The 58,969-nt window shown below is 48.6% G+C and overlaps 1 protein-coding gene across 6 annotated transcripts; it reads right to left on the bottom strand.

The window, feature by feature from the left end:
* Positions 1–5,653: 5,653 nt before the first annotated feature.
* Positions 5,654–54,679, bottom strand: LOC122376466 (serine/arginine repetitive matrix protein 2-like). Of its 6 annotated transcripts, none has more exons than XM_043356344.1 (9): positions 54,139–54,679; positions 34,051–34,178; positions 29,507–30,625; positions 21,730–21,931; positions 14,265–14,894; positions 13,593–13,720; positions 12,357–13,052; positions 10,034–10,100; positions 5,654–7,718 (listed from the first exon to the last, which is right to left on the bottom strand). In XM_043356344.1, exons 1-7 carry the CDS (start codon positions 54,187–54,189, stop codon positions 12,899–12,901), a joined length of 2,412 nt encoding a protein of 803 aa, XP_043212279.1. In that variant the 5' UTR covers positions 54,190–54,679; the 3' UTR covers positions 5,654–7,718; positions 10,034–10,100; positions 12,357–12,898. The 6 variants fall into 6 exon arrangements, with proteins under 6 accessions (XP_043212279.1, XP_043212280.1, XP_043212278.1 ...); XM_043356345.1 differs by having other exon boundaries at positions 11,882–13,052; XM_043356343.1 differs by having other exon boundaries at positions 13,589–13,720.
* Positions 54,680–58,969: the final 4,290 nt, after the last annotated feature.

A 58,969-nucleotide genomic window follows, 5' to 3' on the forward strand; every position in this document is an offset into this window, starting at 1 on the left:
CTCTCGAGAGGTCATCACGACTTTGCTCTCGAGAGGTCATTCACCATTGGACTCTGAACCGATAACATAACAGGACCTACGTTAGGGAGATTATCTATCACATCTGTCCGCGAGAGTATACCCAATGCGTAAGCCGGCATTCACATGAAAACCGTTAACAAATCGCTAATATTATTGTCTGCATTGTCTCAGTCTTTCGCAGAAAACACTGATCATGATATATGAGATAAGCCTACGATAGCTCTGTCTATTGGTGTATCAGCTAACCAAAACAGACGGTTATTCCGGGACCTATCCCCAGATATGGACATTTGTTATTTATCTTGGGCCTGGTTTTCAGTCGGACCACCATGCTTTTGAAGGAAATGATCAGAATTTTCAACAAACGTAATACACGTCTCATCATGCATGTAAAAGTTATGAGGAGTTTTTCAGTCTATGTATGTAGTAAGAGGTAAACTTTTGTGACAACAAACGAGCAAGGCAACATTTCAGTAAGCACATCCTGCGACATAACCCATCTCCCCCATTAATGTCAAAAACTAGTTATTCTACCAATGACGCCACATATCCACCTCCACCCTTCCCAACACCGTAGAAAAGTCCCCAAGAAACACCCATGTCACCCCCAAAAGGGCGTTTCTTCCCAACACCGCAGAAAAATCCCCATGAAACACTCATGAAACCCAACAAAGGGCCCTTCTTACCCTACAAGCTGGGCAGCCTCCGACAATGATGACTTCATGGGCCGGTACAGTATGAGTAGTGACATACGTCACACTGCCGTATCCCGGCTGAGGACCGCCCGCTAGAGGCACGCGGTCTCCGTGGTAGCTCTCGTGGTGTCCGTGGGATCCATGGGGTCTATGGGGTCCGCCGTGAGGTCCGGGCTGGTGGGTCATTGGAGGTGGACCTGTGAATTAGAAAAAGAGAGAGGTATGTGTGAGTCATAGGAAGTGAGTTACAACGAAGCACTAGGACGATAGGTACGGCCCTGCAGCAAAAGAGTCGGTGGTTAGCCTATTGAAAATGACAGAGACACCCCAGTAAAATGACTCAATAGAAATGAGAAGAGGTGTCGTGCACACATTTCATGATTTCGGCAATGGTTTTCAACAGCCATGCCCATTAGACGTATTCATCAATGCAGATCGCTTATTGTGATGTTGGCAACCAACTAGAGTTGCAAAATTTCCCTACCGCACTACCGGCATGCCGGTAATTTTTCACTACCGCAGGTTTTTTCGTGGTAGCTGGCATGTGTTGCCGGTAGCATGCCGGTATTTCAACATGGCCGAACCTGTAGTTTTTTATATTGTGATTTGTGACTATCTATAGTTCATTATTTGGTTGGTACCTGTAACATTTTAGGAGAATGTGGAAAATAAGAACGGTTGTGGTAAATGTGATTGCTGCTCACTGTGCAGTTTTCAGAAACACATTTCTGTGCCTAATTCAAGTTCTTTTTGTCCTTGCTTTTTTGATGAATGTGTTAATGCTTTTTGTAGGCAATACCTCTTTGATTACAGATGATATTTTAACAGCTGTAGACTGGAATTGAGTTTCAAAATTGTGGTATTTGTGGGGCCAACAGCCAAAATCAGGGCTGCTGGTAGTTTTGGTTGGACAATGGGTGGCTGCTGGGTGGGGCGGTTACTGAAATTGCCAAAATGTGGCATCTCATGTAGGGGTAAGCCAGAATCAAGAATGCAGGTTTTTAGTATGCCGGTAATTTGGCGATTTTTTTTGCTTGGGGCGTGGTAGCATGCCGGTATCCCAGAAAATTTTTGTGGGGCGGGGCGGTGCCGGTAGCAGCCCATTGGCAAAACTTTGCAACTCTACAACCAACCACTTAATACCTGGAGGGCCGTACAAGTAGCATGCTGGCTTAAATGGGTGAGATAAAACATGAAAGAGGTGTTACGACAGTTCAGTAGTTATTGTAGAAAGATATGGAGACCCAAGTACAGCATACTACGACATGGCAACCGTAAAAAAATGATTTATAATGGTGCAATGAACGTCAGTATGAGACAGGTTTTGCATGGTGTGAACTAAAACGGGAGTACAAAATGGTGTGCTCAACTAGGGCACCCGGCACAATACATGCTACAGTACGTTCATAGGGCACGGTAGTGCATCAAGACATCAGAAACAACGCAGTCGAGCACAACAAAGGCAAGATAAAACGCAAACGCATAAATACTGCACACAAGGACAACACATACACACAACACATCAACATGTCAACAATATTTGTACGCTATTCCAATTTGTATTCGTAAGAACGAGGCAAATATTATGGCTGTAGCGGTCTGGCTAGTCTGGCTTAATTTGATCAGCTCCTTGATATGACATTTGATACACACAACCATCCGATACCCATGAGCCAACAAGGAATGTTTACACTAGCATGACCTATCATTTCCGTCATGAGCGGCCTAACTGCAGAGAAACTCAGCATACATGTGCCATTTCCGGCAAATAAAGGGTTAGATGAAATTGAATGAATGCGCACGTGCTATGAGTCCGATGATGGTCGTTACTTTCGTCATTACACACGGTATTTACTTTTACCGTTTTCTGTCACCGAAATAGGTAACTGTGCTTAATTTTTTTGACGATTGTAGGTATACAAATTGTGTCAATTCACAAAAAGAGGATGTCTAGACTCTAGAATGCACAACTGAACATGTCTTGACCGCTGAAAATTGATCGCCAGCATCCTTTGGAGACCAAAACCGCGAAAATACAGATTCGGCCGAAACATTTGTTCTGCGACAACTTCAGACTGAATATATGTTATTTCTTTCGATACCATCATGTCTTACTCATCAAGTCACGTCAAATGAACCATAATTTGCCCGAAATGTCAACTGGGAGGTCAAGGTCATGACCTAACCAAAAAAAGGTCATCAGAGTTTCCAGTTGATAATTCGCCTGAAATGTCAACTGGAAACTCTGATTAGAGGTCAAGGTCATGACCTAACAAACCAGTAAAACGCCTTTTGGGCGACCAACGGAGCGAGCGAGAGGATGGGCCTTGCACGTGCGAAATTGCGAGGGGGTACCTCCAACTAACTTGTGCAATGCACCCTACTAACCGGTCTTTAGCGATGTGCCAAATTTCAGCGCAATCGGCCTAGCCGTTCTCGAGATCTGGAAGCGGCACACTGCACGTGCGCACGTGCAAGCGGGGTCCAAACTGACTTTTGCACGGCACCCTACTAACTGGTCCCCAACCGTGTACCAAATTTGAGCGCAATCGGCCCAGCCGTTCTCGAGATCTAAGAGCGCCCCCTGCACGTGCGCACGTGCTGTAGCACCCCAACCTTAACACATGCAGATGAATTATCTGATGGAGACCTAACTGTGTACCGAGTTTCAATTCAATCGGCCCAACCGTTGTGCCGTTATTGAGGTTGCAATTTTGGGGGTTCTTAAAAAATGTCCAACTTTACCACGCGCCACGTGCGGTGGTTGGCAAGAACGCATGGTGGCCATCACACCACAGAACTTTTACGTCCAAGTGACATTCAGTAAAGAAGACCGCTTGTCAATCGGATGTCCCGTTCTTAAGATATTAGCTTTTGAAGAGCGTCCCCACGGCCGGCCGGCCGGCCGGCCGCTCATACTCAGGATTTTCCCTTAATTCAGTATGAGACTCCGCTCGCTTCGCTCGCTCCGTAAAAAAGGTGATGTTGCATAGTGCACACACCTATCAATCAATTTGTACTGTTGAGCTGAACATCTTCCAGTGCCTTCTTTCATAAGCTATGTGTCAAAAACTGCTGCTTTATGACCTAACATGACTTTTCAACTACCTTGCTGCTGGCCATCATTGATCATTGATCATTGATCAAAGATCAGTGATAAGTGATAAGGGATCAGCTGCACCCTGCCTGGGGCATATAGCCAGTATGGCCCTATTTCTGAAAATATATTGTGTTTTTGATGTTTGCTCAAGACTGGACACATTTGTCCCTTTCTCCCATTGTTTTATGCGCTACCCATGCCACCCTGCACCAACAAGATTATTGCCATGTACTATGTAGTCCTGGTTTAATGACACCTGTCGATAATTGTTTTACAAATTTACACTCTTACTTTACAAAATTTGTTGTTGTATGAATTAGCACTTGTACGTGACCCACTAGGACTGGAATCGTGGAATGCAGTCCAGTGCTGATGGATCAGTTAAAGGACATCCAGAGGGTCTGAGCAAGCAAGTCCTCCCTAATGCATGCATATACACTTACAACTGAGGAAGCTGAAAAGATCAGCTGGATAAATTCACAAAAAATGTTGTTATAAAACAATGAAGAGCAAGCTGTAATTGAACCAAAAAGAAAAGTCTTTATGATGTAAATACAAGCAAACATTTACCTGAATGAAGCCTTTGCAAATAACCTTTTGTCTACGCTTCCCGCAACTCTCGGATACTGACCTTGCATCTGTGGATGGTATTCCTGGCCCGGAGGGGACACCTCAGAGTAGGGTGGCGGCTTGTCGTCCGGATTCATCTCGTCACTGTTGGAGAAAGTGAGCTGTTAGTGGCTAAAAATGAGCTCATTTTCATGCTCACTCATGTAAATCCTGCATTCACACGTACCCCACGTTAATAACAGGCAAAAAAGCAGGAAGAAGAGTCTGGAATTATACTAACACAAATATTGTAAGATCATGTCACCCTGACCCCTTTCAAACTGCGCTGGTGCTGTCTTTGTGCAAATTATTAAGCCATAAAGAGGAATTTCGAAGAGAGGACAGTTAGAAAAAGCTTTCTTTATCACACATAGTAAATAATGATCATGATACGGTTGGCATAAGGCTCAGTATTTATTATGATATATTTTATTTGACTCACTTCAATCTAACCTGGTTTAGATATAAATGCTTTATCGAGTTCGACCTACCTTATACTTTGTAGCTTGTAAAATTACACCCTACACTGCCAATTTCCTGAGAAACAGAAGTAATTTTCAATATATCTCTTTATAAGTACTTTCCAGAATATTACGCACCAGACGCGCGCGAGAACACGAGTCGTTGTTGAATGTTGTTGAAGAGTTAGGGCGCGCAGCAGCTTGGGAGAACACGAGTCAATCCAAAGTCAATCGCAAAACAAATCGCCGGAAGTGCTTCCAAGGTCATCCATTATTACTCATACTCACGGTGCGACGAACAAAAAGCTTATTACGTCACTAGCACAACTTTTGTCAGATTGTGGCGACACCTATTCTGTGCTTTGCAAGTCTGCCACCAGAGGCGCCCTTTACGCTTTCTTCACGAGGCTCAGTCACTATGTAAGTACCATGTTTTTATATACCTTGGTAAGTACCAAGGCCCTAAAACATAGTAAGTACGAAGGCAGGCAGATGACTTGCTGACCACCGATGCAAAACAATGAAGTCTGTTGTATCGTCGGTAGATGTTTTTGCTTTCTAAATTGTTCATATGATTCATGAGCCCATCCAACTTTGTTTCGAGTGAATGATAAGAGTTATACGACTTTCGTATCGTCGGAGCAAGTCGGTAAACGGTGAATGGCGTCGTCCCACCCCGCACCCGTCCCACCCGCACACCTCAGTCAAGGGCCTGGTTACCTGGTCTCTCAGCCGACTTCCTCCCTCTCGTAGCTAAAACAGGCGAATACAGGGCAACCATGTATTTTGTAAGGCACAACCACACACACTAGTAAATACAATACATAGATACACAAATAAAACAAACCCGCAACACCGCCTATTATCGCCACCCACCCAGAGAATTATCACAATTCCTCCAGCCATCCCGCAGTCCGTCACAAAAAGTCCTCAGATCTGGCGATAAATGCGCAAGTTTTGCGGAATTCTCAAGCATGGAATTCGCTAGCTGGAACGGAAATGAAACAACATCGGTATGTATAGCCGTAGTGGAAACATGGAAACACGAAACGTTACCACATAGTGGCAACGCAAAACAAGCAGGAATGTCTCCGGGCCACGTATCACAGCTGAACAAATATCTCTAGCGAGCGGATTTTCGCAAACACCCGGACAACGTCACAAGATCTCATGACGTCATTCAGGACTATTCGCACACCTCAATACGGCGAGTATGTCGCGGTCGCGGACTGGACGAAAAGTCGCATTTGGGATTATTGACGTCACATGAACAACGCATTTAAATGACGCAGCTATACGTTATCGATCACATTTCGCCACAGTGACATCAAACTTTGGTATACGCCTCAACATCAATGCCATACATTTGGTTTAGTGGTGCTAACTCAGCACGCTAACTCAGCACATCACAGGTCTAAGTCGGTATAAATAACAATGAATCGATGATACCCTTCGTAACACCGCTTCTACACCTTACAAACCAGTATCACAAACTTCGAGTCGCCATAGGAAACAACGCATCACCGAAACATTTTCCTCTTATTTCACTCTCTCCTCCATTCTACCTCCCAGTCTCCTTGCCCTCACTTCCTTTGTCAGCTTTCAATCTCTCCTTCGTCCCGTCTAGTTTCATTCCCTCTCTTGTCTCATCCTCTTCCTCTCTCCCCCCTCTCTCTCTCCCTCTTATCTCATCCTCTCCCTCTCTATTGCTGTTCCTTCTCTCCTCACGCCCCCTCTCTCTCTCTCTCTCTCTCTCTCTCTCTCTCTTTTCTCCACTCCTCTCCCCATTTCTCACTGATCGGGTACTTCAGAAATCCTCTGCAGCAGACTCCGAATATACCTTCCCACCCTTGCATTTCCACTCTCCTTGGGAGGAGGAGCCCTGGGCGACCCCGCAGCCCCTCCCCCTCCACCATTACTCCCTTCACGCAGAGTAGCCGATCTCACAAGCTTCGGATGAGCTGCCGCACCCTTCCGCTCCCCACTCGGCGGAGTCAAGCTAGCGCTTTTCCGTAGCTTTGGTTTGGTCACAGCGCCAGGCATTCCGCTTGAAGCAGCTCGAACGGCACCTCCTTCTGCTTTATCTAGCGTGGAGCCAGGTCGACTCGGTGTAGTAGCATGTGAGGTGAGAATTTGATGGATTAGTCCTTGATTAGGAGGCATCAAAGCAGGATCCGGTCGAGTGTTACCAGTATGGTGGTAACCGAAGCGAGAATCCACCGCCATTCCTGAAGCAGAAGCGGTTGGTGCTGGGGATAATAGAAAGGATGTGGTGGATGCTGACACTGTTGAAGAGGATGTTGTAGTTGAGGTTGAAGACAGTGGAAGAGTCGCAGCGGCTGAGTCAATCGCATGGAGTCTTTCCAGTATTCCACCACGGCGAGGAGGAGTCACCGCGACTCTTTGACTCGATGACTCTTCCCCGCGTATCTCCCGTGGGGATGACTCCAAAGACGTACAGTCATCTCCACTTCCTTCAGAGATATCTCGTTCATCAATGTCCCCACCACCACCCTCCACAGCTTCTGTGGCATGTTCAACAGCATGTTCAACCTCACCAGCCTCAGTCCCTGAACGTGCAGCTTGCAGTCGTGCCTCCATCTCCCTCCGAAGAGCTCTGATGTCGGCCGCTGTGCGAGAGAGTGTCTCTGACCCTCCTCCAGGAGAAGACGGAGCAGAGAGGGTTGAGAGAATCTGTCCGATCGCCTGACTCTGACCAGAGGGTACTTTGGATGACGACGCTGTTGTTGACGATGTTGTTGAAGTTGGGGCTGTTGAAGATGAGTCTCCGTTTGTTGAAGCGACGTTGGGGAAGCTAGCACGCCAGTCGGCCTGAGAAAGGAGAAAGGGACAGAGATGAGACACATGGTCTATGTCATATGGGTACGTAAGACAGAGTACGTAAAATAACACCATGCATGGCAACGGCACTCGAAATGAACATATTGTTAGATACTGGCAATAATGAACAGTATGCCTAATAGCAATCAATTGAAGCGACAAAAAATGCAGCCCCACCTTTTTTACCAATCAACTAACACAAATACTTTATGGAGACAGTTTATGCTCATAGTTTACGTCTTCTAGAGTTATCGTAACATGCAAAAACAACCTTACGCAAATGTCAGTTTTTTAAAGCAAATGTGACCTTAATTGGACAAAACACGGTATTATGACACAGAGGACATTGAGTGCGCAGGATAACCGTGCACTTCGGCAAGCAGTTTGACGTTTAAAGAATATTTTAAATGGCACAGTCAGTGGATCCCAGGATAAATGCAATTTGGATGAAGTGGATATGGTCGATATATGGGTCGAAAAGGCGCGACTGCAAGGGGCGTTGGAAAGCTAGCATGGCCAGGGAAGCAAATTTAACTTATATTTTTGCAAGCTGTTACGGAGTAAGGGCCGAGATATGACCACAGAGTAATTAACCCTCGCATGTGTAGGGGGGGGGGGGGTCGGATGGACCCCCCCATGGTTTTTCGCGAATAACTCGCGTAAAAAGCGGCCGATCGCGACGAAACTTTCAGTACCCTCGCATTGATCAATTTGACACCTACCCTGAAAATTTCATGACCCTGACCCAAATGACCTTTGACCTGTGACCTCTTTTCCGAGACCATGTTTGGCCGGAATCGCGATTTCGCGTATGTCGGATCGCACTAGCCGCGTGTTTGCAAGCTTTTCGTGGTTTCAAACGTTCAAGCATGTGATTTGATGTTACTCCCGTGTGTGTCAAGGTCACCTGAAGGTCAGGTCAGGTCATTGACCTTTGGTGACCTCGGGTGACCTCGGGTCACTTTTTCGAGTTTTACATGTTTCTAGGCTAGTTTTTGGAGCTGAATTCGAATTTAGCAACCATTTGAACATTTACGAAGTAGTTTTGGTGACTTCGTAACATGTTACGAAGCTGTCAGAGGCGGTTGACACGTACTACGAATACCCGTCACGACGCCTACTGGTTGACCTGACCTGACCTGACCTGACCTGGTCTAAATGCTTCAAGACATCATCTGTGATCAAAACTAACACGATATTTGTGATCAGCACCCCGAAAAACCCCTTAGCAGCCACACTTTACGACTTTCTAACAGGTCCCGATTTTCCCGATTTTGGGTCATTGACCTGACCTGGAAGGTCAACCAATGACCTAGGACCTTAAAATTGGGTATCAGCGGCTTCCTCTCGTCACGGGCAACACGCTCGTTTTTTCCGCGAAGCTCTAGCTCGATCAGGGGCCAAACGGCAAGGGGGGGTCCAACCGACCCCCCCCCCCTACACATTAGAAGCTGGCAAACGCCGCACACATGCGAGGGTTAATACAAGAAGCACAGAACAGGATTGTATAAAGTCAAATAAGACACTGTATTCAGTTCAGCATGCGAGTTTATGACAGCCACATGCATTTAGGACGTCGCGTGCAGTCGTTATAATTCGTTCACATGCTCCAAGCAGACATGCATAGGACTTAGGGCAGGTTTCCCGTTTTTTTTTTCACATTCAAATGCGGGTAGGCGGACAAGGAAGGGTCTATAGGTATCTTAGGAAAGTCATGGCCATATACGGGCATTCGTCAGCCCACTGACAAATCACGAATAACGAGTGCCTCCATGGAGGTACGTACACACACACAACACAGATCCCCAGTTTTGTAATTGCTATGAAACTCTTCCCTCAAAATATTATCTTATTGAGCATATGAAGCAAAATATACTGAAAGACTCCTCACTCCTGTATGACATAACAAACCTACAAACTGCAGGGACAAACACAGTCGTTTTGCGAAACTCCAGGGACAAACACTGTCGTTTTACGAATTTCATCCGGCAAAGAAGAAGAAGAAGAAAAAAAAAACGGCCTGCGACAGATACCAGACTAGCCCGAAGGAAATCCCGGAAACAGCTGAAACAAAACAAACACATCTGGGTCCGAACGATAGGGACAGAACAACAAGCCGTCGGGACAATAACGTCACGCAGACAAACGCCTTTCACTGACAAACACAACCAAACAAACACCCCTCCCGCTCTCCAAGTAGGTTCCTAGTCTCCAAGACAAACACCACCACAAAACCCACAACCATAAAACACAGTGCGTCCATACTCCATATTATAGCTCAAAACACCGTCACACACCCAACAGACCTTAGGTTTGTGTGCTGGCGCAAAAGGTACCATCACGATGAATTTCTCCCCATCAGTCTTGTTTTACCTGCGTTGGGATAAGACAAAGGCCAGGGCAAGGTAAGACATCATGGTCTTTATAAGTGACGCAAATAGGTTTCACAATGGGAAGAACAAGTTTAGTGAACACAGCGTGAATACGAAGGTTACCGTGCTATTTAACCCTCGCCCGCACATGCCATTTTCCCATCCTAGAACGCACATGGGGGGGGGGGGGTGGTTGCCACCCCCCCGCGCCATTTCGTTCCTGTTGGAGATAGAGCTTAGCAGTAAAGACCAAAAATATTCTTTGGGAAGAGACGAATCCAATGATACCCAGTTTTACCTTCTCAGGTCAGTCATTGACCTTCCAGGTCAGGTCAAACTAAAAAATGTTGCTGTTTTGGGTCACCGTTGGATATCAAGTGCGCTGCTTATCAAATACCGATGACGATGCTGTTTTCTGGTGCCAAGCCAGCTAGAACCTCTTTGTCACACTATCCGACCAGAATTTTGCTGCTGAGGTCATTTCAGGTCAAGTTAGGTCAAGGTCAATTATATGTGTTTGTATGTCTGTGTGTGTCTGTGTGTATACTGATGTGTGCACCGATTGTTTTTGGGTCCATATCACATGAAATCATGATCTGAGAAGCTTTTACCAAAAATGCAGTTAAAAAACTTCACAAAAAGTAAATTCAGCTTGCCTAAAACGCAATTATCTTAGATGACCTAGGTTGACCTTGACCCTGACCTTGACCCCTGAACATCGTCGAACAACATGTTCCATGATAGGTGGGAGGTAAGACTGGCAAAAAAGGCCGAAATCAGGGTGTCAAAAGCTCACAAGGCCCATGGCAAACGCAAGATGTTGAGAATTGGCCATTTGGGTCATGACATGACCTGAAAAACAAGGTCATATCTCCGAAACCAAAAATCACAGAAACTTGAAATTTTCAGTGGACATCAAGAAAGGATAGACGAGCAGCTATACGAAAAATCAGCCTTCTAGCTCTAAAAATGTTGAGTGCAGAGCAGAAAGACTGCCTGGGGGGGGGGGGGGGGTGGCAACCACCCCCCCATGTGCGGGCGAGGGTTAATGAATCGTTATTTAGCCAACATTTTAACAGATCGTGCAAATAAGCAAGTCCATGCAAAGACACTCAATTAAGTCGTTCAAGCAATAGACACATGCCAACGTTAAGAAAACCGTGCATTTGAAACTGCAAACATTTATCAGGGATTATAATATGAAGAGCATCCAGCAGCATGCATCCTTTGCAGCCCTGCATAATCCGTCTCGATGGACTTCAATAGCGATGCCCCACTGATTAAACGCATTTTGTCCTTTTTGAAGCATCAAAGCAAACCAAGCCCCAGAAGATATGAACCCGTTTAATTTGACGAGCCAACATCTCATGAACGGCCGTTGAAACGTTTTGTGGAACCATCCATCGACTTTGAAATAAATTTTGGACAAAATATAATAACTAAAAATTATTTTCTGGGAATAAAATGGTAAATGAAGACACAAATCAGAACGCTCTCATAAATAAATATTCATCTCCTCGGCATTCGAAGTTTGAAGTTTCGGACTTTTAACTAACAAAAATTGAAGCATTACTAAACTTTCACCCCATTTCTTTCCCATAACCCAATCCTCCACAGCCCCAAGTCACGATACGGGGCTTACTATCGCAAAACCAAAACTTCCCCAATGGCAACAGCTTCAATCTTTCCCATTACAAACCAAACATAGCTGTCCCCTTTTTCAGACCTTCACCAGTGCAGAGTGTACGAGGTCATGCCACACAGCCTCCAGACAACACTTACACAGAAGGTGTTAGTGCAACAGCCAGGAAGTCAGCTACCAGCTAGTAATCCAACCAGCTAGCTAGTACTCAAACCAGCTAGGTGGTAAACCAACTAGCTAGCTAGTACTCCAACCAGTCGGCTAAATGAGCAGCCAGCTAGCTAGTAACCAGCCAGCCAGGACGTTCGATCCAGATCCGGTCAGTTGATCAGCCGATCATTTCAGATCACGTGATCGTGGGTCAGGTAAATGGTTTCATTTACTATGACTTGGGTAGGTAATGCAGGAACAAAATTGTAGGCGGATGCAAAACAAGGTGGTATAAGGCGGGATAATGACGTGAAAAATGGCGAAGGCGGGATAAGACGAAGGCGGGATACGGCAGTGGCAGAAATGCGAGGATCATGGTCCAGATCACACAGGATTAGCCGCCGTGCCACTGGTTCCACGTCCCTCAGTTCTCAACCAGTGCTCCCACAGGGCTCTCGCGCGTACCTTCACTTTTGGATCTTGCTGCCAGGCTGGTGACGGGCTATGCGCCGCCCACGCGGTAGGGGGTTGAGGCTGCAGACGAGTGTTCACCCTCCCGGCCACACTTGTTGATGCAGCTGCGAGGTTTGGTGAAGAGCTCGTCAGATGACCAGTGATAGCTGCCAGTCCAGAGGTTCTCCCTCCAGTACTATAGTTTGCCCCAGCCGTCAGTCTTGTCTGACTTCCCTGTTCATCAGTCTGACCAGCCCCCGGTGGTGAGCCACTCAGGTTGGGCGTAGAACGCCGAAGTGATGAACTCAATTGACGCATCGCTCGCACGGTGGCAAGGTCTGATCCTGAGCTGTCTTGTACAGAGCGCCGCTGGATTCCACTACCTCTTCCTCGTCCGGGTCTCACATCAGCCCTCACATCAGCGTTTCTAGCGTCACCCGTCGCCCTACTAGGAGTCCTGCTCCTCGGTCCATCCCCCACCCCACTAGCACTCAACCTCCTCCCTCTTCTCCCGGGGCTAGAAGCTCTGACTAACACAGGTATACTACTGTGCCCTATGCTGCGATCGTGAGGCGAGGCAGAGAGGCTTGAAGGTCGACCTGCACCCGAAGAGCGGCCCCTCGAGGCAGGGGTGGCGGGGGTGGAGGGGGTTTCCAATTGACGCAGACGGGCGCGGGTCCCCTCGAGCTCGATTTGACGTTCAGCCAACTGTGGGAAGAGGGAAGAGTTAGATTTGGAGAGAGTGGAGAGAGCTAGATTTAGGGTTAGCTGAGAAGAGAGGGGGATGAGTTGATAGACTCGGGGACTGAGGCAGTTTTTTTTTGTGTGTGGATATTTAACATTGGCGGAAATGTTGAAACACTTCCGACTTACAGGCAGTTTGTAGCAATAACACCAATTGAGATATCTGAAACAGCAGCAAGACACTGAAAACTGAGCTGTATTTCGTCTCAGCAGTCTTTAAAAAGAGCAAAGAAAATACACTAAAACAGATGGTGTTCGAAAGAAACGCTAAAAGCAATATCCGCTTGACATGCTACGCTAATATCTCATGGATAGGTACAGCTCCGCTGGTAGTGACTCCATGATTAATTCTGCAATCAACAATCAGGCGATTACACAGTTCGACAATGGACAATTGGACCATATGTTATGCTTCTTAGCGTCAAAGGTGCATTGTGCAATATCAATTGTCAGCACATTTGCTGCAATACACAACCCACCGACCCCCCGTGTATTCCCACCTGCAGCCTAAGCTCCTCATTCTGCCTGCTGAGCTCCGCAGTGGTGGCTGATTGTCGACGCGGGGTGGCCGTGACCCGGCTCTGACCTGAGCCCAGGTCACGACCCAGGGCGGCCAGCTGGCTGCGGAGAACCTGGGGAGGGGGGGGGGGCAGGTCAGGTTAGGGCTACGTGAACAGGGGGCAGGGGAAAACAAATTACACATTACATGGAGCCGGATTTATGTACAAGCGATATCCTCTTCGGTGTGTGTGTGTGTGGGGGGGGGGGGGAGAGTGAGGGCTAGTACAAGGACATTGCATGGGCTCAACAGTGAAACACATCTCCTAGACTCTACTTGACCTTCTGAAATACATGTAACATCCATAGATTGAAAAATGTCTCCCAGTCGGTAAGTGAACCTGTTCCTTGATCATCTCAACTCTGCCCCAGTCAACGTCTCGCATTTCCGTACATTCACGGCCCGCACTTCCCTTTTTGACACAAATATTTCACATCGTCTCCCTTCTCCATACCGTGTTTCGCCACATTTCTAGCATCCCATGCCCATTTTCCACTAATGTTACGTCATGCTTTCCCTGCGCCTAACAACTCGGAGCTGCCTCATAAAACGACGTTCCACCCCCCCCCCCCCATAGAACCTCCTATTCTCTAACCCCTTCTAACACCCCAACTCACCTCTGCTTCAACCAGCATGCCGATCAGCTGTCTCTGTAGCTTCAGTGGATCCATCTCTCTCAGTATCCCCGCCACACGGGCCCGATCCGGAGGTACAACACGAGCTCCTGACGTTTTCACCGCCAGAACAGCTGGTGGCGACGGTGGAACTTCGGTCTGGGTTTCTCTGTTGACTAGATACGCTGCAGAATCTGTTTGGGTCTGCCGAGTGCACTCCGCTACTCTGTCTTTTTCTGCCCCTCTCACTCTCTCCTCCGCTGTTTTCGCTCTCTCCGTTCCTCTCCCCCTCTCTTCCATCGTTTTCGCTCTCTCCACCGTCTTCTCTTTCTCCTCTACCTTGCTTTTCTCGCACGTCGTATCGACTCTTCGCCGAAGCGAAAGCGGTTGTGGTATCCTTGACGGCAGCCTCAAATCAGGAGTCGACCTTGCAGGGGCAGGGGCAGGAGCAGGCGAGGGTTGCAGTCTCCTGGATCTCACAAACTGTTGGTGCATGTCATGGATTCTCGCATCCACTTCACATCTCGATGAAGATGCCAGGCGTAGTTCACGGCGGAGCTCTTCATTGGCGGCGGAGACCATTTGAAGGCGCGTTTGGAGACTGGCCGCCTGGCCCTGCGACCGCACTGCCACCTGTCGGGAGGAAGGCGAGTTAGTGAGAGACTGAGTGTGCCGACATCCAGGAAGCGAGAAGGGAGTTAGTTGAGGGGTAGCACTGCGACTGTGATCGTTCGCAAAACTCATAAGGAGGGGGGGGGGGGGGCAGCGTCGTGACTTTTTGCTGTCATCTGAGGAGTAAAAAGGGAGCTAGTGAAAGACTACACTGCGTCTCTGCACCAATCTGGGGGGGGGGGGGGGGGGCGAAAAGTGAACTAGTCTGTCTGACTACAATTATATTGCCAACTGGCGAGCTGAGAGGCATTCAATCGGTAGGTATACCGAGCCAGATCAATAAAACACGAGACCTCTGACTTGGTATGTCATGTAGAGTCTTCGAACCAAGACATCGAGAAAATAAAAGACACTTTCAGCACAGATTCTTTGTTCACAGATGATCACAAAATAATTATCCAGAGGCCAGTTTCACCAATAAAAAACAGACGGCTGCGATTATTTTTTGACAAAACGATAGTCTCAAAATGTCATTTACTGCTAAAAATACTAATCGCTGAAAAATGTAATAACGTAGCTTTCAAGCGCTATATTATTTGGTCAGCAATTACTTTTTTCACCGGTAAATAGCATTTATAGACTATCGTTTTGTCAAAAAATAATCGCAGCCGTCTGTTTTTTATTGGTGAAACTGGCCTCAGCACTATAAATCAGAAATAAAAAACGTCCCATACATCGACAAAACCCAGCGCACGCCAACAAAAAGTAATTACGAACAATGGTGTTACGCCGTGACACGACATTCACCACAAAAACAATACTGTATTTTGACGTCACTGGTCTAAAAACTAGCTCAGGTGCTAATCAAGGAACAGAGTTGTGTGAGTAACAAAGGGAGGTCTTCACGCTTCACCGGCCAACTTCGTCTGAAGTTATAGGGGGGGGGGGGATCAGGGTGGGCATTGTATTCTAGAGCTAACCGGCATATTTACTGTGGGAGCTGAGTCTCACCTATAGCTCGATTATTGGAGGTCGATCGCATTGAACAATCGGCTGAACCATTGGAAACCAAAAGAAGTCATAGCTAAGCAGCTTCTCGACTATTGAACTACAAACGACAAATGGACAACGACAAAATAACGATCATAGGTATAAAGACCATGTAACAAGTAACCATAGGTAACGACCAGAAACGATCAAGCATCAAGTAACGACTAGGTAACGACAGGTAACGTCAAATAACGACTAGGTAACGACAGGTAACGACTAGGTAACGACTAGGTAACGACTAGGTAACGACTAGGTAACGACAGGTAACGACAAGTAACGACTAGGTAACGACAGGTAAGGACTAGGTAACGACCTCCCTGTGTCGCCCGCTGACCGGCACGGTTCAGTTCAAGGTAGCCGTGTAACCGACCGTGAAGGACGCAGGAGGGGGAGAGGGCGGGGGGGGGGGGGGTAAGCGCACCCCCATCACCCCTCCCCATCCAGTACAGAGGCTGTGATCGTACGGTACCATTCACCCTCTCCCTTTCCTCCCAGCTTTTCTGACTCTGGATACGTCAAAAATTTATTTTTTGACATCAATATGATCTAATCGCTATGATACCTAATGGGTGTTCACTAAAAATTGAGACAAAGTTTAGCAGGCTGTATCTTCGGTAAAAATGTACCGATTTAAACAAACGAGGCATTGTTGTAATGCACATTGCATCTGCTGCAAGCCCTAGAGCGTCAACAGATTTGCCTGATCCCCATAGGTCATTTCTTGGACATTTCCTTGGAAGTGTTGTCACAAGCTCTGGCACCAGTGGACCGTGATGTTGGCCAGTTGATGGTGGTAATGAGCAACCAGTTGATATTTTGTATGAAATCGAAAGACACAAACATACGTTATAACCTTAGGCAAATCACATTAGATACTCATTTGTTAAATTTCAGGCGTGGAAAATGGCTTATCGGGTCTCGTTCCAATGGGAATTTTTACATCGGCCGGGGCCCTCAAGGCACCCCTTGGTTAGTGTGCTGGCGCGAGGTCGGACCAGAAAATCACCTTCTGGTTACATATGTTGCTCTGCATGAACCTCTAGTGCCTAATAATACACTTGGCTCAAAAAGTATCATATTGTAAAGGACCAGTCTGGAGGAATAAAGTCGAACTGATGATATTCTCTGAAATAACACATACACCACGGCATCCAGCGTTAGCTTGCATGCTGACACTTAAATGGACGTTAGCCCTTGTATCATCGATCACATCACAACAGAACACTCCATTGTCTAGTTAATTGTCGCCCTTTAACCCGCGCCCTGCTGGGGGGGGGTGTTTGAACACCCCCCCTGTGGTTTTTCGCGAATATCTCAAAAACGGCGGCGCGGAGCGCCGCCGTTTTTGGTATACCTTATCACACATCAATTCTACACATGTTCTGAAAATTTCAGACCAAGGTCATTCAAGGTCAGGTCACCAGGTCACTTGAAGTGACCTCACCTCATAAAAAGTTTCAATGTCTGCCATAGCTACACCGAGTGACCGATCGCTTTGAAACTTTCAGCGATTGCTAAGAGCAATAGCATGTACAAAATGTATATCTCAGAATTTTGATATCGATGACCTAAGGTCAGGTCAATTTTGCGACCTCCCTATTATGAGTCAATGGGAGAAAACTGAAAGGCGCTTTTTTTGGATGAAAGCCATTATAACCACTCCCAAACACTGAATAACAAGTAACTAAGACACACTGAACATGAAAATGGTATCTGTGACCCCTGTGTATGCCCCTGAGGTCATCTTAGGTCACGGATGGTATCTAACAGTTTTTCGCGAATAACTTTTGATAGAGGCATGCTAGAGCGATGAAAACGCCTTGGATGTGTTCAGCTCGACGATATGGATCGACTGATATGCAACATGACCCTTTCCGGTCAGGTCATGACCTTGACCTGAGGTCAAATTTTCAAGTTGACCTTTCAAGGTCAAGTTACAGTTCATTCGATGCGTCTTGACGAGAGGAACACGATGCCGGTAAAAGTAAGCTCGTGCAAGGCCTGGGTCAAAAGTTATTGCAGAAAAACTGTTTTCGAAAAAATCGGCTATTTTGGCAGTTTTTGCCCCCTGCAGGCAAAACCGTTGACGATAGGTCAAATCTGATAGAATTACTCAGAAAGAGCGTTAATAGGGCTATCGAATGCGCTTTTCCGCGGCGCTGTAGCTCTATTGGTTCCCGAGTTATGCGTTGGCTTCTTGGAAATTGTCGACATTCGACCTGAAAATCGGCGAAATTTTGCCTTCAATGACCTCTGGTGACCTGACCTATGACCTGACCAAAAAAGTGACCGAAGTGATTTCGTCATTATTTTTAGCGCTCTTTCGAACGCCGCCTTCCGCGTATCGCTACGTGGCCCAGGAGCCGAGTTAGAAGGGGGGGGGGGGTGTTCAAACACCCCCCCCCCCCAGCAGGGCGTGGAAATCCAGGACCCCCAGCCGGGCGCGGGTTAACTAAAAACATGACTTTTCTACCTTAAATAGTTTAACTTTTTTCTGCATTTTTTGTCCCTTTTTTGACCATAACATATTTACTTCTCTGGCCTTATGTTGTTCCCAGTCGCTTCGAGAAATCATTTGCGCCGGTTGTAACTCAGCCTAGTCTCAGGTGTGCTATATCTTCTTCGCTTAGGCACAGTTAATGCCTTACTGATCAGCAGCACTGCGCCGTGAGGTGTCAAAAAGCCCCTCCACGTGCATTTTCGGGGCCCCGACCCTTCCTCAGGTCAATATCTTCACAATTACACCACTTCAGCTTTTCGGACTCCCACACCCTCTAGAACTTTCGTCCCACTGTACGGTATGTAACTAATTTTGACACTTTAAGTTTTCATTTGGCATTTGTACGTGCCAAACTCTCCCATTGACGTGCTATTTTGGGTAAGCCTGCCAATGGGCTTTTGGTAGTCCTTGTTTAAAACGACCTCCAACGCCACTGTTTTCATTACATCCGTGAAATTTTATGCTCGGTAATGATAAAAACGTCCCTTTTATCTCTATGCTAAGTTGCATCGTAATAGCTTGCTTCACTTTTGATATGCAGCCATTCAAAGTTTGTGTCAATTTTAGTGAACACCCTATACTTATAAGTAGGTATAGGAAATTCTTCGAAATTCTTTATATAGGAAGAAGTTCGATTGAAATCGCCTGAAACCCACTCACCATGCTATACATTTAGGAAGCTGGAATGGACGCTGTCGCTTGATCAGTATCCACAGCTTCGAAATGACGGCATGAACACAGGAACATCGACTCAGTTGCGCTGCTTTTCTGAGTTAAAAAGCACACAGAGTCTGAAGATGACGTCATCACTATGTCGCCCGTTGCATCAATCGCAGGTTCAGATGCACTTGCACAGAGATGTACTACGCGGTTTCGGCACTATAACTCCAATGCAGCTTTCTTGTCGTGCTAAGCATGTTACTTCAGCAATGAGCCAAATACAGAGTCGAGCTAATCGCTAGACATTAGTTTCAGATGATCATGGGATAATCACTTTCAAATTCACTCAAAAACTTGTCAGATTCTCACCAACGAGGGAACTCCTCGCCACTTCTTACATAATCCTCTCACCTCAACCAATTCCAGCTTCCGCTACTCACTCATTCAATCTATTCACCTTTCCGATTCCACTCTTGTTTCATCTCTTCTCTCTTCTTTACCACAGCTTCCCATCTCTCCACTCTCAACACACATCACATCGTACACCACAGAGCAAACGCTCCCTCTCCCACCGAGCTCTGTAGTTTCACTGTTGACCGTGGCCTCAATGGCTAACAGTGACCAGTCGAATGGGGGCCTGTGAATGGGTTTTGTGATCCAATGTTGGTCCGATGTTGGTCCGAAGCTGGTTCAATGTTGGTCCGAAGCTGGTCCAGTGTTTGTCCAAGGTGATTCAATGTTGGTCCGACCGTGGTCCGATGTTGGTCCGAAGCTGGTCCGATGTTGGTCCAATGTTGGTTCGATGTTGGTCCGAAGCTGGTCCAGTGTTGGTCCAGTGGTAAAGGACGGTGATAGAAGTCTTTCAGTCTGACACAAGTACCCACAGAAGCCAGGATTCAGTTCGAGCCAGAGCGATATATCCGATAGACACCATCAGAGAGTCGGGCTCCATTACTTGGCACCAACACTAAGCACCTCTGATAGACACCAGTGCTTGCCGCGGGCACCAGCGTCAAGCACCAGCACTAGACACCCGTGTCAGGCACTAGCACTTAGCAAAACGACATACGCACCAAAGGTGGGCACCAAGCACTAGTCACCCGACACTAGAGTAGCCACCACTATCGAGTCACCAGCACTAGTCCCCACCACTAGGCACCCGCGCCAACCACTCAACACTAGCTATACTCCTGAGACTGACGGCATACAGCTCCCGCCAGCCAGCCAACACCGACAAGTGAGGGTAGGTGGGCGCTCAAGCGGTACCCGACCAAGGACGGACGGTGCACGGAAGCGTGACGTCACTGGTGGTGGGTGACGTCATCAGTGGTGGTGATGTCATTGGTGGGGGATGACGCCATGTTTTTGTGCGGAGTGGCCACCCTCCTGGGCTACTCCTCAAGGTAGTGCCCATGGCTACCGTGAAATTTAGAGGGCGGCACCCATACAAGATCCGTAAAGGAAATTAGGAATGCAATATCCGTATACAAGCTATACACAAGATCCGTAGAAGCAGAGGATGCAAAATGATGCAAAAAAAAAAAAAATGACGATGAGGACAAGAACAATGCCTCTGCTCGGTTCGTAGTCATAAGGCCCTTATACTGAAGACGCCCAAACCATGATGATTATATAATATTCCGACTGGCTGATCGCCGCAAGGAACTTCAAGATTTTCAGGAGTTGCTCATTTCATCATAAGCCAATGCCGCTTCATATCATTCGTATCTTCCCATTCATTGATCCGATCGACTGCCACCAACCTCTCCCTCTCATTTCTCTCTCCCCCCTCTCTCTCTCTCTCTCTCTCTCTCTCCCCCCCCCCCTCTCTCTCTCTCTCTCTCTCTCTCTCTCCTCACCCTCTCTCCACCCACTCACCCGTTACCAAAACCCCCCACCGCCGCTTCCGTCGTGGCTGAACCATTCCCATATTCAACATCAGGCGCGCGGGTTCCCATGAGAAAATACCGCACAAAATTCCCACGGTCGTTCGAGGCAGTCGCAGTGATTGTATGTGAATGCGCAATCATAGGGTATTATATTTCTCGCACAAGGACATGGGTGGAATGTTAGACGAAAAAATACAGCGGTTAGGATATAATGTGTGTATAATATTGCCAGATATGGCTTGATGGGTTATACACTGAAAACCGTTTAGTGGTTTGGTTGTTGCGGCCAAAATTATTATATAGGGTAGGTATAAGAAAACGCCATTGATTCATTCCAGACACTCATATGGCTCCCATTCCTAACATTTCGTCGACTCATTCGACCCCTCACAGGACCTACCAACCTGCATCACTCGTTACGTTTCACCTACACATTCCATACAATCATTTCTCCCTGTCCTTCATTCCATCTCACCCATTTCCCACACACACATTCCAGCACACCCAACCATCCCATTCATTCCACCGCAAGCATTCAAAACCACCAAACCAAATCTTCCGCTCCATTTGACCACCCACAACCCATCCCGGGGTCTAGCCTACACCTCTCTCCACAGTTATACCTCTACATACATATACCCTACATATACCCCTACACAGTTAGCATTTCACAACCATCCACCCCGCGGCTCCCATTCCATCCTCCACACATCAATCCCCACCCATTCCATTCCACCCATTCCCCCAAAATCCTTACCAATTCCATGCCGAGCAGCCGATCCATGAGCAGATCCCTCTCCTGCATGAGTCTCTCCACCTCCGTCAGAGCCGACAGATACTCCTCCCTAGGTCTCAGTACTGGCAGACTGAGAGGACAGCCGGGGTCGGTGGGGGGAGGTAGAGTTGAGGAGGCGGCTCCACCGGGGGGAGAGTGGTGGAGATGGTTGACGGCCGGTGACCTGTGGGAGAGAGAGAGAGAGGGGTGGGGGTTAGAGAGAGGTGGGGGAGGGGGAGGGAGAGAGGGAGAGAGAGAGAGAGAGAGAGAGAGAGAGAGAGAGAGAGAGAGAGAGAGAGAGAGAGAGAGAGAGAGAGAGAGAGAGAGAGAGAGAGAGAGAGAGAAACAAGGAGAGAAAGAGGAACATGGTCAACCATACCATTAAACATCCAGGCCAAAAAAATGTGCCATCACAGACAAGGTGCCCTTCAGTTTTTTCCACGATTAGTAGGAAGAAGAAAAAAACGACACCAAATAGCCATCAAACACTTACACAAACACATCTACAAACACGAGGGACACAATGCCAAATAACGCATGGGTCAGACAACAACAACTTTAGACCCGAGTACACATCAGGCATAAACGACAAAAAAAAAAAAAAACTTCAGGCGCACTGCTCAGTGTGTAGCTAATGTGTAGGTATAGGTAGAACTTATAAACCTAAGACGATCCAAATGAAAAAAAAAATGCTTGAAGATGTCCGACACTGACAGACTAATCACGACTTCTATTAAGACGGTTCGCCGGTTCATAGGCGTAGGAACAGGGGGGGCCGGGGGGGCCATGGCCCCCCCACTTTCGGAGGTGGGGGGGCCAGCAATGTTAACTGGCCCCCCCACTTTTTGCTGACTTAAGTGTCTGTCTGTACCTAACCTACCACCTGGTAACTTGATAACTATTCAGCTTGCCCTTTAATGAGGATTCCTTTTTGTTTTTACAGCGTTATTGACCGCAATTTCCTTCACTCAATGAAGGAAACCATATCAGAGACAAGACTGTGAGTCCTGGTGACAGCATTTTGTTGAATACGAGGCGCGGGACAGCGAGCACTAAAAAGGTATAGGCAATACTAAGACAATACTAGCACGGTGCAGGAGAATGCGTATACAAACGACCAACGCTTGACCTTATCTGCTTGGGGTCGGCATAGTTCGTCAAAGGCGTACTAGCTGGGGGCCAGGGTGACCGTGCCTCAGCCTCGGTTCAAACAGGCTGGGGGCCAGCAATGTCTGTTTCTGTCCCTCCCCCTTCCACTTTCAGTGCAGTGGCGGTCGCAGAGGGGGATCAGGGTCATGCCCTTCCCCCCTCCAAAGGCTAATCAGGGGGCCGTCATATCATTTGGCCCCCCCCAAACAACCAATGGGCTCCCATGGGCGTATGGGGCTCTGGCCCTTATTCGATTGTCACGAGACTCAAGAATCCCACGCTAGCTATTAACAGCTCCCAAACCAGTCTTTGAGGGTCCTACACTGATCTCGGAGGGCCCTTCAGTGGCGGTCAAGCGCCCACATTGACCGCTGAGAACCCACATTGACCTCATTTGAGGGCCCCTAAACCGGCCTCAAGGGCCCAGCCGGCGTCTGAGGGCCTCACACCGGCCTCTGGTGGCCTCATTTCTGTCTCTGGGGTCCCAAGACTAGCCTTTAGGTGCCTTTGAGGGCCCCGCACTGAATTCTGAAGACCCGATGCCGGCCTCTAAGGGTCCGCATCGGCCTCTGAGGGTCCACCTTGGCCTGAGGGGTCCAACGCCGGCCCATGCCGGTCTTTTAGGGCCCCACACTGACCTCTAAGGGCCCATGCTGACCTGTAAGGACCCACATTAGCCTATGAGGCCTTGCACGGGATTCTGAAGACCTGATGCCGGCCCCTGAGGCCCATCTTGGTTTTTGAGGGCCTTCTGCTGGTTTCTGGGTTCCAACACCGGCCCATGCCGGTATTTTAGGGTCCCACATTGACCTCTAAGGGCCCCGCACTGGATTCCGGAGATCCGATGCCCGTCTCCAAGGGTCCGCATCGGCCTCTGAGGGCTCACCTTGGCCTATGAGGGCCCTCCGCTGGTCTCTAGGTTCCAAGTCCCGCCCATGCCGGTCTGTTACGGCCCCACACTGACCTCTAAGGGCCCATGCTGGCCTGTAAGGACACGCATTAGTCTCTGAGGGCCTTGCACTGGATTCTGAAGACCCGATGCTGGCCTCTGAGGCCCATCTTGGTTTTTGAGGGTCTTCTGCTGGCCTCTGGGGTCCAACACCGGCCCATGCCGGCATTTTAGGGTCCCACACTGACCTCTGAGGGCCCATACTGGCCTGTAAGGACCCACATTAGCCTCTGATGGCCCAAGTCGGCATCTTAAGGTCTCATCCTGCCCTTTGCAGGCCCTGTACTGGTCTCTGAGGGCCTTAACCCTCGCCGGCCGGGGGGGGGGGGCGGGTGCCGCCCCTCCATAGGTTTTTTTTCGCGATAGCTCCGAACACGCCGGCGATAGAGAGCTGAAGCTTGGCATACCTGACCTTTGAATCAAACGGGATCTTTTGACACCAACCGCATTTTCGGGTCAGATCAGGTCACTGAGCCATGTGGTCATAAGTGAACCTCTGCACGGTCTTCAGATGTCGCATCTTCGCAACGCCCTCACTGCCAGAGGAGATTTCACAGGGAAATGAACCTTGGAGGATCTAGTATCCAATAGGAGTCTCTCAACTTGTATGATGTATATCTCGGATTTTTCCTAAAGTTCATATGAGGTCATGTCATTTTCGTGACCTCACCATTAGGTATACCTAAGTCAATGGGGATAAACTGAAAACTTTTTCTGGCGCCGGGAACGATCGATCTCCAACTATCTCAAGCACACCGAATCGTGATTTCATGCACTCCTTGCAAGGTTCGATGCGTCACTTTTGCAATATTGACCTTGCGCGACGTCATTTATGAAGTTATAAGGGTCTTATTAGTTTTTCGTCAATAACTAGGTACCGATCAAATTGAGCTAGCGAGTCGGGAAAGCCACCTATGGACTCAAGAAGACCTGCTGAATCGAATGATATGCGACATGACCTCCTTCGACCAATTTCGTGACCTGGGGACGCCGACCTGACCGTGACCCGAGGTCAACACCCTAAGTTTACCTCACCCAAACAAAAAGTATATCATTCGACGCGCCTGAGAGAGGCGAACACGATGCTGGCAAAATCGCGGCTCTGCGGCCATTTTTTGCGAAGTTATTCACCAAAAACGGAACCGTGCCTTGAGGCACTTGACCTGACCTCAGAGGTCACCGGTTTTTGTTTGTTTTGTTGGGTTAGGCCCTTTCGGTCCAATGAGACCATTTCAGAGCCGGAAGGATGATAGGATATAGGGGGAGACATTGATCTGGCAGGCACCCTAGTGAGTCGCCGGGGCTGAGCCCGTCCAGAGGACAGGCCACCCAGCCCCAAGGCACTCACTGCACCCGGCTACGGGGTGCGCTCCCTCGGGAGCAGCGGTGCCGCTCCAAGGGAGCAGCCCGCATGAGATAAAGTTGCCTGTCCAGCCCGGAGGGGGTTGCGGTGTGGAGGAGAAGGATTTCAGTATCCTGAGGATAGAAGCACGGAACGGTGTCAGAGGTCACCGGTTGACCTAGGACCATAAAATCGGGTATCGATCTCTGCGTCTCGTAACGGCGCACACGCTCGTTTTACCGCGACGCGCTAGCTCCACCTGGGGCGAAACGGCGAGGGGGGTCGTACCCGCCCCCCACCCCCTCGGCCAGCGCGTATGTAGAAAACCTATAGGACCGGGCCGTGGAGGGTTAAACTGGCCTCTGAAGACCCAGACCGTCTAAAAGTCCCACACCGGCCTCTGATAAGTGATAGTCAGTCAGCCCAGTTGCAGTGGTCGCTGATATAAAACCTCTTAAAAACGTTATAGGCCTGGCTGAGCCTAGCTGGGCCGTTCATGCTGATTTTTATAGGTATATTGAAAAGACTCGCTTTGCACGTTTCACGCTTGCTCGTAATGAAAAAGTTGCTGGATGCCTCTGGAATTTGCATGGGTGCCAACGGCTGCGGAGGACAGGGAAACGCGTCCATCAGTTTGAGTTTATGGACGGGAGACTCCCTGAAATTTCAACCAATTTTTTTTTCTTTTTTTGTCTCGATTTTTTTTTTACCTCTGAGCATGTTTGCGAAAACAAAGTGACCGAAATCCGAGGAGAAATCGGATTTTGGGGGTAGGTTAGGTTTTGGACCTCTGGGACCCTGGCCCCCCCACTTTCGAAAACGTTCCTACGCCTATGCGCCGGTTGATTTTAATCGATCTACTCACGAAACAATAACACCACACAACACTCACGAAGTGATGGTGATATAAATGCGTGCTTACCACAGGTCTACACAAGAGATCACAGTACCTATAGGTAGCTATACACACCAACGAGACCGTTGACAATATGTCTCCACCCTCCCACTAGCGCGCAAGCCAGCCAAGTGCATCGTCTCGTTAATAATTCCCCAGTCGTACAGAGGAATAGAGAGCTAACGCAGAGAGCACCCGATGGACCGCAGTTCCGGTAAATTACTGTTAACGCCAGACCCCTTGAGACCCTAATTTTTTCGCGATTATTTTTTAATGCGTGGAAGAATTTCAACCATATTTAGGATATAGCTGTTTCAAGACCTGCCGAAACTTTTTCTTCAAATACGTTTTGTTGTCACTTAAATATTTGTGGCACTTGTCATTGACTCGTAATGTTAACTGTTTTTACATCCTGGATAGAGGCTTGCATAGGCGTCATATGACATTAGGCTCCGCCCACGACTGCGGCATTGACCCGTGCCCATCAGCGACCTCTGTACAAACGACACCCCTGCCATCTGTAAAGGACTATGAATTTCGCTGACGCTTCACGTGCTATGTATCAATTGCAGCAGACGGTCAAGTAAATGTTAGGTTCTTGTTGACTCTCGTATATAGGACCAAGAGGGCCATCACTCCTCAACCTACTACTCACACATGCTTCGAACAAACGTTAAAGATTCCTAACAATTATACGATGTTCGATGTAGGATATAGGTATGTTTGAAATACGAACGAGCCTTATGATGTGTAGCGAAGGCAATTAATTAATTATTGCGTTGTTCGATGGTTGCATAGCGATGTACAAATCAGCAACTACTTGATGACATCCGACATCCCATTAGGCCTATCACATTATCTGCAACGCCATAGGCTTTAAATACAGGTGAATATTTCCTAACCTTATGTCAGGTATATGCCATCTGCCAGTCATTTGCAGCTTATGAAAAATAAAACAAATATCAGCCGTCAGCGAACCTATCAGCATTGTAGGAACAAGCAATGCGCATTGAGCATTTATGGCTCCTCAGTCATCATGTCGCTCTTTGGGCACTGTCAGACAAGACGTTACGCACAACTCCGCGGGCTTTCGGCACCGCTCGACCGTCCCCGCTCCCCGCCACAGCGCGAGTGACCGCGCGCCGGCCCGAAACCGCCGCAGGCCAAGACCACAGAGGCGGGGCTTAGCTGTGACGTCATAACGTATCACAGACTGACTGGTGATAGCCTCTACACACCGGGTGAAAATCTTGCTCGAAATTTAACATTACGAGTCAATGAGAAGTGCCTGAAATATTGAAATGGCGACAAAATATCTAAATTGTAAAAGTTTCGGCAGGTTTTGAAACGGCCATGTCCTGAGTTTGGTTGAAATCCTTCCATGCATTAAAAAATAATCGCGAAAAATTAGGGTCTCAAGGGGTCTGGCGTTAACAGTAGGGTGGTTCAACCGCGGCTCAGACGCTTGAGGCTAAGGCAGAGCCAGAGACATCATATCAGGGGAAGGAATAACTAAGTGTAAGGGATCTATGGAGAAGAATGGCAAATGATAAAGAAAGAAATTGGAAACAAATTAGCCATGTTATTGTTTCATAGGTAAAGATAACGCTATGGACGACAAAATGCAGCTTGGCCAATGAAACCGAATCCGCGAAAGTCATGAAAAGCATGCCGATTTGGTCTTGCATAGAGGCTCTGAGGCTCAGAGGGTCATTGTTTGTTCTCAGTACTGACAGTACCGAATGCTAAATCTGTCCTTACGACGCGGCAAGGTAACTGTCTATACCTACCTTTACCAGCGGATATCAAACTCATAAGTACGCAGGGCGCGTTCCGGTGACAATGGGCCAATTTTCTGGGCTGCTGGCGGCTCTGACCCACCTAGCCACCGAGCGAGCACAGCTATGAGAACCAAACTACTGGATATGCCAGTTTTCGGGAGTTAGCCCACTGAGCGCAGTTATGATGACCGAACCACTAGAGATGCCAGCTTTTCGGGAGTTCACAGGCCGAGCACAGCAATGGGAACCGAACCACTACATAGAGATGCCAGTTTTCGGGATTCACAGGCCGAGCACAGCAATGGGAACCGAACCACTAGAGATGTCAGTTTTCGGGAGTTCGCCTACTGAGCGCAGTTATGAATTATGATGACCGAACCAGTAGAGATGCCAGTTTTCGGGAGTCTGTCCCCTCTGTACATTTGAATAGCTATGATGGCTGGGTCAAAAGAGATGCCAGTTTTCGTGAGCCGGTCCACCGAACAGTTGTGCTGGCCGAACTGCTGGTTTTCGGGACAGCACAATCCACAGTCCACACTGACCCAGCGATTACCTACAGTTATGACAGCCGAGCCACTAAAGATACCAGTTTTTAGAAGTCCGGCCAACCAACACAATGATATGGCCAAACCACTAGACGTGCCGCTTTTTGGAAGTCAAGTACAGTCAGAGGAACTACCAACATGAAGCTCAGCAAATCACAAACCACGACATAAATCACAAAACTAAATAAGCGATCACCACAACAAACACAACATACTAAACCATACCTAACCGTCACTTAACATGACGAAAGAAGACATAACACTGCCCGTCACACAGCGTTCATCCGTCACGGAAAGCCGTCACGGTCACGGAATCACGAGGAGCACACCGTGACACAGTCACGAGATGAGGCCACAGATTTGTGACGAGTGGATGTCTTTTTTCCAACACGAGTAGTCGTGCTGAGTCGTGCTAACGGTAGGCTGGGAGCAAGGCGAAGATAACGGGTACCTATATATGAATGACAATATTCTCAAGGTAAGTAAACTCGGCGAGAGAAGGGAGAGGGAGAGGGAGAGGGAGAGGGAGAGGGAGAGAGAGATAAAGAGAGGGAGAAGGAGAGAGAGAGAGAGAGAGAGAGAGAGAGAGAGAGAGAGAGAGAGAGAGAGAGAGAGAGAGAGAGAGAGAGAGAGAGAGAGAGAGAAAAAAAAAACAGACAAACAGACCCACTATCCCACGATCGGAACCACAAAGCGATCAAATAAACCATCAGTCATCATTCCGTCACAGTGGCTTGTTACGCAGGAAAGAGGAAGCGTGACCGCTCCCATCACATCCCGTCCTCTACCTGTCTCCCTCCCTCTCTTCGTTTCACTTACTCCCCCCGTTTATCTCTTCCTCCCTGACTCCATATTTCCTCTCTCCTCCCTTTCCCTCTTTCCCTCACTCAATCTCAACTAACTAACTCACTCACTCACTCACTCACTCACTCACTCACTCACTCACTCACTCACTCACTCACTCACTCACTCACTCACTCCAACTATCCCTCCCTCCCTTTTTTCTTCCTCAATCCCTCCAAAGGTTACTTTTCTACTACTTCCTATTTCCCTCCCTCCCTCCTTTCTTCTCCCCTCCTCCCCCACCGGTCTCCTTACCTCCTCAGTGGGTTCGTCCTCCCATGCAGCAGCGGCGACTGTCCGACATGAGGACTATGGTGGTACGGTCCTCCCAGTCCTCCAAAATGTCCTCCATTTTCTCCATACTGTCCTCCAAGGAGTGGTGATTGTGTCGCGCCGTATTGTCCTCCCAGGAGAGGGTTGTGTCCTCCCAGAAGCGGGTTGTGTCCTCCTAGCGGACTTTGGCCTCCTAAGAGGGGACTCTGACCTCCTAGGAGAGGACTCTGTCCTCCTAGGAGAGGACTTTGACCTCCTAGAAGAGGACTCTGTCCTCCCGTAATGCCAGTTTGTCCTCCCATCTGAATGTTCATATTCAACGCATCAGTCACAGGGTCTCTTGCGACACTTCTCGTTTGATCTACTGTAGCTGCATGTCCGTTGAAAGGTCTCTCACAATATCTACACCGGTACGTAACATTTCCATCTCCGTCGCCGATGTGATCTTGATGTATCTCTTGCTCATGATCTAGATCTTGATCAAGATCATGATCAGTGTGATGGCTCAGTTCGGTATGGCTTAGAACTTCAGCTAGTTGACGGTTTTCGTCTTTCAGTATTCGCCCACGATTAGCTATAGCGTCTAGAAGACCTAGTAGTTCATCCCCGTCCGCCCAGGGAGCGGTTGACCCACCGGCACTGACACTGACACCACTGGTGCCATGCGCACCACCACTGGTGACGTGTCCCACACTGGTGCCACTGCTGATACCCAGGCCGACACTGGTGCCGACACCACTGGTTGAGTTTCCACTGGTGCCACTATGGATAGCATCGTGCCATCGTGAGCCACCCTCAGCGCTCTTCAGTCCTGAGTCCGAGCCTGGTGACATTGGTGACACTATTGGTGACACATGTGACACTGGTGACACGATTGGTGACACTGGTGTCACGCCTGCCACCTCCGAAACTGGCATGGCCGATACTCCGGGCGAGGCTGGTGAAGTAGTTCCCTCGCCGGTCGCAGCCTCTGGCGGTGGCGCCACCGTCGGCTCGTCGTCTCCGGGCAGAGGCGGAGATGTTTTGGCGCTGGCGGGAACGGCAATTTGGCGCGAACGAAGCGCGGCTATGGTGTCACGCTCGCCGCTGAATCCAGAGTCCCTGTGGAGAGAAGGAGAGGTTGATAAGTATGAGGTAGAGTGTCGCCGAAACATTAGGGCTTGTTCCTTATTTAGAAGAGAAGAATCGTTATTATATCAGGGCACGTCGACAGCAAACCGTTACTCCTAAATAGTTGATAAGACAGTGTCCCTATGAACACAACATGACTTCTAATTTCCAATCTACGGCAGGCATACTGCAAACATCATCACCAAGTAATACCTACGATAACATCAATGAAACGTTTATGGGACCGTCTATGTGGCCCTGGACATAGCCTTGGGCCCTTGGCCCTTGTATGCCCTTGGCATGACTAAATTCTAAGAAACTTTTTACGCTTTAACCAAACGTATCTGCAAAATCAAGGGGCACCACGGTAACTTAACACATATGTTCAAAAGCATACTCGTATATACTCACAGACACATACACATATGCACACCAAGTACAACACCCGCCAACACATGTGTACATCAAGTGTTTCTCAACAATTACCTACCACACATCTGAGTCATGACTCTCTCCCTCCCTCTCCCTCTGCTTACACGGACAGGTCACGTCACGTGACACAGGGGGCAGGTGTGCGTAACGCCCGCCGCGTGACAGCAGCGTCACGCCTGTGACGGACCGTCACACAGCTGGTGTGACGGTCGGGGCAAACATCTGTCACGGTGACGCGATGGGGGAGGGGGAGAGGGGGAGAGTGAAAAGAAAAGGGGTTATAAACAAGGATAAAAGCAATGGACAGAGAAGACTGAAAAAGAAAACAGCTAAGTGAATGGTAGGTAGAGGGAAGTGTTCGAAGGGAGGAGAAATGGACTGAGGGGATAGAAGACGAGCAAGGGTGACACACTAAGACATGTGAGAGGAGAAAAAAGATATTCAGTGATGAGCGTCGGAGAGAGGGAGGGAGAACAGAAGAGTCTATTGGATGTTGACAAAAAAAAACACACTGGAAATAACACGAAAGGAAGGGACCCAATGAGATGAGAAAACACAAACCTTGTGAGCCAAAGGAGAGAGAGCATCCACTTATCCACGGCTAGCGCACGGGCAGGGGCCAAGGAGGTAGCGGCGGGGCAGGGACGGTATCTACCTGACCTTCCAGGGGAACAGAGTTAGTGACGGGGCACCTCCCTTCTTTTCAAATGCGGGGGCCGAAGCAAACCTACCTAGCTTCCAGGGTGGCAGAGTTGAGGACGGGCGCAAACCTATCTAACCCTAGTTCCAACTTCCAAGGCACCAAAGTTAAAGGTAGTGTGCCACCTTTGAAAGATTTCCCATTTTATTTTTCCTAGGATAAGAAGCTTCTGTTTTTACCTAATATCGCAAAAAAAAAAATCAAAAATGGGCCTGGAATAGTGCCTTTTTCGCCTAAAAGTTTATCGGTTTTTCGATATGTATAACAACTGTAGTGGGCTCAACTGCAAACAGGCGTCGGCAACAATCGCGAATGCGGCGCACATGTGACAATTAGCAAAGGTCATTATAGTGTTACGACGTACGGGAATGAGTTATCAGCTGTCTAATCGTAGACAACACAATGTCGAGCCTTAAACTGTAAGCCTGTATTGGTATTGTTTCTTTTATTTGGCTGTCGAACATTATTTATGGTTTGAAATATGATTTTATGTAAAATAATTGATATGAAAAAGCCGTCTCATAAGTCATGACCCCATTTCACCACACGCAAGTGGCAGAAATGACCATGATCAGCTGACGCATTTTTCTTGGCCGAAGTCAGAGCGCGCAGCCCGACGCGCCACCACCGCACCACAAAGTATGAGCAGAAGCCGCGCCCAAAGCCAGGGCCCCGGTAACGTGAGGTAGCCGAGTCGGGGCAGCGTGCGCTGACCCAAGCCGGGGCCGCAGCTTTGGGCGCGGTCTACCGCATCCCCGCGGGCAGCCCAGGGCTATCACATGACACCGGGAGGACGCGCGGCTCCGGCTTGGGTCAGCGCACGCTGCCCTGACTCGGCTACCTCACGTTACCGGGGCCAACCGGGGCCCTGGCTTTGGGCGCGGTCTACCGCACCACCTAACAGGCGTGTTCGTAAACCGCAGGAGCTGATGATGAACGGGTTTATAGAAACTTGATTGGATGAGCATATCGGTAATAGCGATTTCAGTGTGTGCATTTATTGTTCATAGTGGTGTGAAATGTGGTTGGGGTACGACCGACAACCCGTCGGGGCGAATTTCGCACTGGGGTACTCAAAATTTGAAGAATTTAAGACGCTTCCATGAGTTTTGAAGGTATGGATAAGTTCTAAAAATTCGGTTCTCCTTATCTGGGCCATTAACTCCATACGGCCCAGGAAAGCTGGCACACTACCTTTAAGAGGGGGGAGGGGCAGCAAACCTACCTGGTTTTCCCATGAGGTAAAGTCTAGGGCGGCAACAAACCTACCCGGCTCTCCAGGGCGGCAGAGTTGAGGGCGGGAGGGGCAGGAAACCTACATGTCTTTCCCATGAGGTAAAGTCTAGCGCGGCAAGAAACCTACCTGGCTTTCCAGGGCGGCAGAGTTGGGGGCGGGGGCGGAAACCTACCTAACCTTCCAGGGTTGCAGTGGAGGGGTCAGGGGCGGGGGCGGTACCTACCTGGCTTTCCCATGAGGTAAAGTCTAGGGCGGCAGCAAACCTACCTGTATTTCCCATGAGGTAAAGTCTAGGGCGGGAGGAAACCTACCTAGCTTTCCCATAAGGAGGAGTCGAGGACGGGAACAAACCTACATAGCCCTCCAGAGCGGCAGAGTTGAGGGCGTGAGGGACAGCAAAGCTACCTAGTCTTACTTCCAAGGCGGCAAAGTTGGGAGGAGGAGGGGCAGCAACTAGTGATGTCAATCACGGAAAATCGGAATACCGATACCAAACCAAATACCAACTAAAACCACGGGAGAATACCGAAACCAAACCAACTTGGGAAACTGAGGAAAATACCAACTTTTTACCGATTTCTTAGCCTCTAATACATTAGTGAGGGCTTATGATACCAACAAAATACCAAACACATTACGATTGAAATACCAAATACCAAGTTGGTATCGGTTTGGTATCGGTATACCAAAAAGTTGGTATCCGATTGACATCTCTACAGCAAACCTACCTGGCTTTCCCATGAGGTAAAGTCTAGCGCGGCAAGAAACCTACCTGGCTATCCAGGGCGGTAAAGTTGGGGGCAGGGGCGGTACCTACCTGGCTTTCCCATGAGGTAAAGTCTAGGGCAGGAACAAACCTACCTGGCTCTCCAGGGTGGCAGAGTTGGGGGCTGGAGCAAAACCTACCTAAGCCCTAGTTCCAAGGCACCAGAGTTGAGACGGGGGAGGGGCAGCAAACCTACCTGGCTTTCCCACGAGGTCTGGGGCGGGAAAGAAACCTACATAGCCTTCCAGAGCGGCAAAATCTAGGACGGGAGCGGTACCTACCTGGCTTTCCAGGGCGGTGGCCGGCTCGGTCGCCAGGGCGGCTCGGCCGGCGGACTCGGCAGACGGGGTAATGAGTCCAGCACGTGTTCTCGAAATGTCAACAGGGTTGTGACGTCACGCTGCAGACCCTGCGGAAGAAGACAGAAGGGGGTAAGTAACGATACCCTGGAGAGTAACAAAGGGGGCGGGGGTAAGAAGTAGACCCTTGGGGAAACAACATTATTAAGTGGATCGTTCACACCAGGAATGCCTGAAGAGCGCAGGAAATGGTAAGGTAGTAGAACCAGCAGGACAGCGCGGTGGGGGGGGGGGGGTGGCGGAGGAAGAGAAGGAGAAATCAGGGCAGGCGAGACACACAGCCAGGGTTAGCTTAGGCTGGAATGATCCTACAGACAAGACCACACCGAAATTCGAGACACTTTAACTGTAAAAAGTGTGAGTCATAAAGTGGGCCAGAAAAGGCCGCACGGATACAACAATATATTTTTTTATCCATTCCACGCTAAATGGTGTTCACTGTTCAGTGCTCAACTGCTTATACTTCATTCATTGTAGCGCAACGGTTGGTATTACCAAATTGCAGGACCAGGAATCGACATAAGCTAACTTCTCACAACACGTCATACGATATCATTACTATTTCACAATCGTTCTGCCATTTCCAGGTACCTAACCTATGATTTTCTCCCGTGATAACCACTGCGCAGAATTGCCATCGCCTTTGCCAGGTCTGAACGAAACGCAATAGATAATCACACCAATGCAACTGCACAACCCCCGATTGCACGCCATTTTCCACACGCACAGAAGAACGGATAGCTATTGCACGCACGGAACCGCACGCAACTCGGCGAACAAACGGACTTCGTGCAATGCGGCACAGCATATCTTCAGGCGTTCGATAGCAGCGCCATCTATTGAGTGACGGATAAACAAAACTAGCCCTACGGCACAGCGTGTATTCAGGCGTTCGACACTAGCGTCATCTGTTATGTAGAATATCGGCAGGTTGGGCATTGCGGCATAGCATATATGCAGGCGTTGATAGCTACTGCCATCTAGCGGCGATAAGTGGAAACGATACGGTCAAGCTTCAAAAGGAGGTGGGTACTGGGTATATTAGCGTCGCTACGGGGGGGGGGGGCAAGCGGGGCAGCTTGCCCCCCCAACCTCGGACCGGGCACCCCCTGAGATCGATACAGATCCGATGAGATTTTGGAGTCGGGAAAAAAATGGGGGTACCTTTCTGAGAATGCCTGTAAGGTCAGACTCGGTTGGAGCGTGCAGTTCAAACCAGAGTCAGAGTCGCAGTCCCCAAAATCTTCAAGACTCCGACTCCAGACTCGGAAATGTCAATGCTGTGATTCATTCCATGTTGTTGGTTCTTTATTACATGTTATAGCTGATTTTCATAAGTTTTGGATTGCTGACGCATAATTTTCGTTCAAAGCGTGACACGAAATCTTCGGGGCCTTTCTCAACTCCTGTCAAATGTCTACGACAGGCTCAAGCACCGTTAAAGTGCCGCAGGGCTCATGAACTTGCTTATCACACAGGCTCCTAAGGAGCTCCACTGAGCTCTAAGAGGTATTCAGAGGGCCAAAACCGGTCTCTGAGAGTCCCACTGGTGTCCATGTTCTCTGAGGGCCCATACAGTGATTTTTGAGGACCTTATACATGCGTCGACCTCTGAAGGGCCACACGAATCTTTGAGGATGCCTTCGAAAATGTCTGAGAACCTTAACTGGCCTCTGATAGTTCAGCCGAACTTTTGAGGAGATAGAGTTTGCTAACCCCATGCCGGCATCTGAGGGGTCACAACTCACGTGTCCCTCTGAGGGCCGCAACAAATGTTTCTTATGTCCCTACATAGGGTCCTTAGGGATTTGACACAGACCCAGATGGTGCATACGTTATCCGAGGGTTCCAGGCTCACCCTGGGCCTAGTCTCTTGGCGCCCGCCGCCCACACTGGCTTCTTAGGGCTCCACCTTGGGCTCGGAAAGCCCTTAAGCACCACATACACGTAAATATTTGGGGTGGCCCACGCCGATCTCCGGGATCCTAAGCAGGCTTTTAAGAATCCACATTGCACACTGACCATGAGTGGCCTGAAATGGCCTGGAAGTCCCAAGCCTATTTCTAGGGATCCCTTGGCGCTCTGCCGTGCGTAACTTTTGGTTCCGTTAAACATTTTCGTTCCCGTTTTACGTTTACAGCGCTTCCCTTCACTCGAATAAACGAGAAACTTTTTGTTCACACTCGAGGGAACAAAACACTTCCTCTCATTGGAGCAAAAATGGATAATTTTTTATTCACACTTCCGACATTCACTCTCAGTCTCCGCCGAATGCCCAACTTAGCTACAATCGGCGGCAGGGATAAGGCCTATGCAATATGCATTTCACGTAAAACCTCTGCATGCATGCGTGAATGGAGGTTTGAGCAGGGTGATGCGATTAAATGGAACGTTTTTCACCTTTTTCTGGGTAATGATCATGAACGACGAGTATGCACAGGGGCCCTCTGCATTGCGTCGGCAATCGCAGCCACTGTAATTCTACCGGTCGTTTTTGTCGAGAAATTTCAAAATTTCAAATTTTTCTCTAAACAAAATGACATGTCATAGATAGAAGGAAAACTTTGTCACCATCGGATTCCTCGCACCATTGCGCGTCGAATGATATGTAAAACGAGTGAGGAACGACTGGGGAAAGGCAAGATTTCACACAAAAGTTGATTTTGCCCCCCCCCCAACCGAAAATCTCTGGCGACGCCTATGACTGGGTACCTACCGGATTTATTTCGTGTGCTCTCTATTGTTAATAGCATCTGGGTCACATCTCTTCAACCGCTTCTATCGGCTGGTGATAAGAGCGGTGGAGGGAAGAAGCCTACACATGATCAACCGACAGGAGTAAAAGGCAGAAGTAGTGCCACACCTCTACCACTAAACACATGGCGATAGATAAGACGATAATAGCAGTCAGTCCCATGAACACTACCACGTGACCAGACCATTGAAGCTATCACTCCCAGCACCACTAGTCACGTGACCAGACGATACAATCAACCACTCCCACCACCACTACACACGTGACCACCCGATAGAACCAGCCGCTTTTCGCTTGAGAATGAAGCCGTGGGACTCAGACACGGTCAAACGCATCGAACGGAACGGACGGAATGGTGGGCACTGAACGACCCGCACGGTGGAAACGGTACACAAACATTTGGTAGGTTTTGGTGTCATTGCGATAACATTAAACCAACAGAATCAAATTTGATTCGAGGGGTAGGGAGCCTTGATGTAAAAACACAAAATTAACTAAATGAAGAAGCTCAAAACACCGACAATGCTATATTTGCCGTCTTTATAATCCTTTTATGCCGAAGACGTAGAGCGTCTATCTAAAATGTGCACCAATCAATCCAAGATCATGTATGTGTCATGATCGACAACCATGCATGTCATAATTGTCTCATGATTGCAGTCATCGTCACGTAATTTGAGAATGTGGATCGCTCTTTATTGCTCAATACGATACAAGACGTCGGAGCGAGCGCTTTCAGCCTTTTCACACCGCCTGTTGAATCCAGCATCCTCACAAACAATTTTAGCTGAAACCAACAGCCTTATCCTATCAGTACAGGTCTCGCGGGTTTGAGCGGTAGGTTTTGCCCCCATGAAATTCAATTTCCCGCCATATCTTCTTCGTCTTAAGCTTTTAAGGGTTGAAGATGTGATCGATTTATTTTCACGCATGCCTGCCATGATCCTCCAAAATGACTTCATCGTATATCGATTAGTTTCTGAGATATAGCCAGAAATGTGAAAAGGCAGAACCTACCGCTTAATCTCGCGAGAGCCGTGCCACAGCGGAAGCCAACGGTAAAACCGTTACAAGCTCTCCCAGTTTTCCCATTATGGGGCAGACAACCGCCTCCCATGAGGCTGGGACGCATACTGTGGTTGCTACCGTTAGACGTTCACACATTCATCTCATGGGAACGTCGGACATAAGAACGGGGTATAAAGGAGAACGGGCGGATAGTATGGGCGAGGTAGATACTAGTAAAGAACAGAAAGATACTGACAAAGAGGTCAGATATTGGTAAAGAGATCAGACGGTTATTGTCACAAAAATAAATGAATGGGTAAAGCATTCATAAACTGAAAATGAGCTGATACTGGTACAGAGCGGAAATCCTGGCAAAAAACAGTCAAATGTTGATTGCAACAGAGATGTCTCATACCGGGGACAAAATCCACAGCAACTAATTACAAAAAGCCTATCCAGGAGACGCAGCAATCCCAATTGGGTGCCCCACATATCAAAACTGTCAAAACTATGACACACATACAGACATCACAGCAGCATTCCAGATATCCTAGGGAAATCTAGAGAAAAAGGAAAAGTGGATTGCTGGAAATGATGGACAGAATGATGTGGGTCGATGCTCAATGGCATCATTTCCAGTTCAAATAATCGGTGGAGCGTAAGCGCAACAAATAAACTGTTGTTTTCCTCGTCAATAATGCATAATTCATGCTTCAACTCAAATTCCCGTAAGTTTCCATTCATAACGCTCATGCTTGACCTTACATAACCCCAATGACCTCCAGTGACCTCGCACAACCTTCCATTAGCGAGACCTTAAATAAAGCACCCAGTAGCTTCCTTGACAAGTACGCATCTGAGTTTCCCAAAACCCTTTCCCTGGATACGTACCAGCCTTCGACTATCCAAAGACAACCAAGCTTGATCCATTTCCACTAGACCCACTTCACTTGACGCGCATCACAGTTTCCCGATCCAGATCTACCCAGTAACAACCACTCTCCATGCCACCTAGGCTTTTCAGACGTAACACCTATTCACACACTAGCTCCACCGTTCCAACACTGCACTGTGGAACTTCACACAATGTTCCGTAAGGCACCACACAGTCCCCAGCGCGGTCCTCGCCCGTCCGACGTCAGGTGGCTACTGGTGAACGAGACGTCTGTGGAACGCTCGACGGGCAGAGGCGGCGCCAGGCGGGTACTTTGGGAGGCGGTCGAGCCGGTGTCTGCTGGGGTGGGTGGCGGGAGAGAGAGAGGGTGGGAGAGGTAGAGGGAGAGGTAGAGGGAGAGGTTAATGATAGCAGGTGTTAACACGCTAGCATAACAGACGATAGAAGTATCCAGCCCTACCACAACTTACCATTCGCGATAAGTGGCGGATAGTGGAGGTAAAGGCAACTATAGAACTAACTGAGGTCAACTGAGGTAGATGACAGGCTAGCAGCTATCAACAGAAAAACACAATTCTAACGAATAGTGTTTGTCTATTTCAAACAACCTGCGGTTATAATTAAGATCGTGGCATGGAGATGGGCCGTAGGTAGTTGCATATCCGAAGTTACATCATGGAAATGATTGGGTTGGGTTAGTAAGGCAGAGCTGAACCGAAAACATTTTAAAACTAAACTTCATTTAACGACTTCCCAGTCTATCTGCATGGCAGCACCGTGCAGCACATGCCCACACCGTCCAGCTATTCACTAATCCATCCAAAGTTCGCATATCCGTGCCTTCCCTGACCAACTGCAGCATCCAGCTCCCCGCCTACACTTTCCGCCGTCCCTGACACACAGATTATTTACCGCCTTCCCCCGCCTCCCCTGCCGCCTCCCCTGGCGCCGCCTCTGAGTGTCGGTAGCGACAGGACGGCCGGCAGCGACCTTCGTCGATCGTCGGAATCGATATTAGACAGCTGTGGAACGGTCGATCCGTGACTCAGAGACGGCGGCGACCTAGCGATCAACTCCCCAGGACCTGGCGATTACCTCCTCCCAAGTCCTCACCTAGCGATTATACCCCCTCTTACCTAGCGATGATTTTCTAAGATTGCCTGCCCTAGTGATCAACTGGCCAGGATCTAGCGATTTACTCCTCCCCACATAGAGTTTACCTTGCGATCACCTGCCCTATAGCGATCAACTGGCCAGGACCTAGCGATTCACTCCTTCCCACCTAGCGTGTACTCCTTCCTTCAGCTTCTTCCAGTGACCACCTCCTAGGGATCAACCTCCCTTAGCCGGATCAACAAACCACAGAGAGACCCGAACTCAAGTTATAAGCTCAAAACAGACAGCCAAGATCAACCTCGAAAGACATGGGAGACATCTTATCCGACACTCGCATGAAAATACCACTCTTTGGGTATATTTTCACACCCCTCAAAGACATTAAGTCCGGGTCATTTCGTCTCCGCTATCCTCCCACGCTTTATTCTTTCACCGAAGCGAAGAGAGAGAGAGAGAGAGAGAGAGAGAGAGAGAGAGAGAGAGAGAGAGAGAGAGAGAGAGAGAGAGAGAGAGAGAGAGAGAGAGAGAGAGAGAGAGAGAGAGAGAGAGAGAGAGAGAGAGAGAGAGAGAGAGAGAGAGAGAGAGAGAGAGAGAGAGAGAGAGAGAGAGAGAGAGAGAGAGAGAGAGAGAGAGAGAGAGAGAGAGAGAGAGAGAGAGAGAGAGAGAGAGAGAGAGAGAGAGAGAGAGAGAGAGAGAGAGAGAGATCATTGTATTAACAGACTCGAAGTCCAATAACATGGTTGGCTCGTACATGAGCAAGGATCACACGTCACTGAGATGACAGCTGACGGTCCCACATCCTTTTGTAGGTGGAATATGTATACAAATCACTACCGACAAATTGAGCAATTATACAGTTTTCCGACTTTTCGATGCGTTTAATAAAGCCATAGGCCGACTTCCTGAACATGATGTCAATATTGTCAATGCCTTCGCAGGCGTACATCGCTGATGCACTGGAAAACTTATCATACCCAAAAAATAGTCTAACCGCGTTGTTAAGACAAACGAAGAGCATTCGACAGTTTCCACATGGCCTGGACCAAGACAATTCTGAAAACTTCCAAGACCGCTTGTCCGATGGCGGTTACCGAAGACCGCTAGTGACCGAAAATCACATCACTGCGCCACAAATGCCACAGAGCGCCACGAGCGCGCCGCCACTGCCGCAAAGCGTCGCCGGCCGGGTGGCAGCGTTCCCACGCCTGTTCACTGCTTGCGGACGGTGCGAACGCTCACGATGGGAGCGTGCGGTCAGCCAATAGGCGGGCAAGCGACACGCTTGGTGAGCACTGTCCACGGGTTGTCGAACAGGCCGAACGGGACTGAATGTCCGGGTTGTGGAAAAAACGGTCAGTTGTCACTGTCTAGCTTTAGAACGAATAACGACAAAGGTGCCAACCAAAAAGCTCGCCACATTTTAAGAATCTGATATGATTTGCGATATTTTAGCAGGGTAAATACTAAAAAAAATTATTTTCGATGGCTCGTGTAAAATCTGCCATCAAATAAGGCACCACAAGTGACCTCAGTGTCTTCTATGACCTTACATCACTGACCTCAGTGACCTCAATTCCGCGACCTTAAAGTAATGACCTCACATAACTGACCTTGCATCAGTGACCTCAACTATCACTGGCGACCCCGACCTCCAAACATTCTGACCATAAGCACAGTATGCACCATTTCTGGCCACATAACCTCCGATACAACCAGTAGCGTCCTTGGAGACTCAGCAAACACCTGTGTACTAACAATAAGCCACGTGATTCTACCTCTCCCCCACCGAAGGTCATTACCGGTAGCGGGTGGGGCGACACACTTGGTATCCCTCTCCCTCTCAGCACCTCATGTTCGGTGACCTCACACATGACGCTCAAATAAAACTGGACATCCAAAAATTGGCAGTATAACAGCACACGCAAAAGCATTAGGTGTCGAAGACTGGATAGTGGACAGAGAAAGACGTGAGCATTCAAGGATGCTAATTTTAAGGGTACGTAAGGAAATACATAATTTTACAAATACTTTACAGTACAATATTAGTTTTATGATAAGCATAATATTGATTTTAACTAGGTATATAGTTAATTCTTTAAAATCAAAGTACACAGAACAACCACTAACACTGCCTTGAACTGCTCAGTAAAATAACGCCCTACTTTGGTGCCCGGCACGAAACAATGACAGCCGCCACACCTAAAAACCGGCAAACTATGGAGCACTCCTGTACTTTGGCCTCATTTCCACCAAATATACAGGGTGTCCGGATAGTTCTGGCGCTTTTCAACATTTTCTAAAACAAATGCCATTGGTTCATAGATACTAATCAATGGATCAAAACAATGACCAGGGACACCAAGCCACATGCTTCCGCTACGTGCTCATTCAATGTAACCACCGTCGGCGCCGACGACGGCCTCGACGTAGGGGAGGAAGCGTCTGCGGGTTTTGACGATGCGGGGCATTTCCAAGTCCTCCCATGCTGTCATGATGCGAGTCTTCAGCGACTCCAGGTTGGGGTGAGAAATGGCCTAGATCCTGTTCTACAAAACGCGTAGCACGCCTTAGTCGAGCGGGTCAGGTTAGGAGAATAAGGCGGCCTAATCTCATTTCGCCACGGTGATCTGGCCCGGCAAGCTCCTCTGTCAGTTTAGCTTGAATGGCGGCGGCGTTGTTGGAGGGTGCTCTGTGCTGTTGAAATGCGAAGTGACCCTTAGGGCATGTCGTCTTGACCCTCGGGTTGATGTGGCTGTCCAGGAACCCCTCGTGGGCCAGCCTGTTATTCATTTATTCGACATTGACGAAGATGATGGGACATTTTTGTCCATCAGACCCCGCACTTTCTTCGATTGCCGCGTTGAAATGCTGCTCCGTTCCCATATCGCGTTCGAAACGGTCTGAGGATATTTTTTAAGGAATTCCCGAGTCGAAATAAACCTTTACCTGCTAAACCATTCATCGAAAAACGCCGCATCGCGCTGCAACTCGCGCCTCGTTCAAGTCGCACCCGGCCGCCGCGCGCAGGCATTCAGCGACAAGGCGCATCTTCGCCCATCTACCCATCACTGAAAACGATTTCAAGGTCATATTTACACGACCCCTGGCTGAGCAATCAACGAGGGGTCATGTCTGTGATGATTGGCTGAATGTCCAATAATCACAGCGCGCGTTACACGGCGTCCAAAAGAAGCGCCAGGACTTTCCGGACACCCTGTACAGTTATGTAGCGCTACCGGAGCAGTGTATAAAGCCCCAGGTGACGTCATGTAAGAGTGCCACCGGTATTGCAATGACGTCATATCGTATCAACACACCCACCCAACAAACAAAAATAACTATACACAAATAACCCCAGTCGGATTATACTCAGGATAATATACCTAATCGTCACTGGAATCAAATAGTCCGGCCACCGCCGCCGTCACCGTCGAACTATTTCTCACGGTGGTACCGTCACAGTGGTGGCAGGTAACGGTCCACGGTACCGGAAGCGGTCACTTCCGGCGCACTTCCGGCTCCGCCAGCACGGCAGAAGACGGCGACCGCGACGGAGGTAGCTAAAGTGACCAAAAGCGGTACTAAGAGATGGTATGCCGAATTAATTAAATATTTGTGGATGAGACAAGGTATGTAGCTGATTTTGAAAACACTGACCGACTATCATATCGGACAATCAGTTATTTTTTTCTTTAAATCTGTACGCTAACCCACGTTGGCTTTTCTATCGGCACGGCTCAGTAAGCAGCACCGTAGTTTTGTTCGCCGACGAACAAACGATAATGCAATGGAACGCAATCCTCTGTGTGAAATAATGTAGCATTGTCATACGGTGCCTCCATTATGGCGTCCCGTCGGTATTATGGTTTGAGAAAGGTAGGTATTCTCACATGCCTTGTCATCGATATCAGTGCCAAAGCACAGTGTCATGATCTAGCTCAATTGAAAACATAAACATTATGCATGTTTAAACTACGGCGATGGAAAATACACAAATCACAATGCTGACTGTAATGTCAGTGGTAGTTAACCGTTAATACGACTAGAATATCGTGAGCAATTAGATGACTAGCATGCGTTTGTGTCAGTGAGGTGAACTATTGTCGGCCACGGTAAACATGAGTAAAAGCGAGCATCATCATGTTGATGTGAATGCCCTGTATGCAAACGATTATTAATTGCATGAACATTAAACATTCAGTTAGTCACAATGATAACGCTTTGTGTATTCTCAGAATGACACCTTACATTTAGGCATTCGAAATATTTTGGTCACATTACAAAATAACAAGCAAAAACCCCTAATCATGCATGTTTTCATCTATAATGGTGTTGGGAATATATATGTTACAGGCGCCAGTGCCGAAGGCGCACGTGATATTGCTGACGTGTGTCGATAATTGTCATTGAGTCGACGAGTTAAGTGATTTATCATTGTGAGTCAGTCAGGCGGTGCGCTTGACCACGAATGGTAGGCTGGGGTATGTTGGCATGCACAATACAAGAACAAGGACGTGTGCACGATTTCTAACACTAGGCGCGGTGGGGCGTCCAGGTGCTACCGAAGAGAGTCCGGAAGTGGCTTATGGCCCACCCACCCCAGTGTTCACACGATACGGGCGCCTGTCGCGCCCAGTGGCGCCGTTCAGCAATGGATGAGCCGGGAGAAGACAGTGAGGCGCATGGCAGCGATGACATGTGTATTGTGTACATATGTAGTTGGATGATGTGAGCGCATGTCTCGGAGAGGGGAGGGGTGTTGGGAATATATATGTTACAGGCGCCAGTGCCGAAGGCGCACGTGATATTGCTGACGTGTGTCGATAATTGTCATTGAGTCGACGAGTTAAGTGATTTATCATTGTGAGTCAGTCAGGCGGTGCGCTTGACCACGAATGGTAGGCTGGGGTATGTTGGCATGCACAATACAAGAACAAGGACGTGTGCACGATTTCTAACAATAGCAAAGAAAAGATTCATTTCCATTATCTTTACAGAAGGCCAACTCTAAACTAAACAAACGTACCGCGTCGTCCACCTGCGTATACTCATATACCTCCACGGTGTTGAGCCCGACTCACGAATTCCGTGCTCGGCTCACGAGTTTTGAGGCCGGCTCACGAGTTTTGAGGCCGTGTGAGCCTCCGCTCACGGTCGGTAGACGGTCACGGTCCACATCCTCCTCCCCTCTCTCTCTATCCCTCCTCCCTCCCTCTCTCCCCTACCGACCGGTCGGCCCATATCGCTTGTCACCGAGCAGTTCAGTGAACGCACGCTGCTGTATGGTGACAAGCAAATTCAACCACGTAAGGTCGGCTTTTTGTATTGTTTTACTGATTCGTTACTCTGTTATTCGTTATTTTAATGATCTCGAGTATTGTTCATACATCACTACAAGGTAATAGAGCTACAGTAACGTTTTAATAGAAGTATAATTAATTGTCCTAAACGTAAACATTTCAGCCTCTACGTCATCTCAGCCGTTTTACAGCAGAAATAGGCCATTTTCAGATCAGATCGATCGCTCTTAAAACTTTCTCTCAATCGCTCTTGAGCCGCTCTTGAAATGCTATCCATGGATCGCCCCAGGATCTCTTCCGAAATCCGCTCTCAGATCATGCTTTCCAAATGGTTCACTGATCACGGACACTTCGAAAGTGAGTGCTCTGAACGATATTCTAGGATTATCCCAATAGCGTTCTAATAGACCTTCATTCCTGCATTGCACGTGGCTGCTCAAATATTGCCCGCAATTCTCTTTAATACCATTTCGATATATCTACCGCATTGCCAGCATATTGCTCCTCTGTGCTGGCTAAAACATTATTCCAGCTCACATAGAGTGATTCAGTGCAGTAATATCAGCAGTGGTATTGGAGACGTTGCACGCCAATCATCATTAATGCAATATCAGTAATGTCAGCATTGGTCAGTGGTTATTGCGGTTATTGGTATTCGTGTCAAGGATCAACCCGGAATATGCGAAATGCGGGCTGCGAGAAGTGGCAACCGGAGGTTAGGCACAAGCCTGGCTAAAACCGTCAGTCATATTATATGTTATTGGCAGGACATGTGTTAAACCGCACCGTATTGTGTGACACACGCCCCTAAAATTACCAACAGTTAGCTCATGATGTTGTCAGACAGCTAAGCGCGTGTATTTGCCTACCCCGTTGTCACTCCCCCTCCCCATTTCTCCATACATCCGGTCCCATAGAGTACCCATTACCCACTTATGACCCCGAATGACCCCCGCGAAGGCCGTCTCCACCGCTTCCGCCGCCGTTGGACAACCCATGGGAACTTCACAGGTATGGTATACCTTCCGGCGTCCACCAGGACACTTCAGACAGCTGCCCTCGCATAGCGGCCACCCAAGACAGAAAACGGGTAGGTAGCAGACAGGCTAGCTAGCAGCTAGCGGCTAGCGGCTTATAGAGTAAACCACGGCGGGCTAGCTGGCAGGCAGCCGGAGAAGAGAACATCCTGAGCCTAAAGCGGACAGACAACGGGTAGGTAGTAGACAAGCTAGCTAGAGGCTCACAACAATGGGCAGAAGCCTAGCAGACTGTGGAAAAAACAGCATACAGGCTAGTAGCGGGCAAGCAATCGGCAAGACAGCGGACAGGCAGCCGACAGGCTAGCATTCAGAGAACGGGCTCACAACAAGGAAACAAGCGGCAAGGCAGCGGACAGGTAGCACGAAACAAGCAGCCAACCCAAGAGAGTATGATCATTGATCACAGCAACTATGCGGTGGCTCACAGCGTATAGACAACAGCCAGCTCACAACGAACAACCGAGCAACAACGAACAATGGACTGTAATCGCCACGCCCCGTGTGGATTGTCCATGATGGTAATGCATGCATACATACATACATACATGCATACATACATACATACATACAACCCGTGAACAGCCAGCGGGCGTCAGGCAGCCCGTCAGAGTTCCCAGGGGAGCGTCACCACCGCTTCCGGCGGCAGCAGCGGTACCGGAAACGCCGGCAGGTGCAGCATACGCGCCGGCGGCGGCAGCGGGCGGCGGCGGCCGGCGGGCGGGAGGTAGGGACTAGGGCGGGAGCATGGACACGGGCGGACACGGGCAGACACGGTCGCGGGTAGGTAAAGGAGGCAGGAGAAGGGGAGGAGAGGGAGAGGGGTGAAGGCGAACAATGAGCATAAGGCACGAACAATAGGGTGGAAAGAGTTTTGGTAGTGGTGGTGGGGGATTGTAAGGAATTGAGGACATTGAGAAGTGGGATAAAGAAAGATAGTGAGAGAAAGAGAGAGAGAGAGAGGGGGGAGAGAGAGAGCGAGAGAGAGCGAGAGAGAGAGAGAGAGAGAGAGAGAGAGAGGAGGGAGGGAGGGAAGAAGAGAGGGAGAGAAAAATACGAAGGGAGGAAGAAAGAGAGAAAGAGAAACTCACCAAACCCATATCAAATAACCAATACCCTCGCCATTGCCAGCACAAAACTCACCAGTCACCACCCAACCCGCACAGCACTTCCCACATCACGTGACCACGGCCGTGTCCTCCAACATCGCAACACATAACCACACCCATGTCCCACCGCATCGGTCACGTGACCGGGCCCTACAAAGACAGTACTCCGTAAAGCTCAGACCCAGAGCAGGAAGTGACGCGCTGGCCCGGTCAGAGTTTTCTCACGGGTAATAGCGGATAATATTGTGGGCGATAGAATACAGCCTTGGGTAGCACTTTGTAGGCACAGAAGGCAGCAATAGCATTGAGGAGCAATGTAGACGATAAAGTCCGAGGAACTCAGACTGGGAGACGCTGAAAGGAATGAAGTCTAACCATGACGAGCACTGGAGAAATTGACATCCAGCTTTGGCAATGGTAATAGGCAGGCGACACATCACTTTCTTTGCACGCGTCATGAGACCTGCCAAGAAGCGCTCACTTCTCCCAACACGCCGGAAAGCATCAATCGAAATTGAGCACGTGCACTCAACCTTAACTTCATTACAATGCAGCCTCTCATTATGGGCCATCACTCACCGTTTGTCACTTTTCTGTCCACCAATCATCACAGGGCATGGATGACAGAGACGCCTTATCGTGAGCGATGCGAGATAATAACTTCACCTTCACACATGAATCCTCACACCGTCACACAAGGTGAACAAGTGAGCCAAACGGAGCCATCTCCATCCAGCAGGAAACCGCAGGCGACTTTCCAAACACCGCAGGTATACGCCAGTTCTACACTAGTGACGTCAGTGGAGTACGCTGGTGACGTCATTGGAGACGCGAGGGTGTCGCGCTTTTCAAAGGGAGATACTCTGAATGGGTAAAGCAGATAAAGATTGTTGGTTGTCGCGGTAAAGTAGCCATCATCTGTAAAAAGATTGTAGGAAATCGTGTAGTGTCTGCCGATTGTGGAGAAACTCTGCATGGGTCAACGACCTTACAAGATCCTTCACGAAAAAAACTGAGTTGCTTATTTCAGAAGCAGACACCTATCACTAAACGAACTGCAGCTCACACATTGCCTCATCGGATGATTCCGCAATGATCCATCTTGGTCTGTCTATCATGATCTATCTGTCATGATCTATCGGTACCCCGTGGAACGTTCCAACGGTTCAGTACACACCAAAGAGCGCCCAAATTTACGACGGAAGTGATAATCGTTTCACCACTAGCGACTCCAATAGCAATACATCTCACCGCCCCTGGCGGCGTTATGGATACAATCGCTCGAGCTCGGACAGATTTCACTGAACAAAGACGACGGGAACGTACTCTGAGGGCATCTCATGGAAGACGTACGAATGTTCAGATCTGGGTCAATGCGAGACCATTGTTCGCTCTTTGGTCATGGTGCGTAATCGGGTATTTCTTTCTTCACATCCATCCGAGGGAAATTTGAGCTACGACTAGGAAGCTCAACCTATCGGGTGACAGTTGGCTACGAGGTCCGAAACGACCTTAATTTAAGTCAGATTTATAATATAAACACATGGAGCATTCATTCATTGGTTGATTTCACGTTTGAATAGCCAGTTTTTGGGTTAATAGGCCAGCAGTACCTATGAATTGAACAATACTCAATAGTCTCACAACTGTGAGATCAGTGGTAAGGTAACGGTATACCGGAGGAACAGACCGGAAAGGAATTGGATGCTCAAGAAAATCTGAGAGAAAACACTATGTCTAGAGCGAGAAGGAATACAGCATACACCCAGCCAAATGCAAGTCAATCGACCTAGAAAACACCACGCTCTGAATGCAATAATAATCACAAGATTCTTTTCGCATGCGATGTACTAAAAATACCAAAAATAAATTGTGTCCATCCCTGAGAACAATTTAAAACTGTAAAACATTACGTAAAACACAAAAAAAAAAACTTTAAGTGGTATGGCATGCCACCAATCCAAATCCCCAACTGAAAAGCAGAGGCAATCCTACCCACGCCCACGTGCCATATCATAAGAACCACGTGTACATTGACGCCCACCATCCACTCCCCCCGCTCCCCTACCCCCGTAGGCACGCGTCTCCATCCAATCGATCCTCCACCCTCCAGACACAAAGCCTCCCCACGTGACCTCAACTCTCCGCTCGCTCACGACCCTCACCTCATCAACAAAGCCACTCGTTTTTGCCGCACGCACCCAAGCAACGAAGCAGAAACAATGAAGATAATCACTCCCGGTGGGAGATGCATCCCTTCTGCTGCTGCGACCGTAGCAAAGTCGTTACCTAGCTGCCAAAGGCCATACGACATACACTTAGTTCTCATATAAGAACCGCTAGCGGTAGGTACACTCGGGGGCAGATTGATGTTCTACAACTCTTTATCGACCGGGTTCCTATGGCTCAGCATTGGCAGCAGCCGCCTGGTACCGGTAGACTGTGCCGCTTCACTTACTTGTCAAGCGGCACAGCCTACCCACACCGTATGACACCGGTCTGGGTCGGTGGCTGGAAGGTGATGTGGGCCGCCTGTGACGTCAGCGCAGCGGTGAGGGCCGAGCCCGGAGGCATGGCTCGGGTCGGCGCGGCGCGGCGGCTGGCGAGGGCTGGGGAGTGAGGTGGGGTGGGAGCACGGACCATCGCGCGGCTGAGAGAGTGTAGTTAACTTTCGCGTCTCAAGGCGCCAATTATTCTACCTTGAATTGTGCTAAAGCAGTTGTTAAAATGTCCTATCCCCAAGACAGCGCCTATCATCATACTTGCCATGCACATCAACGACACACTTAAGCGTGGCAATGGGACAGCCGATAGAACTTATGTCACTCGTGCATCGATGTGCGGAGCTATATTTTGTATAACATATTAGTATTAAGGCCTTGATTGAGCAGATTGGTGTCTATTGTTTCGCACGGCAATCGTCCAGAGACGTGGGAACTGGGGGTTATGGGTAGTGCCGCAGCCAGCGCCCCAATTTAAAGCGATTATTACTGTTGCTCTAATATGTGGTCGCAGGGCTAGCCCCCCCCCCCCAATAGCAAACCGTTCCAACTAGGAGCCAAAAAGTCGGCCACTCAGGGGGGTTCGAACCGGGCTTCTCCCACCAGCCAATTCACGACAGGAGCGTTCATCCACTGAGCTACCGAGAATGGTCCTCGGCTGCCCAAAACAAAATGACATTCACCCGCTGACCGCCAATGACAGTATTGTGACATTTGATCGCGTTTGACCGCGGCGGGTGGTCGCTGGTCTCGGCAGCTCAGTGGATACACGCTGGTGTCGTAGGGTGACCAGATTGAGAAGCCCGGTTCGAACCGTCCCAGGCGCGTGACTTATTTGTTCCTAGTTGGAACGGTTTGCTTTTGGTGGCTGCGACCACACATTAGAGGAATAGTAAGAGTTGCTTAAAGTTGGGACGCCGCGCTATCCAAAAACCCCAGTCTCTGGACGATTGCTGTGCGAAATAATAGACACCAATGAGCTCAATCAAGGCCTTAATACTTATCTGTTAGGTGTAAACAATGTAGCTCCGCAACTCTATGCGCGTGTGATATAAATTCTATCGGCTGTCCCAATGCCAGGTAGAGCAATGTTAGGTAGAATAATTGGCGCCTTGAGACGCGAAAGTTAACTACACTCTCTCAGCCGCGCGATGGTCCGTGCTCCCATCCCACCTCACTCCCCAGCCCTCGCCAGCCGCCGCGCCGCGCCGACCCGAGCCATGCCTCCGGGCTCGGCCCTCACCGCTGCGCTGACGTCACAGGTGGCCCACATCGCCTTCCAGCCACCGACCCAGACCGGTGTCATACGGTGTGGGTAGGCTGTGCCGCTTGACAAGTAAGTGAAGCGGCACAGTCTACCGGTACCAGGCGGCTGCTGCCAATGCTGAGCCATAGGAACCCGGTGGATAAAGAGTTGTGGAACATCAATCTGCCCCCGAGTGTACTACTTCTGCTGAGCTATACAATAGCGACAAAATGCGAGAGATGCAATAGCGGCAAAGTGCTAGCCGCCAGGGCGCTGGCGGTAAGCGGCTGCAGCATTAGAGACCAACAACAAGCCCGTTGCATGCCTTTTTGTGGCGAGGAGGGGTGGGGGGAGTGGACAGACTTCAGAGGCGGAACAGCTCGTCAGCAAGGCCGAATGTTGGCCTTCGTGAACGAACTGACTGCAGGGAGTCTGGGAGGTGATCGCGTGTGTGGTGGAGGAGAGAGAGAGAGAGAGAGAGAGAGAGAGAGAGAGAGAGAGAGAGAGAGAGAGAGGGGGGAAGGAGGATAAAGTGAGAGACAGAGAGGGAGGGAGAAGGGCGGATGGATGAGAGAGAGAGATGGGGGAAAGGAGAAGAGAGGAAAGAGGAAAAGAAAAGAGAGGAAAGAGGAAAGACAGAAAAGGTAGAGAAAAAGAGGGAGGGCGAAAACAGAAACAGAGGGGACAAAAGAGGGGGGAGAGTACAGAGGAGTGAGGAGTGGAGTGAGAAGTGAGTACCTATAGAGGGAAGGGGCAAGAGGGTGGATGAGAAGAGGGGAAGAAAGAGCGTAGAGGAGAGGAGAGACAGACGCCGGCAATGCCGACACAGGCGAGGAACACCCGAGCAAATCCATGCACTGTCACAAGCATGCTGCTAAAATCAGCTCCTACAGGAGCCTGGTGACTCACTTCCTACCTCGTTTCGACAACGACAGAAAGACAGAGTGTGGGATGAGGGTAGAGGGAGGGAGTGACCTTGCACGACGTCCCCAACTCACGCTCCAGTACCCCCGATGAATTTGACCTCGGGGGACACGGGTGGTGGTGTATCAGAAACAGACTGGTTTCTCTAACCTTCGACACACTGTCTACCGCGCGGAATGGAATAGAACTAAATGAAAATGCAGTGAGGTTTACAACTTCGGTGAAATTAGTCAGCTATGGATTGCTTTTCATGTTTGCTATCGATGAAGAGCCTTTGCCATTGGCATTGGGTTTAAAAAGGTCTGTCGAGTCATCATGAAAAGCAAATTTTCAAGCAAAGATTGTATGATGGAAAACATCAGCATGCATATGTAATATGCATTATGTAAATCACGAAGAAAAATAGATATTTTGTTTGTTTGTTTTGTTGGGTTAGGCCCTTTCGGTCGACAAGACCATTGCAGAGCCGGAAGGATGATAGGATTTAGGGGGAGACATTGGTCTGGACAGGCACCCTAGTGAGTCGCCGGGGCTGAGCCCGTCCAGAGGACAGGCCACCCAGCCTCAAGGCACTCACTGCACCCGGCTACGGGGTGCGCTCCCTCAGGAGCAGCGGTGCCGCTCCAAGGGAGCAGCCCGCATGAGATAAAGTTGCCTGTCCAGCCCGGAGCGGGGTTGCGGCGTGGAGGAGTAGGATTTCAGTATCCTGAGGATAGAAGCATGGAAAGGTGAAAAATAGATATGGTAGTCGTTAGATGATACGCCAGTCTGCGTCGAAGTATTTCGGCAGTTTCATCAAGGCATTAGCAAAGTTCAGCCTCCTTGATAGAACTCATTCAACAAAATTTATCAAGACAGAAAAGTTGCAAGCCCGTTCGCATTTACGCTGAACACAAAAGTCACAACTAATTTAACTCTCGTCCGAAGTTGAAAGCTTTCCGCGCCCTAGATAAACCCCCGTGCCAAATTTCGTCTAAATATGTGTTTACCATTACTGAAGGGTACAATTAGCATTGAAATGATAACAGCAGAGCAGTGGTCCACTCAAAACATGTTACCTTTACCCCCCCCCCCCGAAGCACCATTCGGTATCATTGTAGAAGGTTCTCGGAAGGTCACAGCTGCTGCTGCAGTAAGGTCAGAAGCAGATAGCATGACCCCCCCCCCCCCCCCGAAGAGGACGGCTGGCATTTATGGTCAGCACGACTGATGAGTCAGTCATCAGTTACACAGACTGAGCGACTGAATGAATAAAGGCCTGAATGACTGAATGAATGAAGGGCTGAAAGAGACGAGACAGAACAGGCCACATGGACAGAAGGACAAGCGGACAGACTGACGAATGTCAAGAAATGCATGCACATACAGACAGGCAGCTGGACAGACAGGCAAACTATAAATTGAACCAAAGGACAGACAGGACAGATGGACAAACAGACGAACACAGGGAAAAGGGACAGACCAATGAATGAGAGAACATCATTAGAGAGACCGGCACGGCGTGGCAGGTCAGACAAGGAGGCAGCCCCCTCATCCACAAAAAAACTAAAGTATGACCAGTTAGACGAAACAGAGAACAACAACGCACGCGCAAGAACGGATGGACAGAAAGACAGACAGACAGACAGACAGACGGACGAACAGAGACACCACCTGCCGCAGCTGCCAACCGCGACAGCTGATTGGCCGAACACTGAGCCGAATAGCCAATAACAGATCAATTATACACACCGTTCATCCATGACACAGAGTCATTATCCCTCCCTTCGTTACTAGCTTGTAAGTCACTTCATTGGTCCCCGCTTCAACGCTAATGAATGTATGAAGGAAGAGCATAGGCTCGGTAGTAATTAGTCGTGATCAATAAGTTTTTGACGACTTTTATCAACAGTGTAGGCCTTTAATAATCATTTTGAGATATTATTAAAGCAACGAAGTAGGAAAGAGCAGACAATTGAATTGAATCAATTGAATTCGATTGAAACTTACATCAGTATCACCGTTTACCAACAGAGCATGCTAGTTGAAATTAAGGATCGAATTGGCATCACGCATTCAAAACAATGGCGTGTTGGTGTTGGTATCCGATTGAACTAGCATCACCACATAATGCACCCACCTTGTGTTGGGCCCTGTTCCTACCAGGTCGGAAGCGGTCCCTCCAACCCATGAGGTCAAGGGGTCAGGTCACGGTCCAAGTCAGGTCACTAGGCGACCTTGCCGATGGTCATATCCAAGACAGTCTGATATTGATCGTCGCTTTGGTTTTTCCACTCGTGCCGCAGGCTTATTTTTCCGCTCAGTTCTATCAAAATGTTCCACACGACTTTCACAAATAAATAAATAAATATGCCGTTTAAAACACCACTTTTCGTAGTCTATTCCTTAAATATCAGCTCTCTTCATCACCAAAAGCCGAAACCAGCTTCAGTCTCACTAGAAAGTCACTTCACCTGAACTAAACTCTCAATGTCCACGCACCAAAGTGGAAATCCACTCCACTCTGTCCACACCACGTCCACCTACAATCGATCCACAGTCCACACTCCTCGTCCACAATGTCGTTCCACCTCCACTCGTCCTCAATAACTCTCCACCACACTCGGGGCTGTTCCACCAACCCGCGGCTCAGTCGGACCACTGCTCTGGACTGTCTACCCAGACTGGAGGGGAGGTAGACCGTTCAGCCCGGGGGCACCGCTGGGCAGGGGCGGTGCCAGGCGCGCGAGTTGGGGAGGACGAGGACTGCGGGGGAGAGAGAGAGAGAGAGAGAGAGAGAGAGAGAGAGAGAGAGAGAGAGAGAGAGAGAGAGAGAGAGAGTGAGAGTGAGTGAGAGAGGGGAAAGAGGGAGGGAGGGAGGGAGAGAGAGAGAGGGAGAGAGAGAGGGAGAGAGAGAGAGTGAGATAGGGGAGGGAGGGAGGGAGAGAGAGAGGGGGGAGGGAGGGAGGGAGAGGGAGAGAGAGAGGAGAGAGAGAGAGAGAGAGAGAGAGAGAGAGAGAGAGAGAGAGAGAGAGAGAGAGAGAGAGAGAGAGAGAGAGAGAGAGAGAGAGAGAGAGAGAGAGAGAGAGAGAGAGAGAGAGAGAGAGAGAGAGAGAGAGAGAGAGAGAGAGAGAGAGAGAGAGAGAGAGAGAGAGAGAGAGAGAAGGAAGACAGTAGGCAGAGGGAAGGGGTGAAAAGATTTGGGGATGGGTTTGGGTGGTGTCATGTTAGAAGCAGATAACGTGAGGTGTTGACTAAAAAGATGAGTAAAATTAACGTACCCTTTACACAATCCCATTAAACGTAAATCACAGATAAATATGCATTATCATACCGATAAACAAAACCCTGAGTTGCATTATGTTTGTGTGAACATGTGCTTCTGTGGTTTATGCAGCGATAGCATGGCGTGGCGAGAATGAGGGAAAAACCAAACGCGTCACAGGTGAGTCCCAATTGGGCGCACACGTGACACGGCATTCGTGCACGTAACCAACAAATCATAACCGAATCCTTAGTAGTCAACATGATTATTTACACCCCTCCAAATAATCGATATGGTGGAAGCTTGTGAAGCTTTTCGATTCTTACAAGCTTTTCGGCCTATGTCTACCCAGCATCACTCACAACTCCCTTCCTGAGAGCCCCTCACCTACCCCCACCTTCATCGTCAATCGTCACCCTCGCGAGTCCCCCTTGATTCTAGTGGCACATATCTGAACCTGCCCATCGATGAAGCTCTGTAAAAGTTCTGATCATCGTTCTTGGCACCGTGGAACAGCCTGATATAGCATAATCCCATCGACCCCCAACTGCTAGATATTTTACGACTTCGCTTATTGATATGACATCCCATAGCTATGGGTAATTTATGGCATGTTTCATGGGTATACCTCTGTATACCGAGGTCATAGACCTCTAAAAACAGAAGTCTATGGCATAAGTCTATCCTTGCGTTCGGCATCTGGAAAATGAGGGACAATTATCCAGGATCATTGGTACCTAAATATTTGGTATTGCAGGGACCATTGATGCAATTAGTCACAATTTTATATTGTTTTCGCTTTAGTAGGTAATGGCTCTTTTACTCGTTGTCATGTCCGTTGTGCACGTTGTCAGCCTAAAACACCGAATGATCCCGGTGATCCCGGAAAATTATCCCTGATTATCCGGATGCCGAGTGAACGCTATGTACAAATTCATTTTATCATCGCCTCTGTACCACTACCCATTATCCTATAGTACACATAAGATATAAAGCACATAACATGCATAGGTACTACATAGTTACTTGCGATCTGGCTCATAACACTCTCTCCCCTAAAACCACCACTGACCTCGCCCTTGCACGGCCTCCCAAACCCATCCCTGACGCCGCCTCTGCGCCAGTTCCGCCGGCTGATCAGCTGACCGGAACAGGCCGGATCCGCCGCCGCCACCGCCGCTGTTCCCACCGCCCGCCGCCACCGCCCGCCAGCCGTTACTGCTACCGCTGCCACCGGTACTGCCATCGTTCAAAGCCTGCCGCCGCTCACTGCCCGTGGGTGGCAGTGGCAATTACGATGAGAGCAGGCAGGCGGCGGTGGTGGTCTATGGGAGTCTATGGGAGTCTAGGCGGGATTCGTGAGCTATGGAGCTAGATGCGATGGAAGTCGTAACATGGAGGCGATGGTCGATGGAAGTTGTCGCGACGGTGGCGATGGCTCGTTCGATAGCGGTGGCGATCGGAGTCACGGGAGGTGAAGATGAGGTAGCGATGACGGTTGAAGTGAGTGTAGATAGTGACAGTGGTACCTATAGGTGGCAGCGATGGTAGAAGCGGTGACGCTGGTGACAGCGGTGGTAGCAAGCTGTGGAAGCGAGTAGCAAAAGCGATAGCGATGATTTATTGGCAATGGAGGTAGTGGTAGCTATGGCAATGCAACAGACGACGAAAAAAGAGCAGCGACGTCTTATTAGCTCACCAACGATTCACCGAGTCATACCAACACCAACAAAAGAAGAGACTTTAAGGGGGGGGGGGGCGGGCACTGCCGACTTTTGGTCCCTTTCTTGCCATGCAACGCCCATAGGGATAATGTTAAAATGGCAAAAGCAATGGGGGCACGGTGCCCCGGTGACCTCCCCGTTCCGCCGCCAATGGAAAAGTCATGGCTTTTACCTACATGGGCATATAACGCCATAACATATCAAGCCATAAAAGCCACTGCGGTGACCATAGAGGCAGTATACCAATGTCAGCGGCGGCGGCGGCGGCGGCGGCGCACCATTAGAGCGCGGAGCTAGTCACGGTCCCGATTAGTGGTGTCAATCGGTTACCAAAATTTCGGTATACCAATACCGAACCGATACCGATTCGGTATTCGGTATTTTATACCAAAAGCATTTGGTATTTTGTCGGTATTATGAAAGTCAACTACTGTCATAAAAAATTAAAACATTTTTGATAAACCTTCTGAACTCAAATTTGATTTGCTAAATGACATTGGATGAAGAAAAAGGACAATCATGACACATTTCTCCCAAATGCATGATGTCATAACAAATGGGCAAACACATTAACTGCAACATCAAACACATCAGTCTACCAATGTTAAATGGCAACTTATCAGTGCCAGCAAATTCCAATACCATGAGGATAATTATCTTACAAAAAAGCTAATGTGCAAGACATGTACATTAAACATTACATATATTACATTAAACATGTATCAATGTTTAACTCACTGTATGCTGGAAAACATACTCTAACTACCTTACTCAAAATTTCCAAAGCATTCGTTGGTAACAAATTTGACTTTGTTTTGAGGAGTCTGTGATTGATCTTGACCTTGTCTTGCTCTCCATTTCACTGCATGCAGTTACATTATCCAAAAGTCAAAACCCTGTTTTTATAGCACTAGCTTCACCAATATCATCTAATATTGAAGGCAGCATTTATCACTTCATCATCACCACACAAATTCTCAACTTCGTTCAACTTCAAAAAGATCCTGTGGATAATTTGTTTTCTTTACTTAGTGTTCTCTTTCCTGCTCTCCTCAACAGATAGAAATCGCTAGCAATATAATCAAAAGCATTCCTAAAATGTAATTGGGTCTTGGCTTGATTTGCAAATAGCAGTTCAAAAAACTGAACACATCTAAGAACTTTTAAATGTCGCAGCTGCGCTAAAATCCGATGTAGCTCAATAACTAATCAAAAATAATTGAGCAACATTGTTTTTCTGGTTCTTCTTTTTTGAGCGATAGCGGCGTACAATCTTTCTTGAATTAATTAAAAGATACCAAAATATGAACATCATATTTTTAAATTAAGTGTACATAAGCAAAAAAGAAAAAACTTAATTTCATGCAGTTCCGTGCGTTTCGTGCCTAAATGCAAATGGCCGCCGCCTGCACGGCTGCCATTGTGGAAGTGATGCCACGTGACACGTGTCAATGATTCCGTAAAATTATGGACATTTTACTTAGCTTTCATCGCGATATCATTACAGTGGTGTCTCCCTGGGTGTCTCCTATCTATCAGTGTGCCTCGTAAGTAATTATTTATCAAGATTTGTTGTGTTAAACATTTATTTATGATGAAAAATTGGCTGCGTCACTATCGTCACCATCGCTACTTGAGTTGAACTGTAGGTATCATGGATTTTGTTTACATTAATGGTATAGCCCAGCCCATCATTGTCATTTGGTTACCATTTTTGGATCATGGTAACACACGTAACCCTGTCTTGACTGGACTCGAATTGAATGACTTGGCTTCAGGCATGGATGAGGTTCAGGGTTCAAGTTCTTGTCCTATCACCTCATGCAGATGACTTGAATCCACATCCCAGTTAAGAAATTGACCTGAATATTTGTTAATAGTTACACAATACAGTTATATTTTTTGCAGTGCAGATAACTTAGAGATTTCCTGACTTGTTTTGTTGCCTTATTTTAAAGTATTCCCTTTTATTGCTTATCATT

This window comes from Amphibalanus amphitrite, unplaced genomic scaffold (assembly GCF_019059575.1).
Source record: "Amphibalanus amphitrite isolate SeventyFive unplaced genomic scaffold, NRLGWU_Aamphi_draft 002151F_arrow, whole genome shotgun sequence".
NCBI classification, from domain to species: domain Eukaryota; kingdom Metazoa; phylum Arthropoda; class Thecostraca; order Balanomorpha; family Balanidae; genus Amphibalanus; species Amphibalanus amphitrite.

Coding starts and splice junctions, on each gene's coding strand:
- LOC122376466 (XM_043356339.1), bottom strand. CDS start 54,189: ATGGGTTGGAGGGACCGCTTCCGACCTGGTAGGAACAGGGCCCAACAC. Junction 34,179..54,138: donor GGAACAGGGCCCAACACAAG/GTGGGTGCATTA, acceptor CTTCTTCCGCAG/GGTCTGCAGCGTGACGTCAC. Junction 13,053..13,588: donor ATGAGGAGCTTAGGCTGCAG/GTGGGAATACAC, acceptor CTCTTCCCACAG/TTGGCTGAACGTCAAATCGA.